Below are 72,089 nucleotides of genomic sequence, written 5' to 3'. Positions count from 1 at the left end.
TCACGTCTTCATGTCGTTCTGATCAACTGCTATATATCATCTGCAAATATAATATGCCCTCAAACAATATAAGTTGTCTCAAATATTGTGTTAGAACAATAACAATACTCAAGCAGATATAAAACAACAATCGTATAAGATAATCTGCCAACTAAAACCAAAATAAATTTCTGACATTCTGAAATTTCTGATCTTTCTGATATCGGTATCGTTCTCAGTCACTGACCACAATCTCAACTGTGTCAAAATCAATCGGTATATTGACTTCAGATATCGCTTATTCTGACTACAATCTATTTTTAAGCAAGATTCTTATCCGAATAATTTTTGTATATAATAATCACAGTTCTCAGAGTATTCAATACAATCTTCAGATATTCGATTCAATCAATCAGATGCTACAAATATATCAAAATGTCATAGATACAACGAGCATGAAATCATCAGAATATCTCTGAACATACTGAAATATGCCACCGAGAAACACTAAATCAAATGTAACTCCTGGCCCGTACTCTTCTACTGATCTTTCAATTCTTTCACTTCATTCAGTGACATTCTGCACATTCAATATCATTCTGTACTGAATTCTAAAACACAACTAGTACCTGGTATCAATTCAATTCTGAAATCTATCTTCCTAATACAAAACAATTCTGGAATCTTATCTGGCAGACATCAGCCAACTCGTACATCACTGACAAATCTGCCAATGCTAGGCTCGATTTCAGTATGTCTACTGAATACATAAGGATGCCATCTGCTCCTTTCTGTAATAATCGAGTCATAGACAATACAGATATCAAAGGAATTCTAGATCTAGAATCCTTACCAAGGAATTTCTACTCATCATTCCTATCTGGTCTGAATCTTATATTTTTCTGGCAGGAATCTACAATAGTTCTGTACTTGTTCAGCATATTAATATCAATAATGCGGTCAAATCAGAAATACAAGTACATCATAATCTAACTCGACCTCATTCTCATCTTACTGTAGTATACAATATTTAACAGAAATCTCTGATATCAATCTTTCTTTCCCAAAAGTAAGGGAATCAATACTACAGTACAATCAGACTCAACAGATACACCATATCTCAATGCAACTCAGTCAAAGATAATCGTAGGAAATGCATTAGTATATATCAATACCTATGCAATATAATCATAAAAAAAAATAGTACCTGCCACTATATCATCAAGTGTGTCATGTGTCTGTTCCTCGGTCTTCTGCTTCCTAAAATCTTCGGGAACTTCTCTTAGGACAAACTCTAGAAAGTGTCCCGGCTGTCTAAAAATATGGCAACTACCAGTCACTCCCTGGCATTGCTCTGTGGAATATCTCCCTCCGCAAGTTCTGCAATATACTCCAGTACAACTCGGGCTGGAACCATTGGAGCTAGACGAACCACTCAGTCCGCTCCCTAACTTCTTGAATGGCTTCTTTCGAGCTTTCAGCAAATCTTGCTTTCCACTCGTACTGCCGCGATCAAAATTGGAGAGGGGATTGCTGTATCTGGGGTTGCATCGCACACACCCTTTTTAGTTGTCTAATCAGACTCGCCTCCGCTCTCTTCGCTCTACTCAAGGCATCAACAAAATGGTAAGGTCGCTGCATATTCATCAATGCAACTATCTCCGAGTTCAATCCTCTGATGAACTGATCCGCTACAGCTTCATCATTCTCAATTACAAGAGGAGCAAAACGCAGTAGAGTAGAGAATTTAGCAACATATCCTTCAAGATTCAATTGACCTTGTCTCAAATTCTCAAACTCTGCTTTCTTGTCCTCCCGGTACGAAACTGAGAAAAATCATCGATAAAATTCAATTCTGAATATTTCCCACGAAATCACGGTACCTCTCTGTTCTATCATTCTTTTACTTGTAATCTACCAACTTCTGGCAGTCTCTCGTAACTGGTGGAATATCAGTTTAATTCTCTGCTCATCTGAATAATCAAGTAAATCAAACAGTATTTCTATGTCATCAAACAAGTTCTCACAATCTTCAGACGTCTCGACACCACTCAGAATCGGCGGCTGAAATAACTAAAATTCTTCAAACTGTATTTCCATCTGTGTTTCTGATACATCTATCTGTTCAGTCGAAGTACTACCCCTTTCTGGAATTCTCCGTGGAGGTATATCTGCTTATCAAAACATTAGTACTCAAATACTACAAATCTGTTCCAATCTTTCTCTGATCATCTTACTGCTGATCAAGAATCAAATCTGATTCATACTCAATAATACATATTACCAATTCAAACCAGATAATTAGATAACATGTATTTTAAAGCAGTAAAGCATAATGTCATGCTAGCACACACAATGTAAGTCAACATTAAAATAAATCTCATGCTAGCAATCACATGCAAGGAAAGAAAACTCAATCTACCCCGCTCATTCTCTTCTGTCTCAGTCTAAAGGATCTATCGCTCTGATACCACCTGTTGTGGGGACCCGGACGCTAATCATATTCTTAATCATCTTTGGGATTTAATTATCAATTAAGATAAACAGGGTCTAAAAATTTTTCTTTTTTAAAATGTAAGTGCGGGACGTAATGGAATTTAACTAATATACATCTCCGTATAAAAGTACAATAATGTACAACAATTATTCAAACTAGTCTAAGGTTCAACTACTAAATTTCAAGTATTAAACCAAGTCTACAATAAGTCCGGAATCACCACTCTAACTCATCTTCTCTCATCATCTTCTTGACCCCGATCCTGTCCCACCTGTTTTCATGCACACATACAAAACAAGACAACAGCCGGATACTCCGGTGAGAACAAATCCCAGTATAAAACATGTATACATGCATATACACAATATAAATCATAAAGCATATTATCATGCATAAAATTCATAACAATAGGTTTCATAGTCTAGGAAACCAAATCAAATAAGCATGCAGTAACAATGGATTCCATAATCTCTGAAATCAAAATAAAATAAGCATGCAACTCAATTCAATTCATATCTTGACTCGACTCGACTCTAACTCTAGAGATCCCGGTGTGAATAAGACGTCACTGTCTGTCACCTACCCTCCCAATCGGGGTAACTGTACGTCTTATTCCTAGACTTCGGCCTCGTCTGTATCGAATGTCTACATTCGGATTGAATCTGATCCGAAGCGTCGATACCACCGAACGTCTAGTTTAGCAAGTCTGCCAATGACTCTCCTATCTCAATGCTTGAATATAAATCAATAAACAAGACATAATCATAATCAAATATAAATAATAAATCTAGTATGTGATTTAGGGAAACTCCAACCAAGTCTGATTCGAGTCGTATCTCCCGAATTCACATGAATTATACCTTTGTCTTCCCGGTCTGACGAAGACGAAGTCTTGTATTCCAATCTGTCCATAACCAGTCTGGCAATGACAATTGCGTAAATACAATATCAGTATATAATTCGATTCAAATCTGTTCTGATCAATACTCAATTCAGTATCTAATCTGATCCATATCTGAACAAGGTACAATCTAATTCATTTAAACGATATCACGATACACTCGAGATCATTGCTGAATCTGATCAATCTAAATCAACTGATATTTCAACGGCATAACAATGAAATCTCGATAATCCCGTCAATCCCAACATCACAAATATAGTACCAGAATTCATAATCAATACCAGTACAACTCATAATTTCAATATCGGTATATTCAAAATCAGTAACAACACTACTCTGATTTCAAATCTCAATCAATATCTTTCGAAAATCATAACAATTGCATAACCAATCTATTCTTTAATCTGACTTCAATTATACAATGTCTACTGTAGCATAAACATCATATCTGATTCGTATTCAATTCTGACAATATCATAAATTCAAATCATGTCTAAATGTAACAAAACTTACGTCTAGTTGTAGCCTGCGTCGATAGGAACACAGTACTGAAATCGGATTAAAATTCTAACGGGCCGATCTTTCACAATCACAAATCTACAAAGGCGTAAGGATTTTTCTCTCAAAGCTTCGACCCTTTTCTGAATTTTGTGAAGGAAAGGCGTGCAATTCTTATATATATACTGCATGCAACACCAGGAAACGTGGCTTATTTTTCATGCTGCACGTCTCACCGCGGGTGCGCTCATTCCATAACCGCGGGTGCGCTCAGTGTAATGATATACATCAAATTTTTCGAAAGCTTCGACCGCGGGTGCGCTCAGTCCTGTAACGAGGGTGCGCTGACCTCACTGTAGCAGCACCGCGGGTGCGCTGCCTCTGGAACCGCGGGTGCGGTGTTGCTACTGTAATTCTATTCAACTTTCTGTCCATGCACCGCGGGTGCAGTCCTTCTTTAGGCGCGGGTGCGGTCTATATCTCATGCAACACTTCATAATCTCATTTAGTGCCTCTCATTACATGGCATGCATACTCATATCTTCCGAATATCACATCAATGAAGACTAATAAATCTCGAGCCTTTCACTTCTGGCATAGTTTACAGTAGGCTCTATGTACGAAGTTACATCTGAGTACTGCATATCATCCTCAGATCGACGGACAGTCAGAGCGGACGATTCAGACATTGGAGGATATGCTTAGAGCCAGAGTGCTTGATTTTAGCACTAATTGGCAGGATGCATTGCCACTTTGTGAGTTTTCATACAACAACAACTATCAGACGAGTATTGAGATGGCTCCTTTCGAAGCGTTGTACGGAAATAAATGTAGATCCCCTTTGTATTGGGATGATATCTCTGAGGTTCCTGAGATTGGACCTAATATGATCAGAGAAATGACAAAGAAAGTGAAGCTGATTCATAAGAGAATGAAGGGAGCTCAGGACAGGCAAGCAAAGTATGCCAACATCAGACGACGACCGTTGGTATTTGAGGTAGGAGACCGAGTATTTTTGAAGATTTCACCTTCCAGAGGAGTTGTCCGATTTGGCAAGAAAGGGAAGTTGTCTCCACGATACGTTGGTCCATATGAAATTCTCGAGAAGATAGGAGATCGTGCCTATCGACTCGCATTACCGCCTTCATTACCGGGTATACATGACATTTTTCATATATCTATGCTGCGGAAATATCTCCTTGATGATTCTCACATTATTCAGCCAGACGAGGCAGAACTTGATGAAAGTCTAAGTTATGTCGAAAAACCGATCCAGATTATCGATCCCAAGGAAAAGCAACTCAGAACGAAGACTATTCCTCTTGTAAAAGTTCAATGGACTCGTCATGGCACTGAAGAAGCTACTTGGGAGACTAAATCAGATATGAGACAGGAATTCCCAACATTATTTAACTAATGTGAGTTTTCTATTCAGCTTCTGTATTACATTTCTTTCTGATATCTGATTTGATTGCCTGTGATTTCGAGGACGAAATCATATCTTCGAGAAGAAGAGAAGAGTTGGGCCGAAAGTTTTGCGCCCAGGCGGAAGTTTTTTTCCGCCCGAGCGCCACACGATAAAAGAAGAGGGCCGAAGGTTTTGCGCCCGGGCGGAAGTTTTTGTCCGCCGAGCGCGATTGTCTATTATGCGAGGGCCGAACGTTTCGCCCCCGGGCGGAAATTCTTGTCCGCCCGAGCGCCAACCAGGATTGAAGAAGGATGAGAAACGTAGTTTAACATGGAACTATGATATATATATATACATATATTCCTTCATTATTCAGCACGGTATTTCTATCAACGAGAGCTTCAACTAGACGTAAGTTTTACTACATTTTGATATGTCTTGAAATTATGATATTGTCAGAATAAGATATGATTTATATATGGTGTTCTCGACATGTTAGACATTGTATAATCGAAATCGGATTAAAGAACGGATACCGTATGGAATTGTTATGATTTTCTAAGTTGATTTGATTGAGATTGATATCAGATTGGGGTTGTTATTGATTATGAGTTGGGATAATTGATATCTGTTTATATTGTATTGATGGGGATATTCAGATTGTTCCGTTATGCCGTTGTTTTTGAGTTAGATTCAGATTGATCAGATTCGGTATTGATTTGAGCAGTATATTGATATTGTACTTTTTGATATTGTCCTTGTCAAATTGAGTGTTGACAGACTTTGAATTCCAGACTTGAACGTTGTCAGAACTGCGATTAAAGAAAGGTATAAGTCAATGTGGTACCGGGAGAACGACTCGAGTAGGATATACTTGAGTTTCTCTAAATCACATACTTATTGTTATTATGTTTATTGATTTGAATTGGTATGCTTGCTCTATTGATTTATAGAAAGCATGTATTAGACGTGTATTAGATGAGTGATCTTGTGACATAGGTGCCGGATAGTGATGGAATCGTCAGTGGCACATTGCACATTTTCACAGGATAGTGATGTGGCGAAAGTGCCAAAGTCTGTGACGGATAGGTCAAGACACCGGATGTTTGGTTATATCGAAGTGGATAGAATTGGAGTTTCTTCTATTACTGATATTCGATATGGAATACCAACGTCTGGAAACCGGGATCCCTAGACTAGGAATAAGTCTAGTCTGAGACGTAGAGTCACGAGTCTGATTGACAGTTTTATATTGATTATTTTTCAGATTTGATAACTATTACTGATATTTGTTACATGCTTTTGCATTGTTTATATGATTGCATGTTTCATTGATTTATACTGGGAATTTATTCTCACCGGAGTTATCCGGCTGTTGTCGTGTTTGTATGTGTGCATGACAACAGGTGGGACACGTGTGCATGACAACAGGTGGGACAAGATCAGGGTAGAGGAGATGATGAGTGATCGTGATTAGAGTGGAGACTACGGACTTTGACGTTGCTGTAGATAGGATTCAACACTTGACATTTAGTTGTTGAACCTTATTTTGAGTTTGATGCTTGTTGTACAAGACTTGTACCTTTATACTGATATGTATATTAGATTGAATTCCATTACATTCCAATTTAAAAAAAAATAAAAAATTAGACCCTGTTTATTATAATGAATTGAATTGTCCCAATGATGATTAAGAATATGATTAGCGTCCGGGTCCCCACATATAAACTCTTAGAAACCTAAATTTTTCCTTTCAAACAAATGATTGAAGATGCAATTAAATGTGTGTGTGCGCAATAGCCGAAGAGTGTGTGTATTTGTGGGTGTGTGCGTGTAATTAGGGGTTAATTAGGGGAAAAGTGCTTAATTAATAATTAAAAATGTTAATGAGAACGATAATCCACACTAACGTTAATAAAATCACCTAATGTATAATAAAATGCAAGTGACACTGTGAGGCCCGGGACCGAAGTGGGCGGGGGGTGATCGCCGATGCCATGAGGTTGCACGGACAATGAGCGGCTCCTGGCAGGCTTCTAGGTGGAGGGAACATGAATGAACCGATCCCACACCGGAATGAGAGCGATTCTGAGACTGTTCAATGTAATGGAATGTATAGTTGAAGAGGGCTTATAAGATTTGATTTGTACTACTCATATCACGAATGTGTATCTTCTTTTTCAGTAGCTCATCACATAAGAACTCCAAAGTTAAGCGTGCTTGACTTGGGGCAATTTTGGGATGGGTGACCTCCTGGGAAGTTTCCCAGGGTGCGTGTGAGTGAGGAATGAGCACGCTGGAAAGACCCGTCTTGATACATTGAGGACAGTCGTCGAATTTGGGGCGTTATAGTTGGTATCAAAGCTGAACTCTCTTAGTACGGTGTGGTTCGGGGACGAATCAAGCGGAAGCTGGTGGGCATGTGAGGCCCGGGGCCAAAGTTGGCGGGGAGTGATCGCCGGTGCCATGAGGTTGCACGGGCAATGAGCGGCTCCTGGCAGGCTTCTAGGTGGAGGGAATATGAATGAACCGATCCCACACTGGAATGAGAGCGATTCTGAGACTGTTCAATGTAATGGAATGTATAGTTGAAGAGGGCTTAAAAGATTTGATTTGTACTACTCATATCATGAAGGTGCATCTTTTTTTCGGTAGCTCATCCCATAAGAACTCCAAAGTTAAGCGTGCTTGACTTGGTGCAATTTTGGGATGGGTGACATGAAAGATATATATTTCAGGTGTAGCCATGCATACATTGCTAGATTCATGAGCTACACATTTGTTTATATCCGAATCGTTTGTCAAGCGACTACGAATCATACTAGTGGCGATGGATTAAGGGTTCAGAGTATTGATTCCATCCGGGGATCAGATGTTCGCTTCTCAGATAGTGAAGGGATTGGAGCTTCGGTTACAAAAATAAATGGTGAAGGCAAATTTGATAGTGCTACCGTTGTCAAAATTTGACATTATTCTGGGTATGGACTTGCTTTCATTTGACGTAGCTGTCATAGACTTTCTATAGAGATCAGTATCTGTCCAACCGCCTCGTGGAAAGCCGTTTATATTTGAGGCAGCCGGAAACCAGTAGTTGTCGCTCGTCATTTCCTGCATGTGTGCGAGGAATCTTATGAAGAGAGGTTGCCAGGCATTTTTGGTCAGTATTGTATCATTGTCTGAGCCAGCCAGTCAGAGGGTAGAGGACATTGATGTATTCAGAGAGTTCTCCAGTGTTTTTCCTGACGATGTTTCAGGCATTCCACCAGACGGAGAGGTGGAATTTTCTATTGGGCTCATGCCACGTATAGCGCCGATTTCTAAAGCACCCTACCATCTAGCACCGGTGGAGATGAAAGAACAAAAAGATCAGATACATGATTTGCTAGATAAGGGATTCATTCGCCCTAGATTTTCTCCATGGGGAACGTCGGTACTATTCGTTAAAAAGAAGGATTGCAGCATGAGGCTTTGCATTGACTACCGAGAGCTGAACAAGGTCAAAGTCAAGAACAAGTATCCATTGCCGAGGATCGAGGATTTTTTTGATCAGCTCAAGGAGCATCAGTGTTCTCAAAGATAGATCTTCGATCCATATTCCATCAGCTGAAGGTGAAAGAGTCTGACGTGCTTAAGATAGCCTTCTGGACATGTTATGAGCACTATGAGTTTATGGTGATGCCCTTCGGTTTGACGAACGTGCCAGCGATCTTCATGGATCTCATGAATCTCGTGTTTCAACCATACTTGGATCTGTTCGTCATAGTTTTCATTGACGATATCCTAATCTATTCGAAGAGCAGGGAGGAGCACAGTCAGCACCAGAGGAGAGTACAACAGACTCTACAGGACAGACGGTTGTATGCCAAGTTCAGTAAGTGCGAGTTCTGGCTCGACAGAGTGGCATTCTTGGGCCACATTGTATCTCGGGATGGTATTGAGGTCGAACCCAGTAAGTTCGAGGCATTCAGAGATTGGCTAGTGCCTGAGAGCGTGTAAAAGATCCGTAGTTTCTTGGGATTGGCTGGTTACTACAGGAAATTCATTCAGGGCTTCTCTTCCATTGTGGTGCCTTTGACCGCCTTGACGAAGAAGAACACCAATTTTATTTGGGAATCTGAGTGCCAGGAGAGCTTTGACAGATTGGAACAAGCGTTGACCATTGCACCTGTTCTAGCTATGCCATCAGAGAAGGGAGAGTTTGTGGTCTATACAGATGCTTCAAAGCTCGGTTTGGGCGCGGTTGTGATGCAGCATGACAGAGTTATAGACTACGCGACCAGACAGCTAAAGGTCCATGAGAAGAACTATCCGACTCATGACCTCGAACTAGCAGCAGTGGTATTTGATCTGAAGATTTGGAGACACTATCTGTATGGAGAGAAGTGCAGGATTTTCACCGATCACAATAGCCTGATGTACTTCTTCACACAGAAAGAGTTGAACATGAGACAAGAGGAGATGGCTAGAGCTCGTGAAGGATTATGACCGTGACATTAGCTACCATCCAGGTAAGGCTAATGTGGTTGCATACGCTCTGAGCAGGAAGCACGCAGTGAATGCTCTTTTGTCGGTACAGAGATCGCTACAGGCAGAGATTCAGATATTCGAGCTTGCAGTTTATGCCAGGGGCGATGCTCCAAATCTAGCTACTCTGACGGTACAGCTGACATTGAGGGACATAATTTGGGCAGGACAAATTTCTGATGAGCAGTTGCAGAAGTAGAGACAGAGGGACGAGGCTAAGGGCCAGAGACTATACACAGTTGTGGATGGCATAGTCGGATATAGGGACGGTCTATGGGTTCCTGACAGTGAGTCCCTTAGAGCATATATCTTGAGGGAGGCCCACAGTACCCCGTACTCCATCCGTCCAGGGAGTAAGAAGACGTATAAGGATCTGCATAATATTTGTTGGTGGCCGGGCATGAAGCGGGATATTCTGCGACTCGTTTCCGAGTGTTTGACTATCCAGCAGGTCAAGGCAGAGCATTAGAGACCTGCAGGGAAGTTGAGACTACTCCCTATTCCCGAATGGAAATAGGAAAACATCACAATGGACTTTGTGACAGGACTTCCGAGGACTACTAGAGGATTTAATTTCATCTGGGTGATTTTTGATCGGCTCACTAAATCAGCTCATCTCCTACCGATCAGGAAGACGTTCACCATGAATCAGTACGCGGAACTGTACATCAGAGAGATAGTCAGACTGCACGGGATTCTAGTGTCCATCGTGTCAGACAGGGATCCGAGGTTCACGTTTGCGTTCTGGAAGTGTCTACACAGGCATTGGGTACTAAGCTGCTGTTCAGTACTGCCTTCCATCCTCAGATAGACGGGCAATCAAAGAGGGTGATTCAGATTCTGGAGGACCTACTCCGAGCTTGCATGATTGAAATCTAGGGCAGCTGGGAGCCAAAGTTACCTCTTATGGAGTTCACATACAACAAAAATTTTCAAGCATCGAAAGGTATGGCTACATACGAGGCACTGTTCGAGAGGAAGTGTAGGTCTCCAATGTATTAGTACGAGGTAGGAGAGAGAGCTGAGTTAGGTCCGGATATTTTCAGGCAGAAAACAGAGTTAGCGGGCAGGATTCGAGACAGGATGTGGACCGCTTAGAGCCACCAGAAAAGTTATGCTGATCAGAGGCGCAGAGATCTCGAGTCGTAGTAGGGGATCATGTTTTTGTGAAAGTCACACTGATGAAGGGTGTGATGAGATTTGGGAAGAAGGGCAAGCTCAGCCCTAGATTCATCAGACCATTCGAGATCCTATTGAGACTTGGGACACTTTCATATAGAGTTGCATTACAGCCGAGTCTGGCGGGAGTTCATAATGTGTTTCACGTCGCTATGCTGCAGAAGTACTTTTCGAATCCTTCGCACGTGCTGAACTATAAGCCACTTCAGCTGACACCGCACCTGTCATTTGAGGAGAGACCCACTCGGATTTTGGATTGACAGGAGAGGAGGCTCCGGAACAAGATGATCCACATGGTTAAAGTTAAGTGGCTGAATCATTCCGAGGAGGAGGTTACTTGGGTAACTAAGGCCGAGATGAGGAGTCGCTCTCCGGAGTTATTCGGTATGTTTTAAATTTCGAGGACGAAGTTTTATTTGTAAAGAAGGGAGAATTATAAGGTCCTGAAAATTTAAATTACGTAATATGAATGCATGCAATCTAGGGTTTTATAACCAAGCGGAAAAAACTCGAAGTAATCCTTCGTGAAGAACTTTTATATTAGAAAATGTTTTAACTTATGTAAAATGAATAACAGAAAATGGTATATTAGTTTTTGCATTCATCAGTTCAGTTATGGTGACAATTGACCGATTATTTCGGTTGGGAATAAATCTAGCAAATGGACTAGGTCAAGTTATAGTAAATGGACGACAAGTCCAAATATCGATCCACAGAGACTATTATTTTAGTACTAATATTTAAATTATTCGATTTAATCTAGGCAAATAATAACAAGTGATTTGATGATAATTTAAACTAGTTAAATTAAATTAAATTATGCTAAATTAATAACTAAGATCGAATTTGCAGAACAGGTTGAAACTTGGGAAATTTTCAAATTCAACAAAATGACCGGGAACACACAACGGTCCAAACTTTGATTATTGTCGCGCATTGGAATTAATTAACCACATATTATTGATGTCACAATGAAATTCTCTAATTTAACTATAAATCTATTTCTGGAATTTATAATCCTATTTTCATTTAACAGTCCAATTATTTATAATTAAATTTAATTAAAAAAATACGCATTATTCAATGATGGAATCACAGCTGTCTCTTAAAATCGCACATTGAAACCGAATACTATCTCTAGTCGGTTTAACCGTGTGCTCATTAATATTTTTGAAGCTAAATTCAATCTATTCCCTTTTGAGTCAAGATCGAACAACAAACATGCAAATAATTGGCCAAATTAAATGCAAGTAAATTATGCAAACAATAATCAATAATATAAATATAATTCATAAATCAAATAATCCAATGAATGAACAAGATCAATAATTTGTCCCTATCGTGGTCCCGATCACAAGAAAAACTACTCCATAAATTCAAAACTAAAAGAAAATCTAATATTCGAATTCATGAATAAAAATAAGAAAATAGAAGAGGAGAAATTCTCACCATGGTGCGCGAATCTTGCGTGTGAAGTGCAGTTTTCTCTCTTTTCTCCCAAACCGTCGCCGTCTTCTCTGCAATTCTCCAAAGTCTCAAAAGCGTTGCCAACCCTCGAAACAAAACTGAAAGTCCCCTCAATATCTTTTATTTTCCCTTTTATAATATGTTCCGTCAAAAAATCTCCAAAAAATCTTCGCCAAATCTGATGTTGATATGAAGGGCACGGACCCCATGTAGACATCCGTGTACAGGTCCATGTATACTCTGTAAAATTCTGTTCGGGAAACACTGGACACGGACACTGTGTAGGGGTCCGGATAGAGGTCCATGTAGGCACTGTAATTCTCATTCTCACAGGGTAATTGACAGGACCCCGGGTACATGTTCGGAATGGGGTCCGTGTAGGTTCTGTAATTTTCTTCTTTGGAGGATGATGGACATGGACCCTTACATGGTGTCCGTGTAGGGGTCTGTAATAACTCTTTCACTATTCCCTATTTTTCCGGGTGTTTCTGAAATGGCATTTCGAAGCTTGACTTTCTTTCCCTTTCGTTGGCGTTTATCATCTTTTGGTCAAACATGCAAATAACAATAATCATACGTATTAAGCGTGAAACTCGGAATAAAAACGCCAGATAAGCACGAATACGACAAAATAAAGTCCCTAAAAACGCTATATAATTCGTGCTTATCAACTCCCCCCACACTTAACCTTTGTTCGTCCTCAAACAAATCACACATGAAATAAAGATGAGACATATCTTAGATTCAGAATATAAGTAACACAATCAAAACTTTTCAATTTGTCAAATTCTATCACTCCCGATCAAAAGATCATGCTTATAATATCACAAGATTCGTTTTCATCGCAATTTAAGATTCAAACATTAGCTAGTAAAGATATACAGAATGAGATGTGTGTAGTGTGCAAGTCAGAACTCATACTCATCAACAGAAATGTAATGCCCGAGATTTGAGGTGTTGTTAATCTAAAATGATTCGTTAATTAATTGATGAGAGTATAGACGAAACGGATCAGATTAGGATATCCGAAAAGGAGATTGAATTATGAATTGAAAATGATATGACATGGAAGAGGATATGGGATAGCATGAACAAAGGTTGAAAACCAGTAGGCATCATGCACATGCTCGGAGAGAGGCGCGCATATGCGCGAAAGATCCTTCGCGAGGACAGAACACCTCGCGCATATGCGCGAGAAGGGGCGCGCATATGCGCGAGGCAAGTCTTTGGGGTGATTGCCGAGATAGTAAGTCTCGCGCATATGCGCGAGACATGACGCGCATATGCGCGAGCAGGTGTATTCAAGAATGCCGAGTCCAGAGAGTTGGGCGCATATGCGCGGAAATGTGTCGCGCATATGCGCCAGCAGTTGGGAAGACACGCGCCGAGACTTAAGGTCTCGCGCATATGCGCCGGTTGATGTCGCGCATATGCGCGAGACATGTTGCGCGAAGGATGTGCCATTTGCCTTGCTGCATGCACGAGATATATATATATACATAACATTCCTCTTCGGAAAGGAACGAAAAAGGGAGAAAAGAAGAAAGGGAAAGAAAATCTCTACGCCAGTTGCGAGGAATCCGGCCGTCCGATTTTGAATCCGACTTCGGTATTGTGTTCCTATCGACGTAGGCTACAACTGGACGTAAGTTTTGCTACGTTTTGATATGTTTTGAAATTATGGTATTGTCAGAATCTGATAGGATTCATATATGATGTTCTTGACATGTTAGACATCGTATAATCGAAACCGGACTGAAGAATAGATACCATATGGAATTGTTATGATTTTCAGAGTTGAGTTGATTGAGATTTGATATCAGAATTGAATTGTTATCAAATATGATATGTTAGAATTGATATCTAACTGAGATGATGTTGCTGGGTATACTGAGACTATGATGTTATATTGTTGAAACAGAATTTGATTGAATTCTGATTATATCCAGTGTTGTTTGAGTGGTGTATTGATGCCGTACCCTCGATATTGTTATTGTCAGATTGAGTATTGACAGGCTTTGAGTTCGAGAATTCGACAGAGTCAGAGTATCAGAAAGAAAAGTATAAATTAATGTTGAGTTGGGATTGCACAACTCGAATGAGGTTGACTCGAGTCTCCCTAAATCACATACTTAGTTTATTACATTGATATTTGAAATTGATGAGATTGATGTTTGTAGTCTATTGATTTATAGCGACTGCATGTATTGACTACTGATTCACTAGTCATCGGCTGTTTCGCCTAGTTACTGTATGCATGTATTGACTGCTGATTCGCTAGTCATTGGCTGATTCGCCAAGTTACTGGCTGATTCGTCTGGCTATCGGCTGATTCGCCTAGTCCCTGACTGATTCGTTTAATTATTGGCTGATTCGCTTAATCCTTGACTGATTCGTCAATTCTGTGGTTGTTTCGCCCAGACACTGGATATATGAAATATATCGATGCCGTTTAGAGTTGATTCATTCCTATCGACTGAGATTCGATATAATTATCAATATCCAGACATTGGGATCCCTAGGTTAGAGTTGAGTCTAGTCTGAGACGACGCGTTGTTTGAGTCGAGTTTGAGACGACGCGTTGTTTGAGTCGAGTCTGTGACGACTAGTTGATTTACAGTTTTGATATCATTCATGTTTGTTGATTGGCTGCATGTGAATGATAGTTGTTATATGCTTTTGTATATGTTTCTATATGATCGCATGTTTACATTGTTTATACTGGGATTTATTCTCACCGGAGTTATCCGGCTGTTGTCTTGTTTTGTATGTGTGCATGACAACAGGTGGGATAGGTTTAGGGTTGAGAAGATGAAGAGAGATCGTGATTAGAGTGGAGGTTTCGGACTTGGATTAGAGATAGGGTTGGACACTTGATATTAGATGTTAAACCTTAGTTGAATAAATGTATGTAGTACATGACTTGTACTTTTATACTGAGATGTATATATGTTTTATTTCACTACGTTCTGCATTTAAAAAAAAAATTTAGACCCTGTTTTATAATTGATTAATTAGTCCCAATTATGATTAAGAACATGATTAGCGTCCGGGTCCCCACAATAGGTGGTATCAGAGTGATAGATCCTTTAGACTGAGATAGAAGCAAGTGAGCGGGGTATATTGAGTTTTCTTTCCTTGCTTGTGATTGCTAGCATGCTTTACTGCTTTATATAATACATGTTACTTGACTTATCTGATTTGATTGTGTAATATGTATTATTGGGAACGAATTTGAACCGATTCTCGATCAGCAGTAAGATGATCGGATGACGGAACTGAAGTGAAACAAGTTTATTGGATTGGAGTACTAATCCATTTGATTATCAGATATGCCTCCTCGAAGAATACCAGAACAGGGTAGCACATCGAATCCTCCAATGGATGTGACAGCAACTCCGATGGAAACGTTATTGAAAAGGTTTTAGTCCTTCAAACCACCGACACTGAAGGGTACTGAGACATCAGTTGAGTGTGAAATTTGGTTAGATAACATTGAGATGTTGTTTGATTCACTGGAGTATAGTGATGAGCGCCGAATTAAATTGATTGGGCTCCAGTTGCTTGATGTTGCAAAGAACTGGTGGATTACGATGAAGAGGGCCTTGGAACAACGAGGTACGACTATAACTTGGGATGTATTTAAAACTGAGTTTTATCAAAGATTTTTCCCAGTGTCGTACAGGAAAGACAAGGGGGCGGAGTTTGCCAATTAGAGACAGGGTCAGCTGAACATTGAAGAATATGTGACCAAGTTCTCTACCTTGTTGAATTTTGCTCCCCATGTGGCTGGAAATGACGAAGCCGTTGCTGATCAGTTCATCAATGGCTTGAATCCCGATATATTTACATTGGTAAACACAGGGCGACCGAATAACTTTGCTGATGCCATGAATAGAGCAAAGGGCGCTGAAGCGGGCCTGATAAGGCAGAGAGGAGCTGCAGATATTCCTCCCGCACCGAGACCACAGCAACCACCTCCCCGATTTGAGAGTGATAGTAGCAGTGGTGGAAAGAAAGATTTTCTGAAGGCTAGAGGAAAGCAGTTTAAGAAGTCTGGCGGCAGTTCTTCTAGCTCCAGCGGTTCCAAACAGAGTTATACCGGATCTTACTGCGGAAATTGTGGAGGGAGACATTCCACTCAGCAATGCCAAGGAGTACTTGGTAGTTGCCACTTCTGCAAACAACAGGGACATTTTGCCAGAATGTGTTCACAGAAGGGTTCTCAAAGATTCCAGGGAGCCGAATCATCTGGATCAGCGGCACAGTGGAGTAAAATATCAGCTGTTGTTCCTTCATTTCTGCCAGCACCATCTCAGTCACCGCAGAGGCTAGGAGTAAGTCAGATAGTTGGCCAGCCTCCTAGACATCAGGCCAGAGTATTTGCTTTGACCGAGGAGCAGGCTCAGGAAGCACCAGATGATGATGTTGCAGGTAAGTGTTCTTGATGTAGTTATCCTGCTTTTGTATTGATGAATACGGATGCTTCCCATATGTTTATTTTTGAACGATTTGCATTGAGTCATGCATTACCTGTTGAGTTTGTATCTACTGTAGTTTATCTCTTTACTGGTTAGGGAGAGTTTTTAAATCATTGAATTCTGTAAAATATCGTATACTACAGTAGGATGAGAATGAGATTGAGTTAGATCGTGTGGTAGCTTGTATTGTACTAGTGTTGTCTGGTTTTGAGACTGCATTACTGATATTGATATGCTGACCAAGTGCAGAGCTACCCGAGATTAGTTCCAGAAGATGGTGAGAATCGGACCTGAGATGGCCAAGGGATGAATAGTGTACGATAAGGATTCTTGATTGAGAATTCCTTTGATAATTCGTACTATCTATAACTCGATTATTACAGAAAGGAATAGAGGGACTCCTTATGTATTCAGTTGATTTACTGAAGTTGAGTCTATCATTGGCTGATTTACCAATGATAAGAAAGTTAATAATGTTTTCCCCGATAAGACTTCTGATTCGATTCCAATCAGAGAGATTGATTTTAGCCTTGATTTGATATCAGAAATAGATTGCATCCTGATTGAGACAGATTGCATTCAGGGTGTGTTATATCTGAAGATGATGTATCTGTTGAATTTAGCAGAATTAAACCGGAATTATTTGGCCGAGGTGGATATCATTGTCAAACATTTGCGGTTTATGAGTTTAGCAGATCAGTACCGATGAGTGATGTTTTGAATCTGATTTAAGCTTGCTGTTGTTTTGAATCCGTGTTTGAATCAGGTAAGTAATACTGTATTGTATATGAATAACCAATCTGTTGTTCCAGATGTTCCGAATTTAAAATGATAAATATTGCCAGACAGTGTGCAATAATCTATGCGGTATGTATTTTGATAGCTTAAAAGGTGTTGATAGAGTGCTTGAATCTGCATATATTAGGTGTACAGGATGATGTACAGATAAGATCAGACGATCAAGAGTTATGTCAGAAGAGTAATTAGACTGCATTGAATGCCAAAATTGACTATATCATACCATGATTTTCGGTTGATTTTGTATTTTTGGTAGAATATATTATAAACTCCTTCACCTACTGTCTATAGATTGACGGATAGTCGGAGCAAACTATCCGGATATGGGAGAATATCCAAGAACTGTAGTGCTGGATTTTAGCACTAGTTGACATGATTTATTGTCATTTATGAATTATCGTACAACCACATCTATCAGACGAGTATTGAAATGACTTCTTTCAAAGCGTTGTACGGAATGAAATGTTAATCCCCTCTTTATTGGGATGATATCTTTGAGGTTCCTGAGATCGGACCTGGCATGATCAGAGATATGACTGAAAAAGTGAATCTGATTCAGAAGAAAATGAATGCAGCCCAAAACAGACAAGCCAAGTATGCCAATGTTTGACGACGACTGTTGGTATTTGAGGCTGGTGACCGAGTATTTTTGAAAATTTCACCTTTCAGAGGAATTGTCAGATTTGGCAAGAAAGGGGAGTTGTCTCCACGATAGATTGGGCCGTATGAGATTCTTGAGAAGATAGGAGATCGTGCCTATCGACTCGCTTTAATTGCCTTCATTATATGGGATACATGACGTTTTTCATATTTGTTCTTGCGAAAATACCTGTTTGATGCTTTACATATCATCCAACCAAATGAGGCCGAGTTGGATGAGATATTGAGTTATTTCGAAAAGCCGATTCCGATTCTTGATCGGAAGGAAAAATAGCTCAGAACGAAGACTATTCTACTTGTGAAAGTGCGGTGGAGTTAACATGGCATTGAAAAAGCTACTTGGAAAACTGAGTCTGATATGAGACAGAAGTTCCCAGTTTTATTTCACTAAGGTGAGTGGTTTACTTAGCTTCTTCTATATACCTTCTTATGATATGATTGATTGTCTGTGATTTCGAGGACGAAATCATATCTTAGGTGGGGAGAAATGTAATGCCCGAGATTTGAGGTGTTGTTAATCTAAAATGATTCGTTAATTAATTGATGAGAGTATAGACGAAACGGATCAGATTAGGATATCCGAAAAGGAGAATGAATTATGAATTGCAAATGATATGACATGGAAGAGGATATGGGATAGCATGAACAAAGGTTGAAAACCAGTAGGCATCACGCACATGCGCGGAGAAAGGCGCGCATATGCGCGAAAGATCCTTCGCGAGGACAGAAAACCTCGCGCATATGCGCGAGAAGGGGCGCGCATATGCACGAGGCAAGTATTTGGGGTGATTGCCGAGACAGTAAGTCTCGCGCATATGCGCGAGACATGACGCGCATATGCGCGAGCAGGTGTATTCAAGAATGCCGAGTCCAGAGAGTTGGGCGCATATGGGCGGAAATGTGTCGCGCATATGCGCCAGCAGTTGGGAAGACACGCGCCAAGACTTAAGGTTTCGCGCATATGCGCGAGACGTGTTGCGTGAAGGATGTGCCATTTGCCTTGCTGCATGCACGAGATATATATATTTACATTACATTCCTCTTCGGAAAGGAACGAAAAAGGGAGAAACGAAGAAAGGGAAAGAAAATCTCTACGCCGGTTGCGAGGAATTCGGCCGTCCGATTTTGAATCCGACTTCGGTATTAAGTTCCTATCGACGTAGGCTACTACTGAACGTAAGTTTTGCTACGTTTTGATATGTTTTGAAATTATGGTATTGTCAGAATCTGATAGGATTCATATATGATGTTCTTGACATGTTAGACATCGTATAATCGAAACCGGACTGAAGAATAGATACCATATGGAATTGTTATGATTTTCAGAGTTGAGTTGATTGAGATTTGATATCAGAATTGAATTGTTATCAAATATGACATGTTAGAATTGATATCTGACTGAGATGATGTTGCTGGGTATACTGATACTATGATGTTATATTGTTGAAACAGAATTTGATTGAATTCTGATTATATCCAGTATTGATTAAAGTCTCGCGCATATGCGCTGGTTGATGTCACGCATATGCGCGAGACGTGTTGCGTGAAGGATGTGCCATTTGCCTTGCTACATGCACTAGATATATATATATACATAACATTCCTCTTCGGAAAGGAACGAAAAAGGGAGAATTGAAGAAAGGGAAAGAAAATCTCTACGCCGGTTGCGAGGAATCCGGCCGTCCGATTTTGAATCCGACTTCGGTATTGAGTTCCTATCGACGTAGGCTACAACTGGACGTAAGTTTTGCTACGTTTTGATATGTTTTTAAATTATTGTATTGTCAGAATCTGATAGGATTCATATATGATGTTCTTGACATGTTAGACATCGTATAATCGAAACCGAACTGAAGAATAGATACCATATGGAATTGTTATGATTTTCATAGTTGAGTTGATTGAGATTTGATATCAGAATTGAATTGTTATCAAATATGAGATGTTAGAATTGATAGCTGACTGAGATGATGTTGTTGGGTATACTGAGACTATGATGTTATATTGTTGAAACAAAATTTGATTTAATTCTGATTATATCCAGTGTTGTTTGAGTGGCGTATTGATACCGTACCCTCGATATTGTTACTGTCAGATTGAGTATTAACAGGCTTTGAGTTCGAGACTTCGACAGAGTCAGAGTATCAGAAAGAAAGGTATAAATTAATGTTGAGTTGGGATTGCACAACCCGAGTGAGGTTTGACTCGAGTCTCCCTAAATCACATACTTAGTTTATTACAATGATATTAGTAATTGATGAGATTGATGTTTGTAGTCTATTGATTTATAGCCACTGCATGTATTGACTACTGATTCACTAGTCATCGGCTGATTCGCCTAGTTAGTGTATGCATGTATTGACTGTTGATTCGCTAGTCATTGGCTGATTCGCCAAGTTATTGGCTGATTCGCCTAGTCCCTGACTGATTCGTCTAATTATTGGCTGATTCGCTTAATCCTTGACTGATTAGTCAATTCTGTGGCTGTTTCTCCCAGACAATGGATATATGAATTATATCGATGTCGTTTAGGGTTGATTCATTCCTATCGACTGAGATTTGATATAATTATCAATATCCAGACATTGGGATCCCTAGGTTAGAGTTGAGTCGAGTGTGAGACGACGCGTTGTTTGAGTCGAGTCTGTGACGACTAGTTGATTTACAGTTTTGATATCATACATGTTTGTTGATTGGCTGCATGTGAATGATAGTTGTTATATGCTTTTGTATATGTTTCTATATGATCGCATGTTTACATTGTTTATACTGGGATTTATTTTCATCGGAGTAATCCGGCTGTTGTCTTGTTTTGTATGTGTGCATGACAACAGGTGGGACATGTTCAGGGTTGAGAAGATGAAGAGAGATCGTGATTAGAGTGGAGGCTTCGGACTTGGATTAGAGATAGGGTTGGACACTTGATATTAGCTGTTAAACCTTAGTTGAATAAATGTATGTAGTACAGGACTTGTACTTTTATACTGAGATGTATATATGTTTTATTTCACTACGTTCTGAATTAAAAAAAAAAAAATTAGACCATGTTTTATAATTGATTAATTAGTCCCAATTATGATTAAGAACATGATTAGCGTCCGGTTCCCCACAGAGAGAGAAATGTAAGGCCCGAGAATTTTATCCTATTAATCTGAAATGATTTGGGAATAATTGATATGATTATAGACGAAACGGATCAGATTAGGATATTCGAAAAGGAGATTGAATTATGAATTGAAAATGATATGACATGGAAGAGGATATGAGATAGCATGAACAAAGGTTGAAAACCAGTAGGCATCACGCACATGCGCGAAGAAAGGCGCGCATATGCGCGAAAGATCCTACGCGAGGACAGAACACCTCGCGCATATGCGCGAGAAGGGTCGCGCATATGCGCGAGGCAAGTATTTGGGGTGATTGGCGAGACATGACGCGCATATGCGCGAGCAGGTGTATTCAAGAATGCCGAGTCCAGAGAGTTGGGCGCATATGCGTGGAAATGTGTCGCGCATATGCGCCAGCAGTTGGGAAGACACGTGCCGAGACTTAAAGTCTCGCGCATATGCGCTGGTTGATGTCACGCATATGCGCGAGACGTGTTGCGTGAAGGATGTGCCATTTGCCTTGCTGCATGCACTAGATATATATATATACATAACATTCCTCTTCGGAAAGGAACGAAAAAGGGAGAATTGAAGAAAGGGAAAGAAAATCTCTACGCCGGTAGCGAGGAATCCGGCCGTCCGATTTTGAATCCGACTTCGGTATTGAGTTCCTATCGACGTAGGCTACAACTGGACGTAAGTTTTGCTACGTTTTGATATGTTTTTAAATTATTGTATTGTCAGAATCTGATAGGATTCATATATGATGTTCTTGACATGTTAGACATCGTATAATCGAAACCGAACTGAAGAATAGATACCATATGGAATTGTTATGATTTTCATAGTTGAGTTGATTGAGATTTGATATCAGAATTGAATTGTTATCAAATATGAGATGTTAGAATTGATAGCTGACTGAGATGATGTTGTTGGGTATACTGAGACTATGATGTTATATTGTTGAAACAAAATTTGATTTAATTCTGATTATATCCAGTGTTGTTTGAGTGGCGTATTGATACCGTACCCTCGATATTGTTACTGTCAGATTGAGTATTAACAGGCTTTGAGTTCGAGACTTCGACAGAGTCAGAGTATCAGAAAGAAAGGTATAAATTAATGTTGAGTTGGGATTGCACAACCCGAGTGAGGTTTGACTCGAGTCTCCCTAAATCACATACTTAGTTTATTACATTGATATTAGTAATTGATGAGATTGATGTTTGTAGTCTATTGATTTATAGCCACTGCATGTATTGACTACTGATTCACGAGTCATCGGCGGTTTCGCCTAGTTACTGTATGCATGTATTTATTGATGATTCGCTAGTCATTGGCTGATTCGCCAAGTTACCGGCTGATTCGTCTGGCTATCGGCTGATTCGCCTAGTCCATGACTGTTTCGTCTAATTATTGGCTGATTCGCTTAATCCTTGACTGATTCGTCAATTCTGTGGCTATTTCGCCCAGACACTGGATATATGAATTATATCGATGCCGTTTAGGGTTGATTCATTCCTATCGACTGAGATTCGATATAATTATCAATATCCAGAAATTGGGATCCCTAGGTTAGAGTTGAGCCGAGTCTGAGACGACGCGTTGTTTGAGTCGAGTTTGAGACGACGCGTTGTTTGAGTCGAGTCTGTGACGACTAGTTGATTTACAGTTTTGATATCATACATGTTTGTTGATTGGCTGCATGTGAATGATAGTTGTTATATGCTTTTGTATATGTTTCTATATGATCGCATGTTTACATTGTTTATACTGGGATTTATTCTCACCGGAGTTATCCGGCTGTTGTCTTGTTTTGTATTTGTGCATGACAACAGGTGGGACAGGTTCAGGGTTGAGAAGATGAAGAGAGATCGTGATTAGAGTGGAGGCTTCGGACTTGGATTAGAGATAGGGTTGGACACTTGATATTAGCTGTTAAACCTTAGTTGAATAAATGTATGTAGTACAGGACTTATACTTTTATACTAAGATGTATATATGTTTTATTTCACTACGTTCCGCATTTTAAAAAAAAAATTTAGACCCTGTTTTATAATTGATTAATTAGTCCCAATTATGTTTAAAAATATGATTAGCGTCCGGGTCCCCACAACAGGGCGCATATGCGCCAAAAGTTGTGAAGCAGCGCATCAAGACCAGTAGGTCCCGCGCATATGCGCCGGTTGGGGTCGCGCATATGTGCGAGTCATGCAGAACAAGAACAAGCCATTTGGCCTCACCGTGCGACGTGTATATATACATATACATATGTACAAACATTTGCAGAGAATAAAAAAGAGGAAATCGAAGGAATCTTTAAGAAAATTCTCTGTGGCATTTTAATCTCGATTTTGCTAAATCCGTTCGTTAGATTTCTAATCCGAGGACAGTACCGTGTTCCTAACGACGACAGCTACAACTGGACGTAAGTTTTGTTACATTTAGATATCGTTTGAAATTATGATATTGTCAGAATCAAATAGAAGTCATATATGATGTTCTTGACATGTTAGACATCGTAGAATCTAAGTCAGATTAAGGAACAGACTGATTATGGAATTGTTATGAATTTTGGAGTCGATTTGATTGAGAATCGATATCAGATTTATATTATCGTTGAGATTATGAGTTGAACTGATACCGAATATGAGTTCTGGTATTATATCTGTGATGTTGGGACTGACGAGATTATTGAGACTATATTTTTATGCCGTCAAAACATCAGTAAATTGATATTGATCAGATTTGGTATTGGGTGAGATAGTATTGTGGTATCATATGTCGATTGGCATTGATCAGATTATGTTTTGGTTTGAGTGTTAATCAGAACAGGTTTTGAACTGAGTTATATACTGATATTGTAACTATTCGATTGTCATTATCAGATTGGATATGGACAGAGTTTACTTCAATACTTCGTCTTCTTCGGAACGAGAAGATAAAGGTATAAATTAATGTTGAGTTTGGATTGCACAACTCGAGTGAGGTTTGGCTCGAGTTTCCCTAAATCACATACTTTACCTTATTGTATTGATTTGATTGATGTACTTGTTCTCTTGATTTATAGAGAGCAGGTATTAGACGAGTAATCTTGTGACAGAAGTGGCTAATAGTGGCGGGATCGCCACGGGCACATTGCACGATGTCACAAGATAGTGTATTGGCGATAGTGCCAAAGTCTGTCACCGGATGTTTGGCTATCGATGTGGATAGAATTATAACTTCTTCTATTACTGATGATCGATATTAAATCGATGTGGATAGAATCGGAGCTTCTTCTATTACTGGTGATCAGTACCGTATCGATGTGGATAGAATCATAACTTCTTCTATTACTGGTGATCGATATTATATCGATGTGGATAGAATCGGAGTTCTTTCTATTACAGGTGATCGATACTATATCGATGTGGATAGAATACGAGATTCTTCTTTTACTGGTGATCGATACCATATCGATGTGGATAGAATTGGTATTTCTTCTATTACTGGTGATCGATACCCTATCGACGTGGATAGCACTGAAGTCTTTTCTATTACTGTTGGTCGATATGGGAATGCTAACTTCTGGAAACCGGGATTCCTAAACTAGGATTGGGTCTAGTCTTAAATGTGACGTCATGAGTCTAATTGACAGTTCATATTGAGTTATGTTGATTATGTTCCTGGATATGGTACAGGACGAGTTATGTTCCTGATGATGGTACATGTTTAGAACGGGATTTATTCTTGATATGGATTTATATTTTGATTTGAATACTTGTTAGACATATCCATTATACGCTTTTATATTGTTTTTATGATTGCATGTTTACATGATTTATACTGAGAATGTAATTCTCACCGGAGTTATCCGGCTGTTGTCTTGTTTGTATGTGTGCATGGCAACAGGTGGGATAGGATCAGGGTCAAGAAGAGAACGAGGCTAGACTAGATAGCGTGGAGATCCAGGCTTCGAAGCAACTTAGGATTCAGCACTGATATATAGTTGAACCTAGTTGAATTATTGTAGATAATACAAGATTTATATGTTGATGTTTAATATGTAATTTGAATAGAATTACATTACGTTTCCGCTGTGTATTTAAAAAAAAAAAATTTAGACCCTGTTTATTATAATTATTTAAATTATTCCTAAAGACGATTAAGGAATGAATTAGCGTCCGGGTCCCCACAACAGGTGGTATCAGAGCGATAGATCCTTTAGACTGAGATAGAAGCTAGTGAGCGGGGTATATTGAGTTTTCTTTCCTTGCTTGTGATTCCTAGCATGCTTTACTGCTTTATATAATACATGTTACTCTACTTATCTGATTTGATTATGTAATATATATTATTGGGAAAGAATTTGAACCGATTCTCGATCAGCAGTAAGATGATCGGAGGTGGGACAGGTTCAGGGTCGAGGAGATGAGGAAAGATCGTGATTAGAGTCGAGGCTCCGGACTTGGATTAGAGATAGGGTTGGACACTTTATATTAACTGTTAAACCTTAGTCGAATAAATGTATGTAGTACAGGAGTTGTACTTTTATACTGAGATGTATATATGTTTTATTTCACTACGTTTCGCATTTTAAAAAAAATTTAGACCCTGTTTTATAATTGATTAATTAGTCCTAATTATAATTAAGAACATGATTAGCGTCCGGGTCTTCACAAGGCCCGAGAATTTCATTACCGTAATCGGAAATGATTTGGGTATATTTATCGTAATCTGAGATTAATCTGGGATGATTTTTTGATTAATTGAGGTGATTAAAGACGGAACATATCATACCGGGACAGACGAGAAAAGACACGAATTAGGTGCGAGGGAGGTGCCACTCGCGCACATGCGCGACATAATGCGCGAGCTGTGCGCGAGTTGGGCAGAAGATCCCGCGCATATGCGCGGAGTGATTGCGCGCATATGCGCGAGCTGTAGTATGCTTTGTCCAGAGAACCTCGCGCATATGCGTCGAGGTGAGGCGCGCATATGCGCGAGAGATGCCGAGACACACGCGCCGAGAAATGGTGTCTCGCGCATATGCGCGATTAGTCCTGTAGCCAAAGTTTTGAGACAGAACCTTTGGCGCATATGCGCGGAGTTGAGGCGCGTATATGCGCCAGAAGTTGTGAAGCAGCGCATCGAGACCAGTAGGTCCCGCGCATATGCGCCGGTTGGGGTCGCGCATATGCGCGAGTCATGCAGAACAAGAACAAGCCATTTGGCCTCACCGTGCGACGTGTATATATACACATATATATGTACAAACATTTGCAGAGAATAAAAAAGTGGAAATCGAAGGAATCTTTAAGAAAATTCTCTGTGGCATTTTAATCGCGATTTTGCGAAATCCGTCCGTTAGATTTCTAATCCGAGGACAGTACCGTGCTCCTAGCGACGACAGCTACAACTGGACGTAAGTTTTGTTAAATTTAGATATCGTTTGAAATGATGATATTGTCAGAATCGAATAGAAGTCATATATGATGTTCTTGACATGTTAGACATCGTAGAATCGAAGTTAGATTAAGGAACAGACTGATTATGGAATTGTTATGAATTTTGGAGTCGATTTGATTGAGAATCGATATCTGATTTATATTATCGTTGAGATTATGAGTTGAACTGATACCGAATATGAGTTCTGATAATATATCTGTGATGTTGGGACTGACGAGATTATTGAGACTGTATTTTTATGCCGTCAAAACATCAGTAAATTGATATTGATCAGATTTGGTATTGGGTGAGATTGTATTGTGGTATCATATGTCGATTGGCATTGATCAGATTATGTTTTGGTTTGAGTGTTAATCAGAACAGGTTTTGAACTGAGTTATATACTGATATTGTATTTATTCGATTGTCATTATCAGATTTGGTATGGAAAGAGTTGACTTCAATACTTCGTCTTCGTCGGAACGAGAAGATAAAGGTATAAATTAATGTTGAGTTGGGATTGCACAACTCGAGTGAGGTTTGGCTCGAGTTTCCCTAAATCACATACTTTACCTCATTGTATTGATTTGATTGATGTACTTGTTCTCTTTATTTATAGAGAGCAGGTATTAGACGAGTAATCTTGTGACAGAAGTGCCTGATAGTGGCGGGATCGCCACGCGCACATTGCACGATGTCACAAGATAGTGTATTGGCGATAGTGCCAAAGTCTGTCACCGGATGTTTGGCTATCGATGTGGATAGAATTATAACTTCTTCTATTACTGATGATCGATATTATATAGATGTGGATAGAATCGGAGCTTCTTCTATTACTGGTGATCGGTACCGTATCGATGTGGATAGAATCATAACTTTTTCTATTACTGGTGATCGATATTATATCGATGTGGATAGAATCGGAGTTCTTTCTATTACTGGTGATCGATACTATAACGATGTGGATAGAATACAAGCTTCTTCTATTACTGGTGATCGATACCATATCGATGTGGATAGAATTGGTATTTCTTCTATTACTGGTGATCGATACCCTATCGACGTGGATAGCACTGAAGTCTTTTCTATTACTGTTGGTCGATATGGGAATGCTAACTTCTCGAAACAGGGATCCCTAGACTAGGATTGGGTCTAGTCTTAAATGTGACGTCATGAGTCTAATTGACAGTTCATATTGAGTTATGTTGATTATGTTCCGGGATATGGTACAGGATGATTTATGTTCCTGATGATGGTACATGTTTAGAATAGAATTTATTCTTGATATGGATTTATATTCTGATTTGAATACATGTTAGACATATCCGTTATATGCTTTTATATTGTTTTTATGATTGCATGTATATATGATTTATATTGAGAATGTAATTCTCACCGGAGTTATCCGGCTGTTGTCTTGTTTGTATGTGTGCATGGCAACAGGTGGGATAGGATCAGGGTCAAGAAGAGAACGAGGCTGGACTAGATAGCGTGGAGATCCGGGCTTCGAAGCAACTTAGGATTCAGCACTGATATATAGTTGAACCTAGTTGAATTCTTGTTGATAATACAAGATTTATATGTTGATGTTTAATATGTAATTTGAATTGAATTACATTACGTTTCCGCTGTGTATTTTAAAAAAAAAAAAATTAGACCCTGTTTATTATAATTATTTAAATTATTCCTAAAGACGATTAAGGAATGAATTAGCGTCCGAGTCCCCACAACAGGTGGTATCAGAGCATTAGGTTCCAGAACAGTAGGTTCTAGAACTGTAGGTCTTTGAGATTGAGATAGAAAAGAGTGAGCGGGGTAAATTGAGTCTTCTTTCCTGCATGTGATTGCTAGCATGTGATCTACTTATAATGTGGACTTGCATTGTGTATGCTAGCATGATATTATGTTTACTGCTTTTAAATACATGTTACCTGAATACCTGAGTTGATTTGTTAATATGTCTGATTTGAAAATGAATCAGAACCAATTCTTGATCAGAAGGTAAGCTGATCAGGAAGGGACTGAGATTGATTTATTTCATGTGGTACTAACATCTGTGATTATCAGATATTCCTCCTAGAAGAGTTCCAGAACGAGGTAGTACTTCGACTGATCTGATAGATGTGTCAGAAACTCAGATGGAAATAAAGTTGAAGGAGTTTCAGTTATTTCAGCCGCCGATTCTGAATGGTATCGAAACGTCTGAAGATTGTGAGAACTGGTTTGATGACATGGAAATACTGTTTGATTTACTTGATTGTACAGATGAACAGAGAGTTAAAATGGTGCCTAACCAGTTACGAGAAGCCGCCAGCATTTGGTGGATTACAAGTAAAAGAATGTTAGAACAGAGAGGTACAATGATTTCGTGGGAAACATTCAGAACTGAATTTTATCGAAGATTTCTCCCAGTTTCGTACCGAGAGGACAAGAAAGCAGAATTTGAGAATTTGAGGCAAGGTCAACTGAATATTGAAGAATATGTTGCTAAATTCTCTACTCTACTGCGTTTTGTTCCTCAGATAGCTGGGAATGATGAAGCGGTAACGGAGCAGTTCATCAAAGGATTGAATTCAGAGATAGTTGCATTGATAAATATGCAGCGACCTTACCAGTTTGCTGATACTTTGAATAGAGCAAAAAGAGCTGAGGCGAGTCTGATTAGACAACAAGAAAGGTGGTGTGCAATGCAACCCCAGACACAACAATCCCCTCTCCGATTGGATAGTGGCAGTACGAGTGGGAAGCAAGATTTGTTGAAAGCTCGAAAGAAACAGTTCAAGAAGTTAGGGAGCGGTTCATCTAGCTCCAGTTGTTCTAGCCTGAGTGATACTAGAGTTTATTGCAGGACTTGCGGAGGGAGACATCCCATTGAACAGTGCCATGGAGTGACTGGTAGGTGCAATATCTGTAAACAGCAGGGACACTTTGATAGAGTCTGTCCACAGAGATGTTCCCGAAGATTTCAGCGAGTAGAATCATCTGGTGGTAGTGATCGAGGAACAGACCCAGGACACACTTGATGATATAGTGGCAGGTAATAATCTTTTATGATTATGTTGCATATGTATTGATATATACTAATGCATTCCCTACGATTGTCTTTGACTGAGTTGTATTGATATATGTTGTACCTGCTGGGTCTGTATTACTGTAGTATTGATCTTTTTACCTTTTGGGGAGAGGAATTGATATCAGTGAATTCTGTGATATATTGTGTACTGCAGTAAAAAGAGAATGAGATTGAATTAGATTGTATTGTACTTGTGTTATCTGATTCTGACTACATTATTGATATTAATATGCTAACAAGTACAGAACTATTATAGATTCTTGCCAGGAGATGGTAAGATTCGGACCTGAAATGGCCGATGAACGAATGATATACGGTAAGGATTCTCGATTTTGAATTCCTTGATATCCGTATTATGTATGATTCGATGATTATCGAAAAGAATGGAGTAATTCCTTATGTATTCAGTTGATTACTGAAGTTGAGCCTATCTGGAAATGATTTGTCAGTAGCAAGAGAGTTGCTATAGTCGTTCCAGATGAAATTCGGGTTTGTCTTATATCAGAGAGAGCGACTTCAGCCTTGATTTGATATCAGGTATGAATTTCATTTTAGACTTCTGTACAGAATGATATTGATTGAATTGAAAGAATTGAAATGTCAGTTAGAAGATTTACTGCCTGAGAGTTAGAGTTACATGTGATTATGTGTTCATCAGGGAAATACTTCAGTTCTGTGTATGGGTTGATAAATCCTGTGTTCCGAAGTGTTCTGATGACCTTATGCTCGTTTTATCTATGATATTTTGATATATTCGCAGCGTATGGTTGATTGAATCGAACAGTTGAAATTTGTATTGAATATTCTGGGAACTGAGATTGTTGTATACATAATTGTTCGGTTATGAATCCAGATTGCAACAGATTGTATTCAGAGTCTGTGATATCTGAAGATAGTATACTGATTGATTGTAGCACAGTTGAGACAGTGATCAGATTGTTTAGAACTTGATTTCGATAGTCAGAACAGTGTGTCAATCAGAATACCAGGTAGGTAATGCTTTATTTTATATAATTAACTGATTTGTTTGTGCCAGATATTTCGAATTTGAAATGACAGGTATTGTCAGATGCACACAGTAGTAGATTCAATATTATTCTAGTAACAGGAAATATGTGATAAATCGAACGGAGAGAAATCAGTTATGTCAGAATTTGTATTGAAATGTCTAAATTGCTGACAGATGAAGACAGGAAGATAGAAACCAGAAGATTGGTTATACAGATTATCGATTCCTGAATAGAAACAGGAGTACATTTCTATGGATCTGGTGATAGACTTACCAAAATCGTGCCAAGAACATACCAGGATATGGTTATGATTGAACGATTGTTCAAATCGGCATATGTATATTGTACAGGATGACGTATAGATATGACAAGACGACTAAGAGGTATGTCAGAGAAGGGGTCAGATTGTATTGAATGCTAGAGTTGATTATATCATACCGTGATTTTTGGTTGATTTTGTACTTTTAGCAGAATGTATAACATGATGTTATATATCTATGGTTTATAGATTGACGGATAGTTGGAGTGAACTATCTAGATACTGGAGGATATCCAGGAACTGTAGTGCTGGATTTTAGCACTAGTGACCTAATGTTATGTCACTTTATGAATTATTGTACAATAATAGCTATTAGATGAGTATCGAGATAGCTCTAGTCGAGATATTGTACAGTGAGTACTGCGGATTTCCTCTGAATGGGAATGATATTACGGTGATATCTGAGATGGAAGTTGATAAAAGCAGAAATCTTAAAAAGAAAATAAAGCTGATTCAGAAAAGGATGAACACCAGCTTCGAATGAACCGACTTAATATGCCGACGTCGGATGGTGACGATTGGTATTTGAAGCCGGAGATTGAGTAAATCCTTGACTGGGATAAACAGATTTGATAACAGCTGATAATATGGATTTGGTATGAGCTGTTGATTGGTATATACGGATGTTGTATAGCCAGTATTTGCAAGTAATTTTATCAGAATGGTTTGATAGAATGAATTTTCTGAAGTAACCTCTAGTATACATTTCTTCTTTATCTGATTTGATTGCCTGTGATTTCGAGGACGAAATCATATCTTAGAGGGGGAGAAATGTAAGGCCCGAGAATTCGATTACCGTAATCGGAAATGATTTGGGTATATTTACCGTAATCTGAGATTAATCTGGGATGATTTTTTGATTAATTGAGGTGATTAAAGACGGAACAGATCAGACCGGGACAGACGAGAAAAGACACGAATTAGGTGCGAGGGAGGTGCCACTCGCGCACATGCGCGACGTAATGCGCGAGCTGTGCGCGAGTTGGGCAGAAGATCCCGCGCATATGCGCGGAGTGATTGCGCGCATATGCGCGAGCTGTAGTATGCTTTGTCCAGAGAACCTCGCGCATATGCGTCGAGGTGAGGCGCGCATATGCGCGAGAGATGCCGAGACAGACGCGCCGAGCAATGGTGTCTCGCGCATATGCGCGATGTCAGTGCGCGCATATGCGCGAGTAGTCCTGTAGCCAAAGTTTTGAGACAGAACCTTTGGCGCATATGCGCGGAGTTGAGGCGCGCATATGCGCCAGAAGTTGTGAAGCAGCGCATCGAGACCAGTAGGTCCCGCACATATGCGCCGGTTGGGGTCGCGCATATGCGCGAGTCATGCAGAACAAGAACAAGCCATTTGGCCTCACCGTGCGACGTGTATATATACATATATATATGTACAAACATTTGCAGAGAATAAAAAAGAGGAAATAGAAGGAATCTTTAAGAAAATTCTCTGTGGCATTTTAATCGCGATTTTGCAAAATCCATCCGTTAGATTTCTAATCCGAGGACAGTACCGTGCTCCTAGCGACGACAGCTACAACTGGACGTAAGTTTTGTTACATTTAGATATTGTTTGAAATTATGATATTGTCAGAATCGAATAGAAGTCATATATGATGTTCTTGACATGTTAGACATCGTAGAATCGAAGTCAGATTAAGGAACGGACTGATTATGGAATTGTTATGAATTTTGGAGTCGATTTGATTGAGAATCGATATCTGATTTATATTATCGTTGAGATTATGAGTTGAACTGATACCGATTATGAGTTCTGATATTATATCTGTGATGTTGGGACTAACTAGATTATTGAGACTGTATTTCTATGCCGTCAAAACATCAATAAATTGATATTGATCAGATTTGGTATTGGGTGAGATTGTATTGTGGTATCATATGTCGATTGGCATTAATCAGATTATGTTTTGGTTTGAGTGTTAATCAAAACATGTTTTGAACTGAGTTATATACAGATATTGTATCTATTCGATTGTCATTATCAGATTGGGTATGGAGAGAGTTGACTTCAATACTTCGTCTTCGTCGGACCGAGAAGATAAAGGTATAAATTAATGTTGAGTTGGGATTGCACAACTCGAGTGAGGTTTGGCTCGAGTTTCCCCAAATCATATACTTTACCTTATTGTATTGATTTGATTGATGTACTTGTTCTCTTGATTTATAGATAGCAGGTATTAGACGAGTAATCTTGTGACAGAAGTGCCTGATAGTGGCGAAATCGCCACGGGCACATTGTACGATGTCACAAGATAGTGTATTGGCGATAGTGCCAAAGTCTGTCACCGGATGTTTGGCTATCGATGTGGATAGAATTATAACTTCTTCTATTACTGATGATCGATATTATATCGATGTTGATAGAATCGGAGCTTCTTCTATTACTGGTGATCGGTACCGTTTCGATGTGGATAGAATCATAACTTCTTCTATTACTGGTGATCGATATTATATTGATGTGGATAGAATCGGAGTTTTTTCTATTACTGGTGATCGATACTATACCGATGTGGATAGAATACGAGCTTCTTCTATTACTGGTGATCGATACCATATCGATGTGGATAGAATTTGTATTTCTTCTATTACTGGTGATCGATATCCTATCGACGTGGATAGCACTGGAGTCTTTTCTATTACTGTTGGTCGATATAGGAATGCTAACTTCTGGAAACCGGGATCCCTAGACTAGGATTGGGTCTAGTCTTAAATGTAACGTCATGAGTCTAATTGACAGTTCATATTGAGTTATGTTGATTATGTTCCTGGATATAGTACAAGATGAGTTATGTTCCTGATGATGGTACATATTTAGAATAGGATTTATTCTTGATATGGATTTAAATTCTGATTTGAATACATGTTAGACATATCCGTTATATGCTTTTATATTGTTTTTATGATTGCATGTATACATGATTTATAGTGAGAATGTAATTCTCACCGGAGTTATCCGGCTTTTGTCTTGTTTGTATGTGTGCATGGCAACAGGTGGGATAGGATCAGGGTCAAGAAGAGAACGAGGCTGGACTAGATAGCCTGGACATCCGGGCTTCGAAGCAACTTAGGATTCAGCACTGATATATAGTTGAACCTAATTGAATTCTTGTAGATAATACAAGATTTATATGTTGATGTTTAATATGTAATTTGAATTGAATTACATTACGTTTCCGCTGTGTATTTTAAAAAAAAAAAAATAGACCCTGTTTATTATAATTATTTAAATTATTCCTAAAGACGATTAAGGAATGAATTAGCGTCCGGGTACCACCTGTTGTGGGGACCCGGACGCTAATCTTGTTCTTAATCATAATTGGGACTAATTAATCAATTATAAAACAGGGTCTAAATTTTTTTTTTAAAATGCGGAACGTAGTGAAATAAAACATATATACATCTCAGTATAAAAGTACAAGTCCTGTACTACATACATTTATTCAACTAAAGTTTAACAGCTACTATAAAGTGTCCAACCCTATCTCTAATCCAAGTCCGAAGCCTCCACTCTAATCACGATCTCTCTTCATCTTCTCAACCCTGAACCTGTCCCACCTGTTGTCATGCACACATACAAAACAAGACAACAGCCGGATAACTCCGGTGAGAATAAATCCCAGTATAAACAAGGTAAACATGCGATCATATAGAAACATATACAAAAGCATATAACAACTATCATTCACATGCAGCCAATCAACAAACATGTATGATGTCAAAACTGTAAATCAACTAGTCGTCACAGACTCGACTCAAACAACGCGTCGTCTCAGACTCGACTCAAACAACGCGTCGTCTCAGAATCGACTCAACTCTAACCTAGGGATCCCAATGTCTGGATATTGATAATTTTATCGAATCTCAGTCGATAGGAATGAGTCAACCCTAAACGGCATCGATATAATTCATATATCCAGTTTCTGGGCGAAACAGCCACATAATTGACGAATCAGTCAAGGATTAAGCGAATCAGCCAATAATTAGACGAATCAGTCGGGGACTAGGCGAATCAGCCGATAGCCAGACGAATCCGCCGGTAACTTGGCGAATCAGCCAATGACTAGCGAATCAGCAGTCAATACATGCATACAGTAACTAGGCGAATCAGCCGATGACTAGTGAATCAGTAGTCAATACATGCAGTGGCTATAAATCAATAGACTACAAACATCAATCTCATATATTACAAATATCAATGTAATAAACTAAGTATGTGATTTAGGGAGATTCGAGTCAAACCTCACTCGAGTTGTGCAATCCCAACTCAACATTAATTTATACCTTTCTTTCTGATACTCTGACTCTGTCGAAGTCTCGAACTCAAAGCCTGCCAATACTGAATCTGACAATAACAATATTGAGGGTACAGTATCAATAAGCCACTCAAACAACACTGGATATAATAAGAATTCAATCAAATTCTGTTTCAACAACACAACGTCATAGTCTCAATATACCCAGCAATATTATCTCAGACAGATATTAATTCTAACATCTCATATTTGATAACAATTCAATTCTGATATCAAATCGATTCCAAAATAACTCCGAAAATCATAACAATTCCATATGGTATTTATTCTTCAGTCCGGTTTCGATTATACGATGTCTAACATGACCAGAACATCATATAAGAATCGTATCAAATTCTGACAATACCATAATATCAAAACATATCAAAACGTAGCAAAAGTTACGTCGAGTTGTAGCCTACGTCGATAGAAACTCAATAACGGCCGGATTACTCGCAACCGGCGTAGAGATTTTCTTTGTATTTCTTCGTTTCTCCCTTTTTCGTTCCTTTCCGAAGAGGAATGTTATGTATATATATATATATCTCGTGCATGCAGCAAGGCAAATGGCACATCCTTCACGCAACACGTCTCGCGCATATGCGCGACATCAATCGGCGCATATGCGCGAGACCTTAAGTCTCGGCGCGTGTCTTCCCAACTGCTGGCGCATATGCGCGACACATTTCCGCGCATATGCGCCCAACTCACTGGACTCGGCATTCTTGAATACACCTGCTCGCGCATATGCGTGTCATGTGTCGTGCATATGCGCGAGACTTACTGTCTCGGCAATCACCCCAAATACTTACCTCGATCATATGCGCGCCCCTTCTCGCGCATATGCGTGAGGTGTTCTGTCCTCGCGAAGGATCTTTCGCGCATATGCGCGCCTTTCTCCGCGCATGTGCGTGATTCCTACTGGTTTTCAACCTTTGTTCATGCTATCCCATATCCTCTTCCATGTCATATCATTTTCAATTCATAATTCAATCTCCTTTTCGGATATCCTAAGCGCATATGCGCGAGACCTTAAGTCTCGGCGCGTGTCTTCCCAACTGTTGGCGCATATGCGCGACACATTTCCGCGCATATGCGGCCAACTCTCTGGACTCGGCATTCTTGAATACACCTGCTCGCGCATATGCGCGTCATGTCTCGCGCATATGTGCGAGACTTACTGTCTCGGCAATCACCCCAAATACTTGCCTCGCACATATGCGCGCCCCTCTTCGCGCATATGCGCGAGGTGTTCTGTCCTCGCGAAGGATCTTTCGCGCATATGCGCGCCTTTCTCCGCGCATTTGCGTGATGCCTACTGGTTTTCAACCTTTGTTCATGCTATCCCATATCCTCTTCCATGTCATATCATTTTCAATTCATAATTCAATCTCCTTTTCAGATATCCTAATCTGATCCGTTTCGTCTATAATCATATCAATTATTCCCAAATCATTTCAGATTAATAGGATAAAATTTTTGGCCCTTACATTTCTCCCCCCCTAAGATATGATTTCGTCCTCGAAATCACAGGCAATCAATCATATCATAAGAAGGTATATAGAAGAAGTTAAATTGAAGAACACACATCAGTGAAATAACTCTGGAAACTTCTGTCTCATATCTGACTCAGTTTCCCAGGTAGATTCTTCAACGCCACGATGACTCCACTGAACTTTCACAAGTGGAATAGTCTTCGTTCTGAGCTACTTTTCCTTCCGATCAAGAATCTGAATCGGCTTTTCGAAATAACTCAATGTCTCATCCAACTCGGCCTCATTGGGTTGGATGACATGTAAAGCATCCGACAGGTATTTTCGCAAGAACAAACATGAAAACGTCCTGTATCCCATATAATGAAGGCGATTAAAGCGAGTCGATAGGCACGATCTCCTATCTTCTCGAAATCTCGTACAGCCCAATCTATCGTGGAGACAACTCCCCTTTCTCGCCAAATCTGACAATTCATCTGAAAGGTGAAATTTTCAAAAATAATCGGTTTCCAGCCGCAAATACCAACGGTCGTCGTCGAACATTGCCATATTTGGCTTGTCTGTCTTGGGCTGCCATCATTTTCTTCTGATTCGATTCCAATTAGAGAGATTGATTTTAGCCTTGATTTGATATCAGAAACAGATTGCATCCTGATTGACACATATTGCATTCAGGGTGTTATATCTGAAGATGATGTATCTGTTGAATTTAGCAGAATTAAACCGTAATTAGTTGACCGAGATGGATATCCGTGTTAGATATTTGCAGTTTATGAGTTTAGCAGATCAGTACCGGTGAGTGAAGTTTTGAATCTGATTGAAGCTTGCTGTTGTTTTGAATCCGTGTTTGAATCAGGTAAGTAATACTGTATTGTATATGAATTACCAATCTGTTGTTCCAGATGTTCCGAATTTAAAATGATAAATATTGCCAGACAGTGTGCAATAATCTATGCGGTATGCATTTTGATAGCTGAAAAGGTGTTGATAGAATGCTTGAATCTGCATATATTAGGTGTACAGGATGATGTACAGATAAGATCAGACGAACAAGAGTGATGTCAGAAGAGTGATTAGATTGCATTAAATGCCAAAATTGACTATATCATACCATGATTCTCGGTTGATTTTGTATTTTTTATCCTATTAATCTGAAATGATTTGGGAATAATTGATATGATTATAGATGAAACGGATCAGATTAGGATATCCGAAAAGGAGATAGAATTATGAATTGAAAAAGATATGACATGGAAGAGGATATGGGATAGCATGAACAAAGGTTGAAAACCAGTAAGCATCACGCACATGCGCGGAGAAAGGCGCGCATATGCGCGAAAGATCCTTCGCGAGGACAGAACACCTCGCGCATATGCGCGAGAAGGGGCGCGCATATGCGCGAGGCAAGTATTTGGGGTGATTGCCGAGACAGTAAGTCTCGCGCATATGCGCGAGATGTGACGCGCATATGCGCGAGCAGGTGTATTCAAGAATGCCGAGTCCAAAGAGTTGGGCGCATATGCACGGAAATGTGTCGCGCATATGCGCCAGCAGTTGGGAAGACACGCGCCGAGACTTAAGGTCTCGCGCATATGCGCCGGTTGATGTCGCGCATATGCGCGAGACATGTTGCGTGAAGGATGTGCCATTTGCCTTGCTGCATGCACGAGATATATATATATACATAACATTCCTCTAAGGAAAGGAACGAATGAGGGAGAAACGAAGAAAGGGAAAGAAAATCTCTACGCCAGTTGCGAGGAATCCGGCCGTCCGATTTTGTATCCGACTTCGGTATTGAGTTCCTATTGACGTAGGCTACAACTGGACGTAAGTTTTGCTACGTTTTGATATGTTTTGAAATTATGGTATTGTCAGAATCTGATAGGATTCATATATGATGTCTTGACATGTTAGACATCGTATAATCGAAATCGGTCTGAAGAATAGATACCATATGGAATTGTTATGATTTTCAGAGTTGAGTTGATTGAGATTTGATATCAGAATTGAATTGTTATCAAATATGAGATGTTAGAATTGATATCTGACTGAGATGATGTTGCTGGGTATACTGAGACTATGATGTTATATTGTTGAAACAGAATTTATTTAATTCTGATTATATCCAGTGTTGTTTGAGTGGCGTATTGATACCGTACCCTCGATATTGTTATTGTCAAATGGAGTATTGGCAGGCTTTGAGTTCGAGACTTCGACAGAGTCAGAGTTTCAGAAAGAAAGGTATAAATTAATGTTGAGTTAGGATTGCACAACTCGAGTGAGGTTTGACTCGAGTCTCCCTAAATAACATACTCACTTTATTACATTGATATTTGTAATTGATGAGATTGATGTTTGTAGTCTATTGTTTTATATCAACTTCATGTACTGACTACTGATTCACTAGTCATCGGCTGATTCGCCTAGTTACTGTATGCATGTATTGACTACTGATTCGCTAGTCATTGGCTGACTCGCCAAGTTACCGGCTGATTCGTCTGGCTATCGGCTGATTCGCCTAGTCCCTGACTGATTCGTCTAATTATTGGCTGATTCCCTTAATCCTTGACTGATTCGTCAATTCTGTGGCTGTTTCTCCCAGACACTGGATATATGAATTATATCGATGCCGTTTAGGGTTGATTCATTCCTATCGACTGAGATTTGATATAATTATCAATATCCAGACATTGGGATCCCTAGGTTAGAGCTGAGTCGAGTCTGAGACGACGCGTTGTTTGAGTCGAGTCTGTGACGACTAGTTGATTTACAGTTTTGACATCATACATGTTTGTTGATTGGCTGCATGTGAATGATAGTTGTTATATGCTTTTGTATATGTTTCTATATGATCGCATGTTTACCTTGTTTATACTGGGATTTATTCTCACCGGAGCTATCCGGCTGTTGTCTTGTTTTGTATGTGTGCATGACAACAGGTGGGACAGGTTCAGGGTTGAGAAGATGAAGAGAGATCGTGATTAGAGTGGAGGCTTCGGACTTGGATTAGAGATAGGGTTGGACACTTGATATTAACTTTTAAAACTTAGTCGAATAAATATATGTAGTACAGGACTTGTACTTTTATATTGAGATGTATATATGTTTTATTTCACTATGTTCCGCATTTTAAAAAAAAATTTAGACCCTGTTTTATAAATGATTAATTAGTCACAATTGTGATTAAGAACATGATTAGCGTCCGGGTCCCCACAACAGGTGGTATGCGCCCAACTCTCTGGACTCCGCATTCTTGAATACACCTGCTCGCGCATATGCGCGTCATGTCTCGCGCATATGCGCGAGACTTACTGTCTCGGCAATCACCCCAAATACTTGCCTTGCGCATATGCGCGCTCCTTCTCGCGCATATGCGCGAGGTGTTCTGTCCTCGCGAAGGATCTTTCGCTTGTACAGGCTCGCGCATATGCGCGACTCACTTCGCGCATATGCGCGAGGTCCTCTGCCCACGTCGGGCATATGCGCGCATCTGTGCCGCGCATATGCGCGAGGGCTACTGTTCCTCGCACATTTTCATGCATTATCTCGTCTTTCCCGTTCCGATCCTTTCCGTCTATAATCCTATCAATTATCCCCAAATCATTTCAGATTAATAGGATAAAATTCTCGGGCCCTACATTTCTCCCCCCCTAAAATATGATTTCGTCCTCGAAATCACAAGCAATCAATCATATCATAAGAAGGTATATAGAAGAAGCTAAATTGAAGAACACACATCAGTGAAATAACTCTGGAAACTTCTGTCTCATATCTGACTCAGTTTCCCAGGTAGATTCTTCAACGCCACGATGACTCCACTGAACTTTCACAAGTGGAATAATCTTCGTTCAGAGCTACTTTTCCTTCCAATCAAGAATCTGAATCGGCTTTTCGAAATAACTCAATGTCTCATCCAACTCGGTCGGCCTCATTGGGTTGGATGACATGTGAAGCATCAGAAAGGTATTTTCGCAAGAACAAACATGAAAAACGTCCTGTATCCCATATAATGAAGGCAATTAAAGCTAGTCGATAGGCACGATCTCCTATCTTCTCAAGAATCACATACGGCCCAGTCAATCGTAGAGACAACTCCCATTTCTTGCCAAATCTGACAATTCATCTGAAAGGTGAAATTTTCAAAAATACTCGTTTACCAGCCTCAAATACCAACGGTCGTCGTCGGACATTGGCATAATTGGCTTGTCTGTCTTGGGCTGCCTTCATTTTTTTTGAATCAGCTTCACTTTTTCAGTCATATCTCTGATCATGCCAGGTCCGATCTTAGGGGATTAACATTTCATTCCGTACAACGCTTTGAAAGAAGTCATTTCAATACTCGTATGATAGATGTGGTTGTACGATAATTCATAAATGACAATAAATCATGTCAACTAGTGCTAAAATCCAGCACTACAGTTCTTGGATATTCTCCCATATCCGGATAGTTTGCTCCGACTATCCGTCAATCTATAGACAGTAGGTGAATGAGTTTATAATATATTCTGCCAAAAATACAAAATCAACCGAAAATCATGGTATGATATAGTCAATTTTGGCATTCAATGCAGTCTAATTACTCTTCTGACATAACTCTTGATCGTCTGATCTTATCTGTACATCATCATGTACACCTAATATATGCAGATTCAAGCACTCTATCAACACCTTTTAAGCTATCAAAATACATACCGCATAGATTATTGCACACTGTCTGGCAATATTTATCATTTTAAATTCGGAACATCTGGAACAACAGATTGGTTATTCATATACAATACAGTATTACTTACCTGATTCAAACACGGATTCAAAACAACAGCAAGCTTCAATCAGATTCAAAACATCACTCATTGGTACTGATCTGCTAAACTCATAAACCGCAAATGTTTGACACTGATATCCACCTCGGCCAAATAATTCCTGTTTAATTCTGCTAAATTCAACAGATACATCATCTTCAGATATAACACACCCTGAATGCAATCTGTCTCAATCAGGATGCAATCTGTTTCTGATATCACATCAAGGCTAAAATCAATCTCTCTGATTGGAATCGAATCAGAAGTCTTATCGGGGAAAACATTATTAAATTTCTTATCATTGGTAAATCAGCCAATGATAGACTCAACTTCAGTAAATCAACTGAATACATAAGGAGTCCCTCTGTTCCTTTATGTAATAATCGAGTTATAGATAGTACGAATTATCAAAGGAATTCTCAATCAAGAATCCTTATCATACACTATTCATCCCTTGGCCATCTCAGGTCCGATTCTCACCATCTTCTGGAACTAATCTCGGGTAGCTCTGCACTTGGTCAGCATATCAATATCAGTAATGCAGTCTCAAAACCAGACAACACTAGTACAATACAAGCTACCACACGATCTAACTCAATCTCATTCTCATCCTACTGTAGTATACGATATTTTACAGAATTCAATGATATAAAAACTCTCCCCAACCGGTAAAGAGATACACTACAGTAGATAAAGACTCAACAGGTAATGCATGACTCAATGCAAATCGTTCAAAAATAAACATATGGGAAGCATCCGTATTCATCAATACAAAAGCAGGATAACTACATCAAGAACAGTTACCTGCAACATCATCATCTGGTGCTTCCTGAGCCTGCTCCTTGGTCAAAGCAAATGCTCTGGCCTGCTGTCTAGGAGGCTGGCCAACTGTCTGGCTTCCTCCTGGCCTCTGCTGTGACTGAGATGGTGCTGGCTGAAATGAAGGAACAGCAGCTGATCTTTTACTCCACTGTGCCGCTGATCCAGATGATTCGGCTCCCTGGAATCTTTGAGAACCTTTCTGTGAACACATTCTGAAAAAATGTCCCTGTTGTTTGTAGAAGTGGCAACTACCAAGTACTCATTGGCATTGCTCAGTGGAATGTCTCCCTCCACAATTTCCGCAGTAAGCTCCAGTATAACTCTGTTTGGAACCAATGGAGCTAGAAGAACTGCCGCCGGACTTCTTAAACTGCTTTCCTCTAGCCTTCAGAAAATCTTTCTTTCCACCACTGCTACTATCACTCTCAAATCGGGGAGGTGGTTGCTCTGGTCTCGGTGCGGGAGGAATATCTGCAGCTCCTCTCTGCCTTATCAGGCCCGCTTCAGCGCCCTTTGCTCTATTCATGGCATCAGCAAAGTTATTCGGTCGCCCTGTGTTCACCAATGTAAATATATCGGGATTCAAGCCATTGATGAACTGATCAGCAACGGCTTCGTCATTTCCAGCCACATGGGGAGCAAACTTCAACAAGGTAGAGAACTTGGTCACATATTCTTCAATGTTCAGCTGACCCTGTCTCAAATTGGCAAACTCCGCCCCCTTGTCTTTCCTGTACGACACTGGGAAAAATCTTTGATAAAACTCAGTTTTAAATACATCCCACGTAATAGTCGTGCCTCGCTGTTCCAAGGCCCTCTTCATCGTAATCCACCAGTTCTTTGCAACATCAAGAAACTGGTGCCCAATCAATTTAATTCGGCGCTCATCACTGTACTCCAGTGAATCAAACAGCATCTCAATGTTATCTAACCAACTTTCACACTCAACTGATGTCTCAGTACCCTTCAGTGTCGGTGGTTTGAAGGACTGAAACCTTTTCAATAACGTTTCCATCGGAGTTGCTGTCACATCCATTGGAGGATTCGATGTGCTACCCTGTTCTGGTATTCTTCAAGGAGGCATATCTGATACTCAAATGGATTAGTACCCCAATCCAACAAACCTGTTTTAATTCAGTCCCTCCTCCGATCATCTTACTACTGATCGAGAATCGGTTCAAATTCCTTCCCAATAATACATATTACATAATCAAATCAGATAAGTCAAGTAACATGTATAAAGCAGTAAAGCATGCTAGCAATCACAAGCAAGGAAAGAAAACTCAATATACCCCGCTCACTAGCTTCTATCTCAGTCTAAATGATCTATCGCTCTGATACCACCTGTTGCGGGGACCCGGACGCTAATCATGTTCTTAATCATAATTGGGACTAATTAATCAATTATAAAATAGGGTCTAAATTATTTTTTAAAATGCGGAACGTAGTGAAATAAAACATATATACATCTTAGTATAAAAGTACAAGTCCTGTACTACAAACATTTATTAGACTAAGGTTTAACAGTTAATATCAAGTGTCCAACCCTATCTCTAATCCAAGTCCGGAGCCTCCACTCTAATCACGATCTTTCCTCATCTCCTCGACCCTGAACCTATCCCACCTGTTGTCATGCACACATACAAAACAAGACAACAGCCGGATGACTCCGGTGAGAATAAATCCCAGTATAAACAATGTAAACATGCAATCATATAAAAACATATACAAAAGCATATAACAAATATCATTCACATGCAGCCAATCAACAAACATGTATAATATCAAAACTGTAAATCAACTAGTCATCACAGATTCGACTCAAACAATGCGTCGTCTCAGACTCGACTCAACTCTAACCTAGGGATCCCAATGTCTGGATATTGATAATTATATCGAATCTCAGTCGATAGGAATGAATCAACCCTAAACGGCATCGATATAATTCATATATCCAGTGTCTGGGCGAAACAGCCACAGAAATGACGATTCAGTCAAGGATTAAGCGAATCAGCTAATAATTAGACGAATCAGTCAGGGACTAGGAGAATCAGCCGATAACCAGACGAATCAGCCGGTAACTTGGCGAATCAGCCGGTAACTTGGCGAATCAGCAGTCAATACATGCATACAGTAACTAGGCGAATCAATCGATGACTAGCGAATCAGTAGTCAATACATGCAGTGGCTATAGATCAATAGACTACAAACATCAATCTCATCAATTACAAATATCAATGCAATAAATAAGTATGTGATTTAGGGAAACTCGAGTCAAACCTCACTCGAGTTGTGCAATCCCAACTCAACATTAATTTATACCTTTCTTTCTGATACTCTGACTCTGTCGAAGTCTCGAACTCAAAGCCTGCCAATACTCCATTTGACAATAACAATATCGAGGGTACGGTATCAATACGCCACTCAAACAACACTGGATATAATCATAATTAAATCAAATTCTGTTTCAACAATATAACATCATATTCTCAATATACCCAGCAACATCATCTCAGTCAGATATCAATTCTAACATCTCATATTGGATAACAATTCAATTCTGATATCAAATCTCAATCAACTCAACACTGAAAATCATAACAATTCCATATGATATCTATTCTTCAGTCCGGTTTCGATTATACGATGTCTAACATGTCAAGAACATCATATATGAATCCTATCAGATTCTGACAATACCATAATTTCAAAACATATCAAAACGTAGCAAAACTTACGTCCAGTTGTAGCCTACATCGATAGGAACTCAATACCGAAGTCGGATTCAAAATTGGACAGCTCGGATTCCTCGCAACCAGCGTAGAGATTTTCTTTCCCTTTCTTCGTTTCTCCCTTTTTCGTTCCTTTCCGAAGTGGAATGTTATGTATATATATATATCTTGTGCATGCAGCAAGGCAAATGGAACATCCTTCACGCAACACGTCTCGCGCATATGCGCGACATCAACCGGCGCATATGCGCGAGACCTTAAGTCCTGGCGCATGTCTTCCCAACCGCTGGCGCATATGCGCGACACATTTCCGCGCATATGCGCCCAACTCTCTGGACTCGGCATTCTTGAATACACCTGGTCGCGCATATGCGCGTCATGTCTCGCGCATATGCGCGAGACTTACTGTCTTGGCAATCACCCCAAATTCTTGCCTCGCGCATATGCGCGCCCCTTCTCGCGCATATGCGCGAGGTGTTCTGTCCTCGCGAAAGATATTTTGCTTGTACAGGCTCGCGGATATGCGCCACTCACTTCGCGCATATGCGCGAGTTCCTCTGCCTACGTCGCGCATATGCGCGCATCTGTGCCACGCATATGCGGGAGGGCTACTGTTCCTCGCACATTTTCATGCATTATCTCGTCTTTCCCGGTCCGATCCTTTCCGTCTATAATCCTATCAATTATCCCCAAATCATTTCAGATTAATAGTATAAAATTCTCGGGCCTTACAAGCTACTTGGTTTCAGGATCACTTAAATTCATTTATTTCTGAAACGTCCCATATGCTTGACTTTCATACCCCTCTATACTAAATGTTGAACGATGATGAATTGGTTAATAGGTCATTTCAAGCTTATAACGTAAGGCCAAGGTTCACGGCTACAATAAAAGGCATGAGAATAAAAAGTGAGAGAAAATAAACATATTCCTGCAGCGCATTCATTCAACTTTAACTCATCACCAATTATTGTATTTTTATCATTTTTAGAGCTATATAATCTCCTTTATTTTTCATTGTCCTTCAACTTTCAACCGCAAATTTTTCGGGTGTTTTCAATACCATACACTTTTTTTTTTCCATTTCATTCACAGGTAATTCAACAACTCCTTCAAATATGTCTTTTCCACACATTCGAGTTTTGGAACATTTCAAAGCGCTCGAAGGGTTTATTTCTCTCAAAGTTTGAGTAAGAACAAAATTGTATAGGATAAAATTTAGGTGATTGATGTGGGACATTGAATAAATTACGAATGGGGTCTAATTGTGTGTCATTGAAAAATACCATTCGATTTTTACAGGCTCCAGAAGGGTTACTAGAGACAATAAATGATGCGTAGGGTAGGCTTTAAAGGATCAAACGGTCCAAGGATCGCCTAAATCATCCCTAAGTCACCATCGTTCGTATTTTCGCTTCGAGGGATAATCAAACAAATTCTAGGTTGTTGCAAAATTTCCTTTTTTTTAAGTTCACCTTGCACCAATTCACCATTACTGAGCAAAAGTCTGACCACGTGCATGGAATGAAATGTCAATACAAAACTGGTTCATTTCTGACTCTCTCCTTGAAACTACGACTCCTCTTGTTCAATACTAGTCATGGAACGATTTCCCGGGTGATCCAAAATCGAACAAATTAATCCGGTTATCAAGTAAAACAAGAGTTCTTTCTCTAGATATAGTCACATCCTATATGAAAAGTGTTGTTAAGTGTTGTGCAACGATGTGTAACAAAACTGGCCCACCCCCACACTTTGAAATCGACACTACACTCAGTGTAAAGCGATGAAAAATGAACTAGCTAGGCAGTTAAAGCAAAAACACTTCCCTGAAAAAATGTCGGGTAACTGATGAAAACGTGGTAGAACTCATCAACTCCTGAAAAGAACGGCATCGAATACACAAGGAAACGTAAAAATGAATAGGAAAGGCACTCAAGCACACAAATAAACCCAAAAAAGAATAATCATAAAGAATATGTCCCAAAAAATCAACAACTTATGAATGAAATGCACAAAATGAGAAAACTTATAAAAGACTCTGCAAGTCCTAAAATAATCGAGCTAACTACTCATCATAGGAATCCACGTCCAAATCCTCAAGGCCATCTAGTGTGGATCTGTCAAAAGGAGGCGCATAGATATCATCGGAATATGACTGCGTCCTGGCATGGTGCACGAGTCGAGCAAATCGGGTGTGCAAGTCATCCATGCAGTCAAATATGGCCGAGAAGACCTGACGAGTACCTCTCGGGGCGCGCTGTCGCTGGGGAAAAACAACCTGAGGTGCTGCTCGGGCATCCAATGCTGCCTCTTCAGTAGCTCGATCTTCCCAGACTTGCTCATCGGTTGTAGGGGGAGGCACTGGTAGGTCACGGGGATGTGGACTGATATGTCGACTCCCTGGATTACGATACCAAGCACCCTGCCGGAAAATGAAGTACATACTCTGCAAGGCCTAGGTTGTGAGCATCTGTGTAGAGGATGGCAGGAAGGAAGTCTCACCAGTGAGATCGAAACCGTGGGCCACAAAAATCCGAGAGATGATGATAGGAAAGGGGGCATATGGTGTCATATTCTTTGTGGGATCAATATGGGCGACTTAACCATATGGGAAATCATGATCGACGCCACCGGAATAGCAGGAATGAACCCCAATTCATTCAACATCTTGTCTGTGATATAGAGATCCATATGGCCGACCTCATTGTACCCGGCCTTCCTCGGAATGATGTTTGCTCCCGTGTAGTAACTTATTAGGCGATCAAGCAGCAGGAGGGACGTCGGAAGGACGCTGGTGGGGGAGCCGGTTTGGGATGTGAAATAGTGTAGACGGCTCCGCGCCTAAAGGATCCGAAAAATGATGTTCAACAGGAAGAGATTCAACTGATTGAAGACCAGCGGAGGCCCTTCATTTGGGACATTCAAAATAGCGTCCAGAGATGCATTGGTTAACTCAATAGTAACCTCTTTGACATAAGTACGTATATGTTGCATTCCGGTCTTGTCTTTTTCCTCAAAATTCGCGTAGAATTGCCAGACCAACTCGGGTTAATAGGGGCCGACGATGTCCAGAAGAGGTCCCCATCAAAATTTATCAAACTCTGCCCTGAGTGGCACTTCGTGATCGATCCGTGGATGAATGGAACGTTCAACAATCACAGAGTTCTCATTAAGCGTCGAGTACCACTCAAAATTTTCTTGGCTGGTGAACTTAAAAGCATCGAATGCCAACCTGGCGGACCCCAAGGAAGAGGAGGCGCCGCCTCATGCGCGCTTACTAGTCTGTTTGCGAGGAGGCATTTTGAATTAAGCAAATAGATTGAAACACACCAAAAAACGAATCGTAACAATCCAAACTGATCCCCAACAGACCGAAACAATTCACGAGCCTATCCCAACACAATGATAATAAATCAACATCCAATTTGAAACAATCTATGGGCAATAGGCTCCAACACAAATTTATCCCAAAAACAGACTCAAAGTGATAACGATGCAACCTTTTAACAAGCAAAGTCCCGCAGTTCAACAATCGAAGAACGATACCCAATCACTAACTGAAATAATATGCAATAAAATTAATTTCGCATAGCGGGCGAAGGCGTCCGACGACGGGAGGCGGCGAGAGTAGTGCGGCGCAGCTGGTGGAGCAGGGGCTGTGCGGATTGTGGTGGTTCTGGAGTGGGAGTTGAGTAGCGGGGACATGATGGTGGTTCTGTGACGGCAAGGGAGGCGGCGGGATGGTAGGTGGGTGGAGGATTAAAGATGGTGTAGGAGAGGGGTGATGCGACGGCGAGTGGTGTGGTTGGAGTTGATGATGGTGATGTGCGGTGGTGAGTAGTGGATGTGGGGCGGCAGAGTCGGCGTGAGGCAGCGGAGGAGTAGTGGAATCGATTTTAGGGATTTAGGGATTTGGGGGTTTGTGGCGGAAGTTTAATGTTTTAATCTGAAAAAAATCAAAAATAGAAGGTACGGACCCCGTGTGGGTTTTTGTGTACAGGTCCGGGTGTAATCGGGAAAGAGGGCAATCTCGAAGTGGTCGACATGAACCCCATCTAAGGGTCCGGGTACGGGTTCGTGCCGACTCTTGAAATTGTGAATTCATGGACACGGACCCCGTGTAGGGATCCGTAGAAGGGTCCGTGTCAACTCTGGAAGTCGGCATTTTGGGAATAATTAGACACGGACCCCGTGTAGGGATCCGTCTAATGGTCTGGGTCCACACCTTTTTTTTTACATTACACACACTACCAACCAAACACATATGCGAAGCCAAGAATGTACAATTCTATAAATCTAAACATCAAAATTGAAACTCGATCAAGCACACAAGATGCAAGAATTGTACAGAAACTTCCCTGGCCTATTTGACGTAGTACGCTGGTCGTAATAAAATCCCTCACACCTGAAAAATCCCACCGCAAGTGAATAACCTACCTGCACCACCATTCACTGAGATTAGCTCACGAGATATGCATAAAACAAAAAGAAAAAAAACTAAATTAAAAGATGAAAGAAAAATAAAACTTAACACTAGGTTGCCTCCCAGCAAGCGCTAAATTTATAGTCTATAGCCTGACTGTATTCCTTTTATTCAATTTTGATCCTGCAGATCCACGGTGGTCGGCTCATCAGGCATAATACCACCATGATAAACCTTCAGCCTATGTCCATTCACCTTGAATGCTCCAGTTACTTCACTAGTGATCTCTACTGTCCCGTAAGGAAAAACTTGTGTGATGGTGTATGGTCCTAACCACCGTGACGCAACTTACCTGGCATCAACTTCAGTCCAGAATTGTATAATAGTACCAGTTGTCCCACCACAAATTCTCGATTGACGATGTTCTGATCATGCCAACGTTTGGTTTTTCCCTTGTAAAGCTTGGCGTTCTCATAAGCATCCAACCTAAATTCATCCTATATATTGAGTTGCAGCACTCTCTCGTCACCTGTGGCATTATCATCAAAATTCAAGAATTTAGTAGCTCAATAAGCCTTATGTTCAAGTTCTACGGGTAGGTGACATGACTTCCCATACAATAATCTAAAAGGAGACATGCCAATGGGAGTTTTAAAAACAGTGCGGTAAGCCCAAAGTGCATCGTCGAGTTTTCTAGACCATTCTTTCCTTGAAGCACCAACAGTTTTCTCAAGAATGCGTTTAAGTTCTCTGTTCGATACCACGAACTGCCCAATAGTTTGAGGATGATAAGGTGTGACCACCTTGTGTCGGACCCCATACTTAGCCAACAAACTGTCAAATTGACGATTACAAAAATGAGTACACTCGTCGCTAATAATGGCTCTAGGTGTGCCAAAACATGAGAAAATATTTTTCATGAGAAATTGAATGACAACCCTATAATCATTAGTTTTGCATGCAAGTGCCTCCACCCACTTAGACACATAATCTACAGCCACCAGAATATACTTGTTCCCAAAAGAAACTGGGAACGGACCCATGAAATCTATACCTCATACATCAAATATCTCACACACCAATATATTATTGATAGGCAATTCATGTCTCCTAGAGATATTACCCGTGCGCTGGCAATTTGAACAATTTGTAACATATTCATGTGCATCCTTAAATAGAGTAGGCCAATAAAAACAAGACTGGAGGACTTTTGACGCAGTTCTAGTTGCCCCAAAATGGCCTCCGGCCGGACCAAAATGACAATGAAAAAAAATATCACTTACCTCTTCCTGGGGAACACATCTACGGATTATACCGTCTTCACATATTCTAAACAAATAAAGATCCTCCCACAAATAATATTTCAAATCTGAGAAAAACTTCTTATTTTGCTGATAAGTAAAATGGGGAGGCATGAACTTACTGGATAGATAATTAACAAAATTGGCGTACCACGGTAAACTGTTGATCTCAAAAAGTTGTTCATCCGGGAAATCATCGCGAATAATTTCATTACCTTGACTTGGATTCTCTAAACGCGAGAAATGATCTGCAACTTGGTTCTCTGTCCCCTTCCTATCTATTATCTCAAAGTCTAATTCCTGAAACAGAAGAATCCAGCGAATTAGCCTTGGTTTTGCATCCTTTTTGGCCATCAAGTATTTCAAGGCGGAATGGTCAGTGTACACTACAACTTTGCTCCCTATCAAATATGATCTAAATTTATCCAGAGCAAAAACCATAGCAAGAAGCTCCTTCTCTGTAGTGGCATAGTTCAGTTGAGCAGCTGACAGTGTCATACTAGCATAGTAGATGACATGGATGCATTTCTCCATTTTTTGCCCCAACACTGCCCCTATAGCTGTGTCGCTTGCATCACACATCACCTCAAATGGTGACCCCCAATCAGGCGCTATCATCACAAGTGCGGTGATCAATTTCTCCTTTAATACCTTAAAGGCTTGCACACACTCATCGGAGAAATCAAAGCGTACATCTTTTATCAGCAAATTGGTTAGTGGCTTAGCAATGCAAGAAAAATATTTTATAAAACGTCTATAGAACCCTACATGTCCTAGAAACTACGCACTCCTCCGATGTTTGTTGGGGCTGGTAGTTTCTCAATTACTTCAATCTTGGCCTTATCAACTTCAATCCAAGTTTCTGAAATTTTGTGCCCCAACACAATTCCCTCTCTCACCATGAAATGACATTTTTCCCAGTTTAAAACCAAATTTGACTTCTCACATAGCTCCAAGACTTTAGACAGGTTAGTCAAACATGTATCAAACGAAGAGCCAAAGACAGAAAAATCATCCATGAATATTTCAATAAAGTCCTCAATCATGTCGTGAAAAATTTCCATCATACATCATTGGAAAGTTGCTGGTGCATTACATAGACCGAATGACATTTGTTTATATGCAAATGTCCCGTAAGGACAGGTAAATGTGGTTTTTTCCTGATCTTCAGGGTCAATGGAAATTTGCATATAACCCGAATAACCATTCAGGAAACAGTCCAGCTAACCTTTCCAACATTTGATCAATAAAAAGGAGGGGGAAATGGTCTTTACGGGTGGCGTCATTAAGTTTTCTATAATCAATGCAAACACGCCACCATGTAACAGTTCTGGCAAGAATTAACTCATTGTTCTCATTCTTTACGACAGCGATCCCACCCTTTTGCGGAACAACTTGTAATGGACTTACCCACCTACTATCAGAAATCGGGTAAATAATACATGCGTCCAGTAGCTTTATCACCTCTTTCTTGACCACCTCTTGCATATTTGGGTTTAGATGCCTTTGAGGTTGGGTAGATGTCTTGTGTCCGGCCTCCATCAGAATTTTGTGCATGAACATGGATGAACTAATCCCCTTGAAGTCTACAATACTCCAACCTATGGCTTTTATATTTTTCCTCAGAACTCACAACAGCTTTTCTTCTTCCGTCCCTGTCAAAGTAGAGGAAACTATCACTGGCAGTTTATCGTTATCAAGCAAAAATAGATATCTCAAGTGCGAAGGAAGAGGTTTCATCTCTAGGATTGGGGCTTCTTCAATGGATGATTTTAAACGTCTTGGGATATGCCCAAGGTCCCCAATCCTAGAGTTACCGTTTTTGAAATCGGTCTGCTTGCTTCCAAATAATGAATACATTCGTCCAGCTCTTGACTTCCCAATTCTTGCGGGCATGAATGGGTCAAACAAACCCTCAAAGGATCCTCACAGATTAATCCCTGCAGACCATACTCAACAAACTCGTCAGTAGCATCAATTCTAAAACAATCAGATGTATCATTGGGGTATTTGATGGACTGAAAAACATTGAATATCACACTCTCATTATTCAGTCTTAAAACTAGCTCACCCTTATGCACATCTATTAAGACCCTTCTGGTGGCTAAGAATGGTTTCCCTAAAATAAGAGGAATCTCTCGATCCTCTTCCATATCTAACACAACAAAATCAACCGGAAAAATGAACTTGTCAACCTTTACCAACACATCCTCGACAACTCCCCTTGGATATTTAATTGATCTACCAGCTAATTGTAAAGAAATTGTAGTTGGCTTCACTTCACCTATTTTCAGCTTCTCAAAGCATGAGTATGGCATCAAGTTAATCCTTGCACCTAGGTCACATAAAGCTTTACCAAAAAATGAAGTGCCTATGGTACAAGGAATAGAGAAGCTACCTGGGTCCTTAGCTTTTGGAGGCAACATATTTTGTAAAATTGCAGAACATTACTCCAAAAGCTTCACTATCTCAAAATCCACCAGTTTTCTCTTGTTTGAAAGAATTTCTTTAAGAAATTTTGCATAGGAAGGCATTTGAGTTAAAGCCTCTGCAAACAGGATATTTATGAGCAACTTTTTGAAAATTTCCAGGAATTTTGAAAACTGAGTATCCATTTGCAGTTGTTTTGCTCTTTGAGGAACCGGGAGTGAATTAATATCAATAGTGGGGTTCGAGTTTAGAGACTTACCTTTCTACTTTGCATCCTCGGACCTTTGCTTGCATGACTCTTTTACTTTCACATCTCTTTCAACATCAACTACTTCTTGCTTAATGGGAGATGTCACCGTGACAGCATTGACACCCTTCGGATTCTTTTCCGTGTCACTAGGTAGTGAACCCGGAGCTCGTGTAGCCATTTCCGTCGCCAACTGCCCTAGTTGAGTCTCTACCCTTTGCATCATGGCATCATGATTTTGCCATCTCATTTCATTCCTGGCTATGTACTTGGAGAGCATATCCTCAGGACTTGACTTGTTATCTTGTGGCTTGAAACCAGGTAACATAGAAGGTACAGTACCTTGCGGAGGTTTAGTTGGTTGCTGAGGAGGCCTTTTTTGTGTAGGATGTTGTTGAGGATTGAAATATGGTTGCTCAACAGAATTTTATGACTACCTCCACCCAAAATTCAGATGATTCTTCTAGCATGGGTTATATGAGAAATTGTATGGATTATATTGTTGCCGACCTTGGTTTCCCACATAGTTCACTGAATCCTCTCCAAAGCACTGTATTCCCTCACAAGACATATCTGGCATGAAATGTATGTCACTAGATGATCCACCAACTATCTCAGTGTTTCCTTGAATTTGATTTACTGGCTTAACTGGTATTGATCTATTTGTTTGTAACTGTGCCATCTGATGTGTCAATCCATCAAGCTTTGCTGTGATTGCTGTCAAAGCATCCATCTCAAGGAATCCGAATTTCTTCTTTCTTCTGTTGTCTTGCCAGCCTACATTGCTCTCTGCAATATTAGATATGATTTCAAGCACTGAGTTTGGTGTTTTCCTATATAGGCTACCTTTCGTTGCTGCATCAAGCAAAGATCTCACAGATGGATCCACTCCGTAGTAGAACGTCTCAACCTACTGGCCTATCGAAATCCCACGTCTCGGGCACATTCACAACGTCTACTTAAACCTTGCCCATGCTGAATTCAATGATTCCCCATCTCTCTGTCTAAACGTTTTGATTTCATTTCAAAAATTGTGTAATTATGGATGGGTTGCGGCCGATCTTGCGCCGTGATGTTTGAGTTGCTGGTCCTGCGACTTATGCAGTTGTCGTGTCGAGAACTTTGGCGGCAAAGTAGGACGAAAGAGATATCGAGAGTGATAGGCAGGGCAAGAGGCACTATCAGGCACCTCAGCAGCAGCAGCAGAGAACCCAATTTAAGAAGCCTTTCCAGGGGCAGTAGGGAAAGAGGCCATTTCAGGGACTGCCGAAAGGCAAGGGTCCTATTCCTCAACAGAAGGCTCCTCAGAGGCCCGTTGAGTACCCAGTGTGCCTGAGGTGCAACCGCCAGCATCCAGGACAGTGTTTATATGGATCGGGTAAGTGCTTCATGTGCGGAGCCAGCGATCATATGCTGAAGGACTGCCCACAGTGGAGGTAGCCGACCCAAGGTAGAGTGTTCGCCATGCAGGCAGAGGAGGCGAACTCAGACACGACCCTGCTGACTGGTAACCAATTTAATTCAGCACCGCATTATTCTTGCTATGCATGTTTTGAATTGTATTTGGGATTATTGGTGTGCTAGTTAATATTTTGGTGACTTGAGATATAAATTTCTACTATGCTTAAGGTTAAGATTAGAATTTTTGGGATCTAAGTTTTTGGTGTTGTACCAATGTCTCTCAGTAAATATTTTCATAAAGAAAGTAGCAACGAAGACCTTGATAGATTCAGAGGCCACTCACTCTTTTATTTCGGAGACATTTGCTAATCATCTGGACGTCAAGTATATTGGATTCGACGTGATCTATTCAGTGACAATCCCATCAGGGGAATAATTATCAGCTACTAGCGTCGTCAGAGACATCGATCTCGAACTGCAAGGTCACTTGGTGTATGCCGATCTAATCATGTTGCCGATGCCAGAATTTCATATAATTTTTGGAATTTACCTGCTGAAAAAGAATATAGTTCTTATTGATTTCTAGAAAAGGTTAGTGTTGGTAAGACCTTTGGACATGGAGCAGATTCTCTTTGGACTAGCTAGATGAAGGAGTTTCCCTCGCATGATTTCTTAGATGCAGGCGCCGAGACTTATGCACAAGGGTTGTCAGGCTTTCTTGGCCAGCATTGTGTCTACACCTGACGTACCCACTTCGTCATTAACTGATGTACCAGTAGCCAGAGAATTTCCTGACGTCTTTCCAGATGACGTCACAGGCCTTCCACCAGAGAGAGAAGTGGAGTTTTCCATTGATCTTTTGCCAGGCACCGTGCCAATCTCTAAGGCACCGTACCGGTTAGCTCCAGCTGAGATGTTAAAGCACAAGCTGTAGATTCACGAGCTCTTGGATAAAGAATTCATCCGCCCTAGTTTCCCACCATTGGGCGCACCAGTACTCTTCGTAAAGAAGAAGGATGGAAGCATGAGATTGTGTATCGATTACTGAGAGCTAAACAAGGTAAATATCAAGAATAAAAACCAACTACCGCGGATTAAGGAATTATTTGATCAGTTACAGGGAGCTACAGTGTTCTCTAAGATAGATCTTCGATCGGGGTATCATTAGCTGAAGGTAAAAGATGTAGATGTTCATAAGACAGCCTTCAGGACTAGATATGAGCATTATGAGTTTTTAGTGATGCCGTTATGACTGACGAATGCTCCGACGATATTTATGGACCTCATGAACCGAGTATTCCAGCCCTACCGAGATCAGTTCGTCATAGTGTTCATTGACGATATTCTCATTTATTCGAAGAGCCATGAGAAGCACCGTCAGCATTTGAGTACAATTTTGCAGGTCTTGCAGATTCGCAAGTTGTTTGCAAAATTCAGTAAGTACGAATTCTGGTTGGAGAAGGTAGCGTTTTTGGGTCATATAATATCTAGCAGTGGTATCGAGGTGGATCCAGCTAAGTTGGCAGCATTTAAGGAATGGGTTGAGCCGAAGAATGCGTCAGAGATCCGCAGTTTCCTAGGCCTAGCAAGCTACTACAGGAAATTTATTCAGGGATTTTCTTCGATAACAGTACCAATCACTTCACTGACCAAGAATAATGATAAATTAGTATGGAGTGATGAATTTCAGAAGAGCTTTGACACTTTGAAGTAAGCTCTTATTTATGCACCAGTGTTAGCCATGCCAGCAGGGCAAGGCAATTTTGTGCTATACACCGATGCCTCTAAGCTCGGTTTAGGCATAGTTTTGATACAGCATGGTTGGGTCATAATTTATGCTTCCAGACAGTTGAAGGTACACAAGAAGAACTACCTGACCCATGATCTTGAGTTAGCCGCTGTCGTCTTTGCCTTGAAGATATGGAGACATTACTTGTACGGCAAGAAATGTCAGATATTCACTGACCACAAGAGTCTCAAGTATTTCTTCACACAGAAAGAGTTGAATATAAGACAAAGACGGTGGTTAGAGTTAGTGAAAGACTACGATTGTGTGATTAGCTACCATCCAGGGAAAGCTAATGTGGTGGCAGATGCTTTGAGCAGAAAGGTCGCAGTCGTAGTACAGTTGTCAGTGTAGAGATCTCTTCGATCAGAGGTTCAGAGATTTGGGTTAGAGATTTATCCTAAGGACAGATCTCCTAAACTGTCTAATCTGATAGTCCAGTCTTCTTTGTTTTATCGAATCCGTAGAGGTCAGTCTTCAGATGAGCAGCTACTGAAATGGAAACTGAAGGATGAAGCCAAGGGCAGTGTACTCTACATAGTGTCTGATGGTATTTTGAGGTACAGAGGAAGGATGTGGGTGCCTAGTGTTGATTCGATCAGAGAAGATATTCTGACAGAGGCACATACATCTCCGTATTCTATCCATCCAGGAGGTACCAAGATGTACAAGGATTTTCAGATTCTGTATTGGGGGCCATGTATGAAGAGAGACATCCACCGGTTTGTGTCTGAATGCCTCACTTGTCAACAAGAGAAGGCAGAGCATCAGTGGCCAGCAGGAATTCTTGAGCCACTCCCTATCCCCGAGTGGAAGTGGGAGAATATCAGCATGAACTTCGTTGTTTTTTCGAGGTCAGTTAGAGGATCCAATTCTATTTGGGTTATAGTTGATCGACTTACTAAGTCGGCACACTTCTTCCTAGTGAAGACGACTTTCTCCATGACGCAGTATGCAGAACTATATATCAGGGAGATAGTCCGATTGCACGGGATCCCAGTTTTTATTGTGTTCGACAGGGACCCGAGGTTTACATCGTCCTTTTGGAAGAGTTTACATACAGCCATGGGGACGAATTTGCTATTCAGTACAACTTTCCACCCTCAGACAGATGGCCAGTCTGAGCGAATGATTCGGATTTTGGAGGATTTGTTGAGAGCCTGTGTGATTGATTTCCATGGGAATTGGGAATCGAAGCTACCTATTGTAGAGTTTACCTATAACAACAGTTTTCAATCATCTATAAGTATGGCTCCTTACGAGGCACTATACGGTAGGAAGTGCAGATCGCCGATTCATTGGGACGAAGTCGGTGAGAGATCAGAACTTGGACCAGAGATTGTTCAGTAGACTGCAGATGTGGTGGTCAAGATCCGAGACAGGATGAAGACCGCCCAGAGTTGTCAAAATAGTTATGTTGACAAAAGGAGAAGGGATCTATAGTTTTCCGTATGTGATCACGTTTTTGTAAAGATAGCACCCATGAATGGTGTTATGAGATTTGGGAAGAGAGGCAAACTTAGTCCGAGGTTTATTGGACTGTTTGAAATTTTTGACAGAGTTGGGACACTAGCTTGTCGTGTTTCCCTCCAGCCGAATTTAGCCGAGGTACACAATATGTTCCACGTCTCGATGCTGAGGAAGTACATAGCAAATCCCTCGCATGTTTTGAGTCATGAGCCGCTGCAGCTTGCTCCGGATCTGTCGTATGAGGAAAGACATGTCCAAATCCTAGGCCGACAGCAGCGAAGACTTTGGAACAAGGTGACCAAGTTGGTCAAAGTCCGATGGATGAATCAATCAGTAGCGGAGGCCACTTGGGAGACCGAGGAAGATACGAGGAACCGCTCCCAGAACTGTTTGGTAAGTTTAATTTCGAGGACGAAATTTATATAAGTGGAGGAGGAACTGTAGAGCCCAAATTCAATATACGTAAAATCCATGCATTTATTTAAATTGTTAAATTATTTATTTAAGTTTAAAATGATTTTTAGCGTTGCATGATTTATTAAATTGCATTATTTTAATTATTTATGTTTATGTGATGCACATTAAATGTTTTCTTGAGTTTCATGTTTGAGGCGATTATTCAATGCGAGATCGAGGAAAAGAGACCGGCGACGATTATGGCGATTTTAAAATGTGGTATTTTATTTTAAGTTAGGATTGGGGCATTTTAAAAGATTAATTTAGTTTTTAGCATTTTTAAAGCCTATTTGATTTATTTAGTGATTTTAGGATTTGAAAACTTTTAAAGTTTAGCAAGTGTACACTTTATTTTAATTTAAGAGATTTTATTTAAAGTTAGAGGAAGGTTAGTGTTTTAATTAAATGTTAATTGTTGATTAAGCACATAATTTCCCCTATTTACTACCTAAAATCATGCACACACCACTAACTCCCACACTTACACGCTTAAACACACAACACACACATACAAATTTCATTTTCAGATTTTTTATTTGAGAAATTAGGGTTCTTAGAACAAGAGTGCAGCCGTCCCCATCCTCTGAATATTTTTCCAGCAAGTTTTGTTACTTTTCTTCAAAGAAAATCGTTCCACGTTCGTCACGGATCAATCCTCGCACCGTTCCCTCTTCGGTATCGTCATTTCGCTATTTCAATTATCAAAAAACATGTATATTCTTTTGTTTATGCATCGATCTTCTCATAGTAATGATTTTTATGTTTATTGTATGTAAAATCAATGTATGTTGTAAAAGGTTTGAGCAAAAATTTGTTGGATCGGTTTTGAAACGATTTTAGATATGAAAACTCAATATTTGTTGTCATTTTAAATACTCCGACTTTTCAGTCTATTTTGTGGAAAAAATTTCAACATATAAAATGTAGAATTTTTGATACCTTCGATTTGAAAGTATATTCGAAATATTTGAATATGAAATGAGTGAGTTATGATCGTTTTTGTGGGACTTCTCGAACTGCGTTTTTCAGAAAATAGGTTCTTGATGTGTTCTTGAAATTTAACTGTTGCAGGCTTCGTTGAGTATAACTGGGCCAGTACTACTGCGTTTAGACATGTTGTGGGATGTGTTTAGACGCCATATGACGTTTCGTTTTGAGGCGGGGATGGCTTGGAGTTATTAGGAGTCGTAGGAATTGTTATGGTGTCGAATGCCGGGTTTAGATCAGGATTGGAAAGCGGTAAATCATGACCAGGGACCTATCCACCCGTTAAATTATGAACAGGGATCTCATGTATGTGGCAGTGGATTTTTCCTGTCAGCCCAGTATTGTGGTTTAGTCTGCTCAGGCGTATTTATGTGTGGGTCACTTGCTTTGAAACAAATCTCTACGCAAAATGATGTTATGTATGATCAAGCATGTATGAAGCAAGTAAGTTCAAGAAAATTCTTATGATGATGGCACGTCTACATTTATGCTATTACGTTCAAGTCTCAAGTATGTAAACCCTACTTTAAAGAAGCATGTGATTTTATTATATAGTACTTGCTATCTCAAGTTTTTACATGTTGAGTCGTTAGACTCACTAGACTTGATCTATACAGGTGAGGATGAATTTGAGGAGACGAGAGGTGAGGACCAGTGTGGGGACCCGGACACTAATCCATTTCTTAATCCTCTTTGGGAATAATTAGATCAATTAAATAAACAGGGTCTAATTTTTTTTTAAATACAAAAGCGGAAACATATGAAATAAATCTTATTTCATTTACAAGATCACTATCCAGATCTAAGTACAAGTCCTGTACAAAAGTAAATCATAATAACTACTGTTCATTCACTACATGTCCGGTGATGAAACATATCTACTTCTGGGTCCGAATCTCCATGCTAAACTAGTACTCTCTCGTTCTCGTCTTGACCCTGATCCAGTCCCACTTGTTGTCATGCACACATAAATACAAGACAATAGCCAGATAACTCCGGTGTGAAATACATTCCCAGTATAAATCATTTATACATGCAATCATATAAACAGATATAAAAGCATGAAGCAGATATCCATAACATGTATCACAGTCAGAAACATGAATCGATATCAAACTGTAAATCACACTCTGAACATGTATCATAATCAGAAAACATGAATCGATATCAAATGGTAAATCACACTCTGTGACTCTGAGATTCTGACTCGACTCATTCCTAATCTAGGGATCCTTATCTGAATAAGAACGCAACAATCTCCCACTTACTCTTCCGATCGTGGTGGCGGTACGTTCTTATTACGGACTTTGGTCCTCTCTATATCGAATCTCGGCAATAGGAGTCGCTCTTCTCCTAGGCAACATCGATATGACCAAACGTCCGGTGTCTTGGCGACTCAGCCGAAGACTTGGCACATCAGCCAATGACTAGGCATATCAGCCCAATGACTAGGCACATCAGCCCATAACTCTACACATCACATATGCTTAACTATAAATCCATAGAATAAGCATATCAATCTCAAACCTTGCAACTTATCGGGGCAATGGTAATTCAATATGTGATTTTAGGAGACTCAAGTTAAATCAAACTCGAGTTGTGCAATCCCTAATCAACATTGATTTATACCTTTCTCTTCTCGGTCTGACGAAGTCGAAGTCTAAAATTCAGATCTGTCAATATCAATGTCCAGTTGAAGCTCTCGTCGATAGAAACACGATACTGAAGTCGGATTGAAAATCAGACGGACGAATCTTGCGTAGGTTTCAAATTCTAAATAAAGAACATAGCTTTTCCCTTTTCTCGTTTCTTGTTTGTGACTGAATTTGAAGGAATTGCATTTATAATATCGCCTTGCATGTGTAAGATACGTGTCTCATCCTTCTTTAATCTTGGTCGGCGCTCGGGCGGTTAAAATATACCGCTCGGGCACGGCACCCTCTGTCCGGATGCTTAGCTTATTATCCATTGGCGCTCAGGCGGTCGAGAATTACCGCTCGGGCACGGAATGTTCTGCTCGATTACTCGACTTGTTATACCCTGGCGCTCGGGCGGTCTAAAATTACCGCTCGGGCGCTAGACGTTCTGTCCATGAACTATCTTTGTTGCACATTGGCGCTCGGGCGGTCATTTTCTACTGCTCGGGCGCCTATAGTTCTGTCCAAAAATTGCATAATTCATATGCTTTGCCCAATCTGATCTCGGAATGACCCGTCTATAATCACATCAATTCACAATCAATAATCTCAGATTAATAGAATACAAAATCTCGGGCATTACATTTCTCCCCCCCTAAGATACGATTTCGTCCCCAAAATCAGATGCAATCAACTCATATCAATAAGAAGGTATAATAGAAGCTAAACAGAAAACTCACATCAACGAAACAACTCTGGAACTCTCTGTCTCATATCTGATTCAGTCTCCCAGATAACTTTTTCGATGCGATAACAATTCCCCTGAACTTTCACAAGCGGAATAATCTTCGTTTAGAGTTGCTTTTCCTTTCGATCGAGAATCTGAATCGGCTTCTCGAAGTAACTCAGTGTCTTATCTAGTTCGGCCTCGTCTGGTTGAATAACATGTGAAGCATCGGAATATATTTCCGCAATAAAGATACATGAAAGATATCATGTATCCCAGATAAAGAAGGCGGTAATACGAGTCGATAGGCACGATCTCCTATCTTCTTGAAAATCTCGTATGGCCCAATATATCATGGAGACAGTTTCCCTTTCCTTGTCAAATCTGACATTTCCCCTGAAAGGTGAAATCTTCCTAAAATACTCGGTCTCCTGCCTCAAATAACAACGGTCTTCGTCGAACATTGGCATATTTGGCCTGTCTATTTTGAGCTGCCTTCATTCTTTTCTGAATCAGCTTCACTTTTTCGATCATATCTCTGATCATATCAGGTCCAATCTCAGGAACCTCAGAGATATCGTCCCAATACAGAGGAGATCTGCATTTCTTACCGTACAACGCTTCAACGAAGCCATCCAATACTCGCCTGATAGCTATTGCTGTCTGACAACTCACCACGTGGCAATGAATCCTGCCAACTAGTGCTAAGATCAAGCACTACAGCTTTAAGCATATCTTCCAAGATCTGGATAATCCACTCTGACTGTCCGTCAATCGGTGGATGACTTGTAGTATTCAGAGGTAACCTCGTACTTAGAGCCTGCTGTAAACTCTGCCAGAAGTGCGCAGTAAACCAAAAATCACGGTTTGAAACAATCGACTTCGGCATTTCATGTAATATAACCATTGTTCAGATATAGACCTCTGTCATCTAGTCATATTTGTATGTCATTTTGTACGAAATAAAGTATGCGGATTCGGTCAATCTGTCAGTCACGACCCAAATTTTATCATAATCTCAGGAGGATCTCGGTAGCTTCGTTACAAAATCCATGGAAATGTGACCCCATTTCCATTCAGGAATAGACAAACTCTGTACTAATCCTCCTGGTTTCTGTCTTTCTGTATTTAACTACTTGTAATTCAGACATTGCGATACAACTTCTGTAATATCTGATTTCATCTTTTTTTCTCAAAAACTGTCTTTTCAGATCATTGTACATTTTCTTCCACCAGGATGAATACTGAATCGACTGCTATGTGCTTCTGACAACATTTTTTGTTTCAAATCTGAAATATTCGGCACACAAAATGATTATTAACATATAACACACTGTCACAAACCTGTTACTCTGATCGATGCCCTGCTCTGACTTTCGATATCAAATTCTGAACATTCTGATCAACTTTCTGAACTACTTTAATTCTCAAAATCAGCTCTGGTTCGGACTGTACAATATAAATTCTCCACTGTCTACTATCTATTTCAAACACGGATTCAGAACAACATCAATATTCAATCAGATTCGAAACATCACTCATCGATACTGATATGCTAAATTCATACAACTGCAAATTTCTGACACTAGTGTCGGTCTTGACTAAGTGATCACGTCTTCAATGTTGTTCAGATCCACTGCTATACCATCTCCGGATATACTGTGCCCCAAACATACAATCTGTCTTGGCCAAGATTCACATTTCAACAGTTTCTGTATACAACATTTCAATTCTCAGAATATTCAATACACTTTTCAAATGTTCGATCTGATCAGTCATATGCTTCAAATATCTCAGGATATCATAGATGAAATAATCATAAATAAAACGAGCATAAAATCATCAGAATAATTCTGAACACAGGGTTCATCAACCCACAAACATAGCTGGGGTATCCCCAAATAGAAACACTCAATCAGATGTAACTTTCGGCTACAAATCTTCTAACTGGTCTTTCAATTCTTTCAATTCAATCAGTACTATCAGTCCAGTATTTCAAAAATAAGAACTGTACCTGGTACGCAAACAATGCTGAAATCTATCTCTCTGACTGGAAGCAATTCTGAAATCCTATTTGAGAAAACATCAGCAATTTCATATGCCACTGGCAAATCAGCCAATGATAGGTTCAATTTCAGTAATTCAACTGAATAGATAAGGAATCTCTCCGCTTCTTTCTGTAACAATCAAGTCATAAACATCGCAGATATCCAAGGAATTCTAGATCTAGAATCCTTACCGTAAAATTTCTGTTCATCAGCCATATCTGGTCTGAATCTCACAATCTTCTGGAAACAATCAACGGTAGCGCTGTACTTGGTCAACATATCAATACCGATAATGTAATCACAATCAAGTGACCCAAGTACTCTATCATCTAACTCAGTCTCAGATCTGTCATACTGTAGCATACAAGGTCTAACAGATGTCAGTGATACAAAACCTCTCCCCCAACAGAAAAATCAATACTACAACAGATAATAACTCAATAGACAAAGCATATATCAATGCAATTTATTCAACAATAATCGTATGGAATGCATTAGTATCTATCAATACATATGCAAAATAACCATACATGAAACAATTACCTGTCACTACATCGTCAGGTGTGTCCTGGCCTTGGCTGTGACTGAGGAGTCGTCGGTGGTGTCTGGAAGGAGTGAACGGCAGATACTCGTCTATCTGTCTGAGCCACTGATCTAGATGATTCTTGTGGGGACCCGGACGCTAATCATCTTCTTAATCATCTTTGAGATTTAATTATCAATTACGATAAACATGGTCTAAAAATTTTTTTCTTTTTAAAAATGTAAATGCGGAACATAATGGAATTTAACTAATATACATCTCAGTATAAAAGTACAATAATGTACAACACTTACTCAAACTAGTCTATGGTTCAACTACTAAATTTCAAGTATTAAACCAAGTCTACAATAAGTCCAGAATCACCACTCTAACTCATCTTCTCTCATCATCTTCTTGACCCCGATCCTGCCCCACCTGTTGTCATGCACACATACAAAACAAGACAACAGCCGGATACTCCGGTGAGAATAAATCCCAGTATAAAACATGTATACATGCATGTCATGCTGTTTAATACAAATCATAACACATAATCAATAATTATGACACATTAGTCAATACAGATAAAACAATCTGACTCTTACTCTTTAACTCGACTCGTATCTAAGTCTAGGGATCCCGGTGTAAAATAAGATGTAACAGATCTCCCACCTACTCTCCCAATCGGTGTGGCGTTACTTCTTATTCCTAAACTTCGGTCTGGTCTGTATCGAAATCTACAATCGGAGTGAATTTGATCCGAAGCATCGATATCACCGAACGTTTAAAAAATTGGCGTATCTACCAATGACATTCCTATCTCAGTATATATATATAAATCAATATAAAGTACAAACAAAACAAGTATGTGATTTTGTTGGGAAACTCAAATTGAATCTCATTTGAGTTGTGTCTTCCCCAAACAAAACATGAATTATACCTTTGTCTTCCCGGTCTGACAAAGACGAAGTCTTGTATTCCAATCTGTCCATACCCAGTCTGGCAATGACAATCACATAAATACAATATCAGTATATAATTCGATTCAAAACCTGTTCTGATCAATACTCAAATCAATATATAATATGATCCATATTTGAACAAGGTACAATCTAATTCATATCAACGATATCATCGAAGTCTTTACTGAATCTGATCACTCTAAATCAACTGATGTTTCGACGGCATAACAATATAGTTTCGATATCCCCGTCAATCTCAACATCACAGATATAATATCAGAATTCATAATCAATATCAGTACAATTCATAATCTCAATATCTGTACACTTAAGATTAGTAACAACACAACTCTGATATCAAATCTCAATCAATATCTTTCGAAAATCATAACAATTGTATAAACAGTCTACTCTTTAATCTGACTTCAATTATACAATGTCTACTGTAGCAGAAACACTATATCTGATACATATTCAATTCTTACAATATCATAATTTCAAATCATGTCTAAACGTAACAAAACCTACGTCCAGTTGTAGCTTGCGTTGATAGGAACTCAGTACTGAAGTCGGATTTAAAATCGGACGGGCGGATTTTGTGAAATCTTGATTTAGAATTTCACGAAGAAATTCCTCAAAAGCTTTCTTCGATTCTTTCTTTTTTTTTTGCTTCTGAAGGTTGGCTTGTGTCTTATATATATATTGCATGTAAATTGTACGTGGCTTCTCCAGAATTTGCCAAAAAACCTCTCGCGCATATGCGCGCTCATGCCCCGCGCATATGCGCGAGATTTATTATCTCGGCGCTTGTGTCTCAAACGCTCGCGCATATGTGCGAGACCTAGGGTCTCGTTCATCCACTTACTCACGCATATGCGCGCCTTCCGCCGCGCATGTGCGCCGAAGTCTCTGGACGTTCTGCGCATATGCGCGCATTCAAGCCGCGCATGTGCGCTGAACTCTCTGGACGTTCCGTGCATGTGCGCGAATTCAAGCCGCGCATGTGCGCGCATGGTTCTGTCTTCCTCGCGCATGTGCGCGGGGAACTTTTCTTGCACAAAATGTCAAATCTTCTTTCGGCTCTCCCGGTCTGATCCGTTTCATCTATAATCATCTCAATTAATAAATAAATCATTTCAGATTAATTTCAGATTACAGTAATAAAATCTCGGGCCTTACATTTCTCCCCCTCTTAGATCTGAGTTCGTCCTCGAACTCGCAAGTAATCAATTAAGACATATCAGAAGAAATGTATACAGAGTTTAAATCAGAAACTTATCTCAATGAATCCATTCTGAAATCTTAACCTCATGACAAATTCTGTCTTTCAGATAGTCTCTTTAATGCCCTGTAAACTTACTGTATTTTCAATAATAGAATAGTCTTCATTCTAAAATATCTTTCTTGTAAGGATCTGTGATTTTAAATTGGAATAATAATTCAAGAGCATAATATCATAATACCCTTGAAATAACTCTGACAGAATCAATCTCACAATACTGGCTATACAACATCTGTATATACCAATCAACATCTCATACCAAATCAATATCATCGGCTATTATCAAATCTGTTTATCCCCGTCCAGGATTTATTAAATCTTCGGCCCCAAATTCCAATCGTCACCATCCGACGTTGGCATATTAAGTCTATCTGGTCTGAGCTATCTTCATTTTCTTCTGAATTAGCTACATTTTCTTTGTCATATCTCTGACCGTATCAGATCCTATCTCAGGTATCTCCGAGATATTATTCTTATACCAAAGAAATCTGCAGTACTCACTATACAATATATCGTCTGTAACTATTTCATTATCCATCTGGTTATCTGATAACTATTATCGTACAATAGTTCACACAACGACAATATGTCATATCAACTGGTGCTAGCATCCAGCACTGCAGCTCTCTGGATATCTCTCAATATCCGTATAGTACACTCTGGCTATCTGTCAGTCGGTGGATAATATATGAGAGAGCTCATGGTATATTCTGCCACAAGTACAAACTCAATTAAAACTTTAAAATCTAATATAATCTACTTCAACATTCTGATCAATCTGACCATTTCTTTGACATCGATCTTTGTCATCTGGTCATGTTTGTAAGTCATCTTGTACAAACTAATAGATATAGATTGAACAATCTGTCAATCACAATCATATTATATCACAATCTGGAAAGTATTATAGTGATCTCATTACGAAATTCATCGAATTATACTCCCCATGTCTAGTCAGAAATATTCCAATTCTGTAATAACTCTTCTGATTTCTATCTTTCTATCTTCATTTATTGGCGATTCAGACATTTCAGTACAAATTCTGCCAACATTTCAGTACAAATTCTGTCACCACTGATATAATCTGTCAATGTCAAAACTATATGTTCGAATATCATACATTCTCAATCACCCAAAATGAAAACTGAATCCACTACGGTGCGTTTTTGACACTATCTGTCATTTCGGATTCGAACTATTTGCTACAAACAAATCAGTTAATAATATAAATTAAAAAAAATATATACCTACCTGGTATTTGGTTCTGACTATCGATATCAAATTCTGTCGTGCAATTCTGAAACATTTGATATCACACGATAATCATTCTCATACAGAAACAAAATCACATATCTGCCACTCTGATCGATGTTCTGCTCTGATTATCGAGTTTAAGTTCTGAACATTCTGGTTAAATCTCTGAACTGCCGTAATTCTCGAATTCAGCTCTGATTTGGTTTGAATAATCTGTATCAAATATTTATCTAGAAACTAACAATTCCCAAGCAGTTCAAAACATAATCGGATAAGATAATCTGCCAACTCAGACACAAATAAATTTCTGACATTTCTGAAATTTCTGATCTTTCTGATATCGGTATCGTTCTCAGTCACTGATCACAATCTCAACTGTGTCAAAATCAATCGGTATATTAACTTCAGATATCGCTTATTCTGAATACAATCTGTTTCAAGCAAGATTCTTATCTGAATAATTTCTGTATACAATAATCACAGTTCTCAGAGTATTCAATACAATCTTCAGATATTTGATTCAATCAATCAGATGCTGTAAATATATCAAAATATCATAGATACAACGAGCATGAAATCATCAGAATATCTCTGAACATGCTGAAACATGCCACAGAGAAACACTAAATCATATGAAACTCCTGGTCGGTACTCTTCTACTGATCTTTCAATTCTTTCAATTCATTCAGTGTTATTTTGTACTGAATTCTAAAACAACAAACAATACCTGGTATCGATTCAATTCTGAAATTTATCTTTCTAATAAAAAACAAATCTGGAATCTTATCTGGCAAACATCAGCGAACTCGTACATCACTGGCAAATCTGCCAATGCTAGGCTCGATTTCAGTACATCTACTGAATACATAAGGATACCATCTGCTCTTTTCTGCATCAATCGAGTCATAAACAATACAGATATCAAAGGAATTCTAGATCTAGAATCCTTACCGTGGAATTTCTACTCATCAGCCCTATCTGGTCTGAATCTTATATATTTCTGGACTGAATCTACAATAGTTCTGTACTTGTTCAGCATATTAATATCAATAATGCGGTCAAATCAGAAACACAAGTACATCATAATCTAACTCGATCTCATTCTCATCTTACTGTAGTATACAATATTTCACAGAAATCTCTGATGTCAATCTTTCTTTCCCAAAAAGTAAGGGAATCAATACTACAGTACAAACAGACTCAACAGATACAGCATATCTCCATGCAACTCTGTCAAAGATAATCGTAGGGAATGCATTAGTATATATCAATACCTATGCAATATAATCATAAAAAAACAGTACCTGCCACTATATCATCAGGTGTGTCCGGTGTCTGTTCCTCGGTCTTCTGCTCCCTAAAATCTTCGGGAACTTCTCTGAGGACAAACTCTCGCAAAGTGTCCTGGCTGTCTACAAATATGGCAACTACCAGTCACTCCCTGGCATTGCTCCGTGGGATGTCTCCCTCCGCAAGTTTTGCAATATACTCCAGTATAACTCGGGCTGGAACCACTGGAGCTAGACGAACCACTCAGTCCGCTTCCTAACTTCTTAAACTGTTTCTTTCGAGCTTTCAGCAAATCTTGCTTTCCACTTGTACTGCCTTTATCAAATCTAAGAGGGAGTTGAATCACATCTAACCTTTCTCGTTGTCGAATCAGACTCACCTCAGCTCTCTTTGCCCTACTCAAAGTATCAGCAAAATGGTAAGGTCGCTGCATATTTATCAATGCAACTATCTTTGAATTCAATCCTTTGATGAACTGCTCAGCTACATCTTCATCATTTCCAGCTATCTGAGGAACAAAACGCAGTAGAGTAGAGAATTTAACAACATATTTTTCAATATTCAGTTGGCCTTGTCTCAAATTCTCAAACTCTTCTCTTTTGTCTTCTCGGTATGAAACTGAAAAAAAATCTTTGATAGAATTCGCCTTTAAAAACTTCCCACGTGATCGCAGTACCACGGTGTTCTAATACTCCCTTGATTGTAATCCATCATCTCCTGGCGGCCTCTTGTAACTGGTGGAATACCAGTTTAATTCTCTGTTCATCTGAATACTTAAGTAAATCAAACAATAGTTCTATGTCATCTAACCAATTCTGACACTCTTCGGACATCTCAGTACCCTTCAAAATCGGCGGTTGAATTACGATAAACAGGGTCTTAATCAGGGTCTTCGGACATCTCAGTACCCTTCTTAATCATCTTTGAGATTTAATTATCAATTACGATAAACAGGGTCTAAAATTTTTTTTCTTTTTAAAAATGTAAATGCGGAACGTAATGGAATTTAACTAATATAAATCTCAGTATAAAAGTACAATAATGTACAACACTTATTCAAACTAGTCTATGGTTCAACTACTAAATTTCAAGTATTAAACCAAGTCTACAATAAGTCCGGAATCACCACTCTAACTCATCTTCTCTCATCATCTTCTTGACCCCGATCCTGCCCCACCTGTTGTCATGCACACATACAAAACAAGACAACAGCCGGATACTCCGGTGAGAATAAATCCCAGTATAAAACATGTATACATGCATGTCATGCTGTTTAATACAAATCATCACACATAATCAGTAATTATGACACATTAGTGAATACAGATAAAACAATCTGACTCTTACTCTTTAACTCGACTCGTATCTAAGTCTAGGGATCCCGGTGTGAATAAGATGTAACAGATCTCCCACCTACTCTCCCAATCGGGGTGGCGTTACATCTTATTCCTAAACTTCGGTCTGGTCTGTATCGAAATCTACAATCGGAGTGAATCTGATCCGAAGCATCGATATCACCGAACGTTTAGAAAATTGGCGTATCTACCAATGAAATTCCTATCTCAGTATATATATATAAATCAATATAAAGTACAAACAAAACAAGTATGTGATTTTGTTGGGAAACTCAAATTGAATCTCATTTGAGTTGTGTCTTCCCCAAACAAAACATATATTATACCTTTGTCTTCCCGGTCTGACAAAGACGAAGTCTTGTATTCCAATCTGTCCATACCCAGTCTGGCAATGACAATCACATAAATACAATATCTGTGAAGGGCCTAAAACTCCTTGCTTGAAAATTTGCGGAAAATTAAAAATTTTCTTTTTAAAAGAACTTAAATGGCCTCATTCATAAAATCACTGGTGAATCAAGTTCAATATTTCAAAATATTGCAGCGGAAGAAAATCAAAGTTTTGCCAACAACAACGATTTAAAAATATCCAACAACTGATAAAAATTGTTTGCGAAGAAAATAACAACTGCTGCTCTGAGGTCCTCGGGTGCCACTACTGCCGACCCAAGCTGGCTCACTGGTCCCCGCCCTCGGCCCTGGCCTCATTAGTACCTACAACAATCAAGTCTAGTGAGCCTAAAGACTCAGCATGCATAAATCGCAGGTAACGAGTAAAAATCTGAATTTAAAATATGCATGTGATAAAATATCCTGTCCTGAGGCATACTGAAAATAATCTGTACTGAGCAATTATAATACGTGCATAACTGAACTTGAAATCACTGTAAAAATATTTGCTCCTTGGAGCCTGTACTGAAATAACTGATAAAATTTTCTGTTGAGATTATGTTTTACGCCTGTGGCCACTGCACTAAGCTGAACTGATCGGTAACTGGCTACCGGGGAGGC

This window comes from Primulina tabacum, chromosome 12, assembly GCF_025594145.1.
Source record: "Primulina tabacum isolate GXHZ01 chromosome 12, ASM2559414v2, whole genome shotgun sequence".
In the NCBI taxonomy this organism is placed as follows: Eukaryota; Viridiplantae; Streptophyta; class Magnoliopsida; order Lamiales; family Gesneriaceae; genus Primulina; species Primulina tabacum.
This window is presented reverse-complemented; position numbering follows the sequence as displayed.